Here is a 72,089-nt window from a genome sequence, read left to right as displayed (position 1 = left end):
CGCCCCCTCCTGTCAGTGCAGAGAAGTATGGTCTTTAATTAACTTCAGGGGCTTTGGGAGAGTTCTGAGTCCTTTGATGTTATGGTTCTTTTATCTTATAAGATCCCACATTTTCCCTTTTACTTCTTTTCCTTTTGCTTCCCAACCTACAAAGAAATTCTCAGTAAGAAATTACTGGTTTCAATTTTTGAAATTAATAAAGTTGTTGTTTTGTGTGTGTTTTAGGTTTGCATAAAAATAGAGTAGAAAATACAGTTACCCTTCTAATTTAGCATGCATCTAGAAGCTGACTGTGTTCCTCTCCAGAGAACAGGTAAGTCTGTGGCTACCTTCCCTGCCCTCTCCCTCTAGCTCACCCTGTCACCAGTATCTCCCTGGAAGAAGCTTGTACACATGTCTATCTTTTGCAGTTGCCACACAAGAGCTGGGCCTCTGGAATGTCTGGCTCTGATAGCCAAAGAAGCTTGTATTCATGAGTCCCACAGGATTGCAGCAAACAAACAGTGTCAACAGGCACAGGAGTACTCACCTGTGGCTATACAGTTGGTTCCAGTGCAGAGGGAGCAGGCAAAAAAGCCATCTTCTAGTTTCTCCATGGAAGGGACCTAAGTACATGTTTCCTCAGCTGCAGCCTGAGGGTCTAGGTGCTGGTTGCAATCCTCTCCTTTGGGACACTGACAGGTCTTGGCAAACCCTCAGTTACTAGGAGCCGCAAGAAAAAAGAAGGTAGCTTGGACAATTACAAAGGATTGAGAGACAACCAAGAGCCCAAGCTGCCTTAATCAGTAAGGTTAATCTCTTATGTGAGACCACAAAGTCAAGACTAGAAATGGTGGCTATTTTATCTAATGCACAGAAACCAACACAGAGTTGAGAAATATGTTCTGAACAAACATAGCTTAATGAAACAGATAAGTGACTTGCCTTGCCTGATAAAGAATTCAAAACAACAGTCATAAAGATGCTCACCAAAGTCAGGAGAACAATGCATGAATAAGTGAAAATTTCAACGTAAGATAGAAAATATAAGAAAATACCAAATAGAAGTCACAGAATTGAAGAATACAACAACTGAAATTAAAAATTCAATAGAGAGTTTCAACAGTAGACTAGATCAAGTGAAAGAAACGATCACCAAACTCAAAGACAGGGCTGTGAAATTCATCCAATTAGAGGAGCAAAAAGAGGGGCGCCTGGGTGGCGCAGTCGGTTGAGCGTCCGACTTCAGCCAGGTCACAATCTCGCGGTCCGTGAGTTCGAGCCCCGCGTCGGGCTCTGGGCTGATGGCTCAGAGCCTGGAGCCTGTTTCCGATTCTGTGTCTCCCTCTCTCTCTGCCCCTCCCCTGCTCATGCTGTCTCTCTCTCTCTCAAAAATAAATAAACATTAGAGGAGCAAAAAGAAAAAAAAAAAGAATGAAAAAGAGTGAGGATAGATTAAGGAACTTATGGGACACCATTAAATAGACCAATATTCACTTTATAGAGGTCCCAGAAAGAGAAGATTGAGAGAAAGGGGCAGAAAGCTTATTCAAAGAAATAATGAATGAAAACTTCTTCAATAACGGGAAAGAAACAGACATTCAGATCCAGGAAGTACAGAGAATTCCAAAATTATAAATGCATGGAGGCCCACACCAACACATAACATAATTAAATTGCATAAAGTTAAAGACAAGGAGAGAATCTTAAAAACTGCCAGAGAAAAATAACTTGTTACATACAAAAGAAACCTCTGAAGACTATCCCCAGATTTTTCAGCAGACTTTGCAAATCACAATGGGGTAGCATGATATATTGAAAGGGCTGAAAAAAAAGAAAAAATGACAATTAAGGATATACTCCACTACCTGGCTAAGTTGTCCTTCAGAATTGAAGAAGGGCACCTGGGTGGCTCAGTCGGTTGAGCATCCAACTTTGGCTCAGGTCATGATCTCACAGCTTGTGAGTTTGAGCCCCTCAACAGGCTCTGCTGTCAGCATGGAGCCCACTTTGGATCATCTGTCTCCTTCTCTCTCTCCCATCCCCTACTCGCTTTCTATCTCTCTCTCAAAAATAATTAAAAATAAAAAAAATCAAATCCAGAATTGAAGAAAGATAAAGAAGTTTCAATACAAGAAAAAGCTAAAGGAGTTCATCACCACTAGACTAACCTTACAAGAAATGTTAGAGTTCTTCAAGCTCAACCCAAAGGATGCTAATTAGTAATAGGAAAATATATGTAGGTATAAATATCACTGGTAAAGGTAAATACATAACTTAATTCAGAATATTCTAATGTAATGGTGATGGGTAAATCACTTGTAACTCTACTATCAAGGTTAAAAGACAAAGTTATATATTTAAAAACACCATAAAACTACAATAATTTGTTAATGGATATACATGTTAAAAATGTAAGTTGTGATTTCAAATACATAAAACGCAGAGAGAGAGAGAATAAAAATGTAGAGCATTAGTATGCATTAAAAGTTAAGTTGTTATCAGCTTAAAATAGACTGTTATGTTACATGTAAGCCTTATGGTAATAACAAAACAAAAGTCTATAGTAACACAGAAAAGATAAAGAGAAAGGAATCTAAGCATATCACTACAGAAAATCATCAAATTATAAAGAAAGAAATCAGGAGAGGAACAAAAGACCAAAGGAATTAATCACAGCCAGAAAACAAAATGGCAAGAATAAGTCTAAACCTATCAATACTTATTCTAAATGTAAATGGACTAACTTATCCAATCAAAGGACATGAATGAATTAAAAAAAAAAAAAAGAAAGCAACACCCTTATATGCTGCCACAAGAGACTCACTTCATCTTTAAGACCACATATAGTGTGAAGGGATGTAAAAAAAAAAAAAAAAAAAAATCCAAGCAAATGGAAACCAAAAGAAAGCAGAGATAGCTATACTTATATCTGACAAAATAGACTTTTAGCCAAAGACTGAAGAAAGAGACAATGAAGGTCATTATATAACGTCAGTCCAACAAGAGGATAAAACATTTGTAAATATTACACACTCAAGAGAACCTAGATACTGAAAGCAAATATTAACAGACTTAAAGGGAGAAATAGACAGAAATACAGTAACAGTAAAAGGTTTCATTATCCCACTTCAACAATGGTTAGATCATCCAGACAGAAAATACATATAAGACCAGAGAGATTTAATAGACATTTAAAGAATATTCTATAAAACAGTAGAAGAGTACACATCCTTCTGAAGTACATATGGAATATTCTCCAGAAAGATTATATGTTTTATCACAAAACAAGTCAGAATAGTTTCCAACCACAATGATATGGGATAAAAAAATCAGTTTACAAAAAGAAAACTAGAAAATTCATAAATATATGGAGATTAAACTATGTGTTACTGAAAAACCAAAGGGTCCAGGAAAAAATCAAGAGAGACATAAAAAAAAAAAATCTGGAAACAAATGAAAATGCAAATACAACATACAAAACTTATGGGATTCAGCAAAATTAGTTCTAAGAGGGAATTTCATAGCAATAAATGCCTACATTAAGAAAAAAGAAAGATCATAGATAACAACCTAAATTTACACCTCAAGGAGCTAGAGAAAGAAAAACAAACTAAACCTAAAGTTAGTAGAAGGTTGAAATGTAGAAATGACAAAGATCATAGTAGAAATGAATGACATAGAAACTAAAAAAAAATCAATAAAACTAAAAGCTGTTTTTTTAAAAAGATAAAGTCAACAAACCTTTAGCTACTCTTACCAAGAAAAAAAGAAAAAGAGGATTCAAGTAAATAAAACTAAAAATGAAAAGGAAGACATTATACTTAACACCAGAGAAATATAAATTTTCATAAGAAAATACTATGAAAAATATATACCAACAAATTGGAAAACCTAGATGCAATGAACAAATTTCTGAAACATACAACCTACCAAGACTGATCATAAAAAAACATAAGATCTGAACAGACCAATTACTAGGAAGGAGATAGAATCAGCAATCAAAACGCTCCCAACAGAGAGAAGTCTAAGACTAGATGGTTTCACTGCTGAATTCTACCAAAAATTTAAAAAAGAATTAATAGCAATGCCTCTCAAACTCTTGCAACATATAGGAGAGGAGGAAATACATCTAAACTCCTTTTACAAAGCCAGCATTACCTTGATACCAGAATCAGACCAGGTCACTATAAGAAAAGAAATTATAGGTAAATATCCTGGATAAACATAAATGCACAAATCCTCAATAAAATACTAGGAAACTAAATTCAGCAGTGCATTAGAAGGATCATGATACCAGGTTTCTAGTGGGACTTATTGCAGAGATGCAAGGATGACTTGAAATCTGCAAAACAGTCAATGTGATACACCACAGTAACAAAAAGAAGGATAAAAATCATATGATTATCTCAACGATGCAGAAAATGCACTTGACAAAATTCAACATCCATTCATGATAAAAACTCTCAACAGATGTAGAGAACATATCTTAACATAATAAAGACCATATATGACAAGCCCACAGCTGACATCATACTGAACAGTGGAAGGCTGAAAGCTTTTCCTATAAGATCAGGAATAAGACAAAGATGCCCACTCTCACTACTTTTACTCAACATAGTACTGGAAGTCCTAGCCAGAGCAATTAGGCAAGAGAATAAAAATAAAAGGTATCCAAATTGGAAAGAAAGAAATAAAATTGTCTCTATATGCAGACATGATATATAGAAAAAGTTAAGTACTCCACTAAAATTTTGTTAAAACTAATCAACAAATTCAGCAAAGTTGCAGGATACAAAATCAACATGCAAAAATCTGTTGATTTTAATGATTTAATGAACTACCAGAACAATAAATTAAGAAAACACCTCCATTTATAATAGCATCAAAAAGAATAAAATGTGTAGGAATAAATTTAACCAAGGAGTGAAACAACTGCACATGAAAACTGTAAGACACTGATGAAAGAAACTGAGGAAGACACAAATAAATAGAAATTCCACACTCATGGAGTGGAGGAATTGATATTGTTAAAATGTCCACACTACCCAAAGCAAGGTACAGATTCAACACAATCCCTATCAACATTCCAATGGCATTTTTCATAGAAATAAAACAAACACAATTTGTAAGGAAGCACAACAGAACCCAAATACCAAAACAATCATAAGAAAGAAGAACAAAACTTGAGGCATCATGCTCCCTGATTGCAAACTGCACTATGAAGCTCTAGTAAAGAAACCAGTAAGGTACTGATATAAAAACAGACACACGGGGGCGCCTGGGTGGCGCAGTCGGTTAAGCGTCCGACTTCAGCCAGGTCACGATCTCGCGGTCCGTGAGTTCGAGCCCCGCGTCAGGCTCTGGGCTGATGGCTCAGAGCCTGGAGCCTGTTTCCGATTCTGTGTCTCCCTCTCTCTCTGCCCCTTCCCCGTTCATGCTCTGTCTCTCTCTGTCCCAAAAATAAATAAATGTTGAAAAAAAATTAAAAAAACAAACAGACACACAGATCAATAGAAGAAAGTAGAGAAGCCAGAAGTAAACCCACACATACATGGTCAATTAATTTAGAGAAAAAGGGCCAAGAATATACAATGGGGAAAGGACTGTCTCCTCATAATGATACTGGGAAAACTGGAAAGCTACATGCAAAAGAATGAAACTGGACCTCTATTTTACACCACACACAAGAAATCAACTCAAAATGGAATAAAGGCTTAAACCTAAGATATGAAATCATAAAACTCCTGGAAGAAAGTATAGGGGGTAAGCTACCTCACACCAGTCTTGGCAATGAATTTTTTATATATAACACCAAAAGCAAAAGGCAACAAATGAAAAAAATCAACAAGTGGGACATCAAACTAAAAATCTTCTGCACAGAACAAACCAGCAACAAAATAAAAAGGCAACTAGTGGAATGGGAGAAATTATTGCAAAATATGTATCTGTTAAGGGGTTACTATCCAAAATATATAAAGAACCCAAAAATTCAATACAAAAAAATTAAAAATGGGTAGAGGATCTGAATAGATATTTTTCCAAAGAAAACATACAAATGGTCATCAGCTACATGAAAAAATATTCAACATCACTAATCATCAGGGAAATGCAAATCAAAACCACAATGAAATACCTCACACCTGTTAGAATGGCCATAATCAAAAAGACAAGACGTAACAAGTGTTGGCAAGGATGTGGAGAAAAGGCAACCCCTGTGTATTGTTGGCAGAAATGTAAATTGGTACAGCTACTATGGAAAACAATATTAAAATTCCTCAAAAAATTAAAAATACAACTACCATCTGATCCAGCAATTCTATTGCTGGGTATATATTCAAAGAAAATGAAAACAGTATAACAGATATATCTGCACTCATATGTTCATTGCAGCATTACTCATAATAGCTAAGATATCAAAACAACTTAAATGCTCCTCAATGAATGAAACGATAAAGATGTAACATGTGTGTATATGTATATGTGTATGTATATGTATACATATATATGTATACATATATATGTATACATATATATGTATACATATATATGTATATACACACACAATGAAGTATTGGAATGGAAGACAAATACTACATGTTATCACTTATATGTAGAATCTAAAAAAAAAAAAAAAAGGCAAGTCCATAGAAACGGAGAGTAGAAAAATGGTAGCCAGGGGCCTAGGGGTGGGGAGTTATGGGGATTAGGGAGAGGTTGCTAAAAAACACAAACTTTCATTTGTAAGGTGAATAAGGTCTGAGGGTCTAATATATAACATGATGACTGTAATTGATAACACTGTTATCAAATTATTGAAATTTTCTAAGAGAACAGAACTTAACTGTTCATGTATGTATGTATATATGTGTGTGATGTGATAGATGTGTTAATTATCTAGACAGGAGGAATCCTTTCATAATGTATACACACATCAGCTCATCACAATGTACACTTTAAATATCATACAACTTTGTCAATTATACCTCAGTAAAGCTGAAAAAGACTGACTTCTTTCTGTTAGCAATATGCATTTAAGTGTCTTCCATATATTTTTGTGACAATAGCTTATTTCCTTTTATCGGCCAATAATACTCCATTGTTTAGATGTACCCAGTTTGTTTTATCCATTCACCTATTGAAGGAAATTTTGGTTGCTTCCAAGTTCAGGTATATGAATAAAGTTACTATAAATATTTATGAGTCAGATTTAAGTGGATATAGGTTCTCAATTCATTTGACTAAGTAACAAGGAGTGCAATCGCTGGATTCCATGGTAAGAGGATACCTAGATTTGAAAGAAACTGCCAAAAAGTCTTCCAAAGTAACTGTACAATTTTGCATTTCTATGAGCAAAAAATGAGAGTTCCTGTTGCTCCATATCCTTACCAGTATTTGCTCTTTTCATTGTTCTGGATTTTAGCTATTCAAATAGGAGTATCATAGTACCTCATTGTTTTAATTTCTAATCTTGTAATGACATATGATGTTAAGCATCTTTGCATATACTTATTCATTATCTGTATATTTTCTTTGATGAGATATCCATTCAAATATTGGGAACATTTTTTAAAAGATATTTTTAAGTAATTTCTATCCCCAATATGGGGCTCGAATCCACAACCCTGAGATCAAGGCTCTCATGTTCTACCTACTGAGTCAACCAGGAGCCCCTCTTGTGTTTGTTTTCTTACTGTTGAGTTTTAAGAGCTCTTTATATATTTGGGTACAAAACCTTTAACAGATCTGTTGTTTGCAAATATTTTTTCCCACTCTGGCTTTTCATTCTCTTAAAAGTGAGTCTTGCAGAGCATAAGTGTTTAATTTTAATGAAGGGCATTTTTTTTTTCATGGATCATGAATCATGCTTTTGGTGTTGCATCTAAAATGTCATCACCAAACTCAAGGCCACCTAGAATTTCTCCTGTTACCTTCTAGAAGTTTTTATAGCTTTGCACTTTACATTTAGATCTATGATCCATTGTTATGGAGTTATTTTCTTGAAATATGTAAGGTCTATGTTTAGGTTTATTATTATTGTTGTACATATGGATGTCCACAGAAGTCCCAGTATCATTTGTTGAAAAGACAATTCTTTCTCCATTGAATTGTCTTTGTTTCTTTGCCAAAGATCAGTTGACTTTATTTGTTTATCTATTTCTGGGCTTTCTATTCTGTTCCATTGATAAGTTTTGTCTACTCTTTCCTCAGTAGCACATTGTTTTGATTATTATGCCTATATATTAGGTCCTGAAGTTCAGTAGTATCAGCCATCCAACTTTGTTCTTCTTTTTCTTCAATACTGTGCTATTCTTGGTCTTCTGCATTTTCACATAAACCTTATAATCAGTTTATCAATATTCACAAGATAACTTGCTGGGGTCTTGATTTAGGTTACATTAAATCTATGTATCAAGTTGGAAAGAACCAACATCTTAATAATACTGAATTTTCCTACCAAAAAATATGAAATATCTATTTATTTATATCTTCTATGATTCCTTTCATCCAACTTTTATAGTTTTCCTCATATATATCTTATACATATTTTGTTAATGACCATGCATTTCATTTTGGGGAGTGATAATGTAAATGGAATTATATTTTAAATTTTAAATTCCAATTCCTTATTGCTGGTATGTAAGAAAGCAACTGACTTTCATACATTAACTTTTATCCCACAATCTTGTTGTGATCATTTATTAGTTCCAACAGGGTTTTTGTTGTTGTTGATTATTTGGGATTTTCTAAATATGCAATGTCATCTGTGAACAAAAAGTTTTATTTCTTCCTTCCAAAGCTGTACACCTTTCATTCCCTTTTGTCTTATGGCATTAGCTAGAACTTCTAGTACATGTAGAATAGGATGGTGTGAGGGGACATTTTCTATTATTCTTCATTTTTGGGGGAAATCATCTAGTTTCTCACCATTAAGCGTGATGTTAGCTATAGCGTTTTTGCAGATCTTCTTTATCAAGTTTCACTCTGTTGCTAGTTTGCTGAGAGTTTTTATCATGAATAGGTTTTGGATTTGTCAAATAGTTTTTCTGCATCTATTGATATGATCATAAGATTTTTCTTCTTTAGTCTATTGATGTGACAGGTTAGTTGATTTGTAAATGTTGAACCATCCTCACATAGCTGTAATAAATACCATTGGGCATGGCATATAATTATGCAATATAATTATGTACATTACTAGATTCAATTTGCTCATACTTTTTTGAGAATGTTTGCATTTATGTTCATAAGAAATATTGGTCTGTTCATTTTTTATAATGTCTTTGTCTGGTTTTGGTATTGGTGGTAATTGGTGGTATTGGTATTGGCTTCATAGAATCAGGAGGTAATCAATCCCTCTGCTTCTTTTGTGGAAGATATTGAAGAGAGTTAGTATAATGTTTTCCTTAAATATTTGGTATTCACCAAATGAGTATACTGAGTATACTTCTTTCTGTTTTTCAATATTATTTACTACTGATTCATTTTCTTTAATAGATTTAGGCCTATTTGAATTATGCATTTCTCCTCATGTGGGTTTTGGTAAATCATGTCTTTCAGGGAACTGATCCATTTCACCTAGTTATCAATTTGTGGGCATAGAGTTGTTATAATATCCCTTTACTATCTTTTTAATGTCCATGGGATTGGTAGTGATGACTACTCTTTCATTTCTAATTTTTTTTCTTCGTCTGGCTATAGGTTTATCAATTTTATGTATCTTTCCAAAGAACTACCTTTTGCTTTCACTAATTTTCTGTATTAGTGTCCTGTTTTAAGTTTTATTGACTTTAGCTTTTATTATTTTTCTTCTGTTTACCTTGCATTTAATTTTTTTTCTAGTTTCCTAAGGTTGAAGCTTATTTAGATCTTCCTTCTGTTCTAACATACACATTCTCTGTGACATATTTCCCTCCTTTACCACTGTTTTTGCTATATCCAATAATTTTGATAAATTGTTTTCATTTTCACTTAATTTTTTTTTAACATTTTTATTCATTTTTGAGAGATAGAGTACGAACAGGGAGGAGCAGAGAGAGGGAGACACAGGATCCGAAGCAGGCTCCAGACTCTGAGCTGTCAGCACAGAGCCCGACAAGGGGCTTGAACCCACTGACTGAGAGATCATGACCTGAGCTGAAGTTGGACGCTTAACTGACTGAGCCACCCAGGTGCCCCTCATTTTCACTTAACTCAAAAAATTTTTAAGTTTTTCTTGAGACCTCTTCTTTGACCTACTTGTTATTTAGAAGTGTGTTGAATAATCTCCAAATACTTGGGAATTTGTTCAGCTATCTTTGTTATGGATTTTTAGTTAAATTCCATTGTAGTCTGAAGGTATACTTTGTAGGATTTCTATTTGTTTATATATGTGAAAGCATGTTTTATAGCCTAAAATGTGATCTATCTTGGTGACTGTTCCATGTAAGCTTTAAAAGAATGTATTCTGCTGTTGTTCTATAAATGTCAACTAGATTCAGTTCATTAAAGGTGCTGTTCAGTTCAAGATGTAATAATGGATTTCTGTTTCTCCTTGCAGTTCTATCAGTTTTTGCTTCATATATTTGACACTTATTAGATGCACATACATTAAGGATTGTCATATCTTCTTGGAAAACTGACCCATTCAGCATTATGTAAAGACTGTCTATTCCTCATAATTGTTCTTAAAGTCTGCTTTGTCTGAAATTAATATAGCTATTCTAGCTTTCTTTTGATTAGTGTCAATATATCTTTCTCCATCCCTTTAGTTTTAATCTGTCTTTAAAGTGGGTTTATTCTAAATAATATACAGTTGGTCTTGTTTTATTTTTATGTACTCTGACAGGCTGTCTTTTAATTGGTGTATTTAGACTATTAACATTTAAAATGATAGTTGAATATCCACCATATTTGTAAATGTCTTCTATTCATCACCCTTGTTCCACTTTTTTGTCTTTGTCTTCCACTTTTTCTACCTTTTATAGTTTTAATTAAGCATTTTATGATTCCATTTTATTTCCTCTTAGCTTATCAATTACAATTCTAAAAAACATTAGTGGTTGACCTAAAATTTACAATATACATGTGCAACTAATTCCATTTTCAAATAATAATATACCACTTCATAGGTAATGCAGATAGATACCTTATGGAAGAGCATTCTCAATTCCTTCCTCCCATTTCTAGTTCATTGTTGTCACTCATTTTACTTGGCTATAAGTTCTAATCACCCAATTCATTGTAGCCTCACTGTTTTCTATTAGAGCAATTAAAAATAAGAAAAATAAAAATTTGGGGGCGCCTGGGTGGCTCAGTTGGTTAAGCGTCTGACTGGCTCAGGTCATGATCTCGTGGTTCGTGAGTTTGAGCCTCGCGTCAGGCTCTGTGCCGATGGCTTGGAGACTGGAGCCTGCTTTGAATTCTCTCACTCTCTCTCTACCCTCCCCCACTCATGCTCTCTCTCTCTCCTTCAAAAATAAAGATTAAAAAAAATTTTTAAAGAAAAAAGAAAAATAAAATATTTTATTTTACTTTCATTTATCCCTTGTCTAATGCTCTTGTGTATATCCAAGTTTTTGACCCAGATCATTTTCCTTTTCTCTGAAATACTACTTTTGACATTTCTTCCAAAGCAGGTCTACTGGTAAGATACCCTCAATTTTCATTTTTCTGAGAAAGTATTTCTCCTTCACTTTGGGGGAAAATTGCACGAAGTACAGAATTCTAGGTGGGTGAGGTTTTTTCTTTCAATACTCTCTTCTTGCTTTCAGGCTCCTGAAAAGAAGTCTGATGTGGTTTATATTTTTGTTTTTTGTATAGGTAGTTTGGTTTTTATTCACATTTTTCCCCTTTGTTTTCATTCAAGATTTTTTTTGTTTCTTGATCTTTTTTTTTATTTTCTTTTGCAGTTCATTATACTTCTAGCTGTAGATATTCTTGTATTTATACTGGTTGTTGCTCTCTGAGCTTCCTCAATCTGTAGTTTGGTATTTGTCATTAATTCTGGAAAATTCTCAGCCATTATTAATATATTATTAAAATATTTTCTTCTGTTTCTTTACTTCTTTTTTCTCATTCAAGTCATTTTCTTACAGGCATTTTACACCTTTTCTAACTGAATCTGAGTTCTTGGATATTTTGTTCTAGTTTTTAAAATTTTCTTTCTCATTATTTTTGCTTTTCAGTTTTAAAAGTTTCTATAGACATACCTTCATGTTCACGGATTCTTTCCTCATCTATGTCCAGTCTGACACTTTTAGACTTCAGTCTCCAGAACTATGAGACAGTCAATTTCTATTGTTTTAAGGCACTCAGCTTGTGGTAATTTATTATGATGGTCCTTGGCAACAAATACAGTAATACTACATTGATTTTCATCTTGATTCGTTCTTCATTCATTCGTTCTCAATTGATCATAGTGCATAATCCTTCTAAAATGTTTCTGAATTGGGTTTGCTAATATTTTGTTGTGAATTATAGTATAGTATTCATAGTATTCATAAGGTATATTGGTCTGTAGTTTTCTTATGATGTTTTTGGCATTAGAAAAATACTTCATAGAATGAGTGAAGAAATGCTATCTCCTATTTTTTGGAATAGTTTCAGAAGAATTAATGTTAACTCTTAGCATTTACTATTCAAGCCATCTGATCTTAAGCTTCTCTGTTGAGACTTTGATTACTGATTCAATCTTTCACTTTTTTGTTATAGCTCTATTTAGATTTATTTCTTCTTCAATAAGTTCTGATAATTTGATTCTAGGAACTTGATCATTTCATCTAGGATGGCTTATTTGTTGGCACATGATTGTATTCTCTCATAATCATTTTTATTTCTGTAAGATTAGTAGTATTGCCTCCAATTTAATTTCTTACTTTAGTAATTTGAGTCTTCTCTCATTTTTTCTTGGTAAGTCTAGCTAAAAGTTGGTCAATTTTGCTGATCATTTCAAGAATGAACCTTTGGTTTCATTGATTCTCTGTTGTTTTTCTGTTCTTGGTTTATCTTTACTCTAGCCTTAATTTCCTTCTTTCTATTACCTTTGAGCTTAGTTTTCTTTTTCAGCTCTTCAAAGTCCTGCTTTCTGATTTGACATCTTTTTTTTTTTTTTTTTTAATGTAGGCATTTACAGCTATAAATTTCCCTGTGAGTACTTTCTTATACCCAATAAGTTTTGTTATGGTGTGTTTTGTTTTCATTCATCTTAAGGTATTTTTAAATTTCCCTAGTGATTTCTTTTTTGATCTACTTGCTGCTTAAGAGTGTTTGGTTTATTTCTACATATTTATAAATTTTTCAGTTTCCTTTATGTTACTGATTTCTAATTTCATTTCACAGAGAAAATACTGTGTGAGTTCAACTTTTCAAATTTATTCAGATTTGATTTGTGGTCTAACATATAGTCTATGCTATAATGTCCCATGTGCACTTGAGAAGTATATGTATTCTGTTGTTGGAGTCTTCTATATTTGTGACGTCTAGTTGGTGTATAGAGTTTATTCAAGTCTTCTGTTTCCTTGTCTATATTAATTCTATTATTAAAAGTGAGTGTTAACATCTCCAACTATTATTGTATTATCTTTTTTTCTAGTTGTGTTTTTTTTAAATATGAAATTTATTGTCAAATTGGTTTCCACACAACACTCAGTGCTCATCCCAACAGGTGACCTCCTCAATGCCTATCACCCACTTTGCCCTCCCTCTCACCCCCCATCAACCCTCAGTTTATTCTCCGTTTATTATTGTATTATCTATTTCTCCCTTCAATTCTTTCAGTTTTTGCTTCATGTATTTCAGGGCTCTCTTGTTAGATGCATGTTTACTATTGTCCCATCTTCTTGATGGACTGATCCTTTTACCATTATATAATGTCCTACTCGGATATGTAAATTCATGTTTGTAGGGTGTTTGAGAGATTTGGCGATTGATCAAGAAAAAAGTGATATAACCATGAGAAGGAGTTAACACACAGTAAGTTTTACTGGGTGGCACTAGGACAGGGTTGTCTGAGTGACAAAGTCCCTCACAACATGAGACTATCCAGAGGTCACAGGGGAGGGGCCCACCATCAAGAAGGGGAGCACAAGGAAACTCCTGGCAGAGAAGGGGACTGAAGAGACAGCTTACATATGTAGGTGATACTGCTCAGCAACATGGTGGGAGTCTCCAAGTGAGAGAATTCTGGAAAGCCGCAGTAGTTTCGGATCTGTTAACTGCAAGGCCCTCTCTTACTAGGCAACAACTAATGTGGTCAGTTTTGCAGAGTACACAAAAGAAGCAAGTTCAAAATGACTAAGAATCTGCTTGTTTAGGCTATTTTTTAAATAACTGTATTTGTTAACATTTGAGGTTGACACTGATGGGCTCATAGGTCTCTGCCTGTAGTAAAGAAATAAAGTCGGAGCCAATTCATAGAGACCATATTTGGCTCATTTATATATTACTGTCTTTTGTATTTTGGAAAATTTGTAGCCGTGATTTCTTCAAATATACTTTTTGCACCTTTCTCTCTTTCTAGGATTCCTATTACACATATGTTGCCATGCTTGATAGTGCCCTACAGATCTCTTACACCCTGTTCATTTCTCTTCATTCCTTTCCCTTTCCACTCTTCAGGCTGAATCACCTTAATTAGCCAATCTTCAAGTTCACTAACTCTTCTACTTGTCCAAATCTGCCGTTGTACCTCTCCAGTGAGTTTCTCATTTATTATTGTACTCTTCAACTCCAGAGTTTCTTTCCAGTTCTTTTTATTATTTGTTGATAACCCCTATATGGCATTGTTCTCATGGTTTCTATTAGCAATTTAAGCATATTTGCAATTATTGATTTAAAGTTTCTATTTAATAAGTCAAATTTCTGGGCTTCCTTATGTATAGTTCATTATTTTTCTTCCCCTATATACAGGCCATACTTTTTTGTTTCTTGGCATGCCTTGAAATTTTTTACTGAAAACTGAACATTTCAAGTATTATAATGTGAAAACTCTGGAAATCATATTTTCTCCCCTCCTCAGAGTTTGTTGTCACTGCTTTAGTTGTTGCTGTAATTTTAAAATGACTTTTCTGCATGAATTTTGTAAAGTTTTGTGTTGTTTGTTGTATGTGGCCACTGAAGTCTCTACTGCATTAGTTTAGTGGTCAGAAAGTGATTCATCAGAAATTTTCTGAAATGTCAAGACTCAGCTGTCTTTTCTTGAATAATTGCTCACCTGGTTTTTTAAGTCTTCGGGTCCAGAGTCCAATACAGTTAATTCTGATAATCCTTGTCAAGTTTATTGGCTGATTTTTGTGGGGAGATTGGCTTTTGGCATTTCCTATCCACAATTTTTCTCTGGTATTAGTATTCCACTGTATTCTACTTTTATCTAAGAAAGAGGATGAAGATTCTACCAACCTATGTATTTATACCTCCTATATAAAGAAAAAAAGGAAAAACAAACTATAAAAGGTAAATGGCTCCTAGTGGGAAAAAGAGGAAACAGGAACAAAAGACAGATTTCTTTAAATACACGTTACTTTGTAGATTTTACTTTGGATCCATATATTTACATAATTATTAAAAAATTAAAATATTAGGGCACCTGGGTGGCTCAGTTAGTTCAGTGTCTAACTCTTGAATTTGGCTCAGCTCATGATCTCACAGTTCATGAGTTTGAACCCTGCAGCAGACTCCATGCTGACAGTACAAAGCCTGCTTGGGATCTCTCCCTCCCACTCTTTGTCCCTCCTCTGCTCATGCTCGCTCTCTCTCTCTCTCTCAAAATAAATAAATAAAAGTTATTTTAGAAATTAAAATATTTAAATTTTTTTTTTTTTTTCTCAACGTTTTTATTTATTTATGGGACAGACAGAGACAGAGCATGAACGTGGGAGGGGCAGAGAGAGAGGGAGACACAGAATCGGAAACAGGCTCCAGGCTCCGAGCCATCAGCCCAGAGCCTGATGCGGGGCTCGAACTCACGGACCGTGAGATCGTGACCTGGCTGAAGTCGGACGCTTAACCGACTGCGCCACCCAGGCGCCCCTAGAAATTAAAATATTTTTAAAAATTACCTAAATAAATTATTCCCAGAGTCACAAACTTGCCCACATCTAATTAACATTTATGTGAAGTTGAGACTTTAGATACTCTACAAGTGCTACAATATTAACTATTATGCTAAACTACATAGTATTAAGAGACATAACATAGGTAAAACACCTAGAAAATCAATAAAAAATTAGTTCCCTTTCACCAACACCTTACTTGGGGAGACAAAACATAATTATTTTGCCATCTTTTTTCTCAGCTCATATACAGGGCTCATTTTGTCTAATTAGTGAAAACTGAATAAACCAAGGTTAGGAGTATAAACATTTGACCACAAGGTTACTTTTTTAATAATGATGGGGAAAATAAATGTCAATTAGAATAGTTACGTTAGTCTTACATTTTCCTTACAAAAATAAAGATTTAATGAACAGATTTATTAGTTTTGATTACATAAAGAAACAAATATATCCCTTATCCCCAACATGGACACCCTACAGGTACTTCAATAAAACTATCCTCAAAACTAAAAAATCTCCTACTCCTATTTTCTGTTACCACCACCACTCATCCATTCATATCAGATGTATCCTTTACACCAGCGTTCCACATCCTATTTGGTCAAAACCTCTTGACCATTTTGCTTCTCTAAACAGTATCTTGAATCCAATGGCCAATCTTCATTCCCACTGTCACTGCCTCAGTTTGCATCTGTATTTCCTACTTGGAGTAACCAAATGGTCAAACTAGTCTTTCCTGCCTCAATATTATCTTTTGCAACATCCAATTTTCCATTATGCTTCTAGTGTTTTTATTAAAAATAAATTCAATAATGTATTCAACCTTATCAGTTTATTCAATAATTGCTTTTTTATATCAATTATTCAGTTGCTTCCTATCATCTACAATGGTTTTCAAAATACATTCTTAAAAGATTCAAGACTAAGGGGCGCCTGGGTGGCTCAGTCAGTTAAGCATCCAACTTTGACTTAGGTCATGATCTCATGGTTTGTGAGTTCAAGCCCCATGTCAGGCTCTGTGCTGACAGGTCAGAACCTGGAGCTTGCTTCAGATTCTGTGTCTCCCTCTCCCTCTGTTCCTCCCCCGCTCATGCTGTCTCTCTCTCTCAAAAATAAATAAACATTTAAAAAATACAAAGACTCAAGACTCAACAGGAACACCTAAGGGTGATAAAGCAGAAGGTAGATGGATAAGGTTCTCTTTTCATTCCTATTCTTCAACCTTTAATCACAGTTGCTCAGTTTGTCTATAGGATTAGAAATGTTGTTTCATGCCTTTACTCTTTGAACAGCTATTTCTCCCACCTGTAGTGCTATTCTCTCCATGCCTCAGGAAACCTCTGAGACACTGTAAAAGATGACAAAGATATAGGAAGGCCACAGACAGTTTCTTGTTTCCCTCTGTTATTACAGTACTTTGTATACTTTGCTATTAATAACCTCTACCACACTTTTCATCACTTACTAACACCTGTGCCCTTGGATTAATAACTTCTCTGACCTTGTTTTCTTCATCTATAAAATGAGGATAGCAAGTACAAATATCTAACTCTCAGGGATGTTGGAAGGTTAAATGTGTAATACATGAAAGGGCTTAGAAGAATGCCTGGACATTAGGTTTATTCAATGTTAAATATGATTGTTATTACAAGTAATAACAGTACTACCACTACTCATCTATGTGGGTCTATTAAACTGAGCTCTAAAGGGTTATTTTTGCACCCCTAGCACACAGCTTCACATAACAACTCAATATTAGAAGGAATTAATGTATATTTTATAATATGCAATGAATATGGTCAATTATTTGTTATTATCCTCAGGTTAAAATTTTCATTCCCTGGTGCCTTCAGCTACTTCTTTTTGCAAGAGTTATTATTTAATGTGAAATCTCTAAATTGTTTAGAGTATGCTTTTTTCAGAAAATTAGAATTAAAAGTTCATTTAATTTCTTAGAAGTGAGAGGCAAGTTCCTTCTATCTAATATATTTCAATAAACTTAAGTAACTGACTGTGATGGTTAATGGTATGTATCAATTTGGCAAGGCTAAGGAGCCTAGATATGTGGTCAAACATTATTTTGGATGTTTCTTTGAGAGTGTTTTTGGATCAGATTAACATTTAAACCTGCAGACTTTGAGTGAAGTAGTTTGCATTCCATAAAGTGAATCGGTCTATGTATGCAGTTAGTTCAAGTCCTGTTTAGAACAAAAGACTGAGCTCCCCAGAGCAAGAGAGAATTCTGCACCAAACAGCTTCTGGATTTGAACTGTAACACTGGCTCTTCCTTGGGTCTCCAGCCTGCTAGCCCATCATGATGATTTTGAACTTGCCAGGCTTCATAATCACATAAACCAAGATCTTAACTCTCTCTCTCTATATATAAATAAATACATCCACCTACAGTATATGTATATATATGACATTAAGTTGTAGACAAGATTATAATCATTTAAAGGAAAAAAAAGTCTTTATTTGGAAAGTTTAGAATTAAAAATATATATTATATATATGTATATAATTATATAAATTATATACGTGTGTGTGTGTGTGTATATATATATATATATATATATATATAAATTATATGTACTAGGGAATTAAGAATTTCTGAAGTTTCATTTTACTTCCTTTATCCCCTTTTGATAACAATGTGTTATCTATACAGAGTAAAAAAAATAGGGGATCATTTATGGCAGTTTTAAGTTTCAAAATTATATTTTTCATATGCTTGAGACTTAAAATTTAAATCACGTACATGAATACAAAGATAAACATAGATGCTTTAAACACTGATAAAATCCAGTTACAATATAATATATATTTTTAAACTAAGTTTTCTATTTTTATAATATAGTGAAAAACTAAGTTCATTAAAAAGTACATAGGAAAATGTAATCGTTAATGATTTGTATTCTTTCCAAATATGTGACTTAGAAGGTATGTGTTAATGACACTTAAAAAATCCATATACAATGCAACAAATAATTTATAATAACACTTTCCTTCAGTTATTAGTTTATTTACTGTCATTAATAGAAGTTCCATGAAGAGTCATCATTTAAGGAACTCTCCTGCTTAGAATCACAACCAAATTTTAAACATTTGGTCAGACGAACATGAAAATGCCAGGTCTTGGCACAACAGGTAGAAAGAAATAACCTACAAGGTTGTATAGTTCTGATAAAGACAATCTTAACAAAGCTCCAAATCAACCTTTTGGGCAAGTGGTACCTTACTCTCATTAAAGTAAAGTCCTTACTGCTGAGGGCACTGGGTCTCTGGAGTTGATTTGGAGGACACGTATACAATAGGATGTGATTTCTTACAAGTTTCCTTTTCCAATTTGCTTGCAGTTTCTTTCCTTTCTTTAACTTCTGTTTGAAGCCTTGATTCAGCAGCTAACCTACAGGCATTAAAGCATCCACTCTGAATTCAAATATGGTTAAGAAAAATTACAGAAGAAACAATCTTCTCATATAATGGGCCTCTAATGAGACATAATTGTTTGTATGTATATGAGGAAAAATTATAGGTGACTCCAATACCATTAAGAAAACTAAGTAACTGCCTCTCTAAAAGAGACTTTTTACGTCAACAGACTTAATATTTTAAATGTCCAAAGAAATATTTTTAACGCCGATAAAAGTCATGGCAAAGCCTAAATTTAAGAATTAAAATATAATGGGATGTCTACTATAAGCACACCTAACAAAAAAATTTAAATGCTAGAGCACAACTTTAATGTTAACATGACCTACAAAAGGAAAACACAAGATAAAAATAACATGGAATACTGAAGTGCATGAACACATGGCAATTTGTCTCATAAAAGAAACACAAAACTTAAATTGAATTTTAACTAGCAGAATAATCATTTATGAAAAAACAGTGAAGATATATTTTAAAAGGTTTATAAAGATTTAATAGCAAGATTATCAGTTAAATTTATAAAGCATGCAATAGTGAAGTCCCCAGTAAACCCATATTTACTATTGTAATATTATCATAGTATTGTGTGTCTAAGTTAATCATGCAACGAGCAAAAGGCTGGAAACATATTGAGTTAGCAGATGGACTCACACATACACAAAAACAAACGTTTTGTGGTATTTTATTTGTTTTTGTTTCACTAGCCAGACAAAATTCCAACGTGCTACTTAATTTGAGTCAAACAAGTAGCTAAATACATTTGCTTAAGTAATTTTTATCAAGCAAAAAAGAGCAGAAAAAGAAATGAAGACAACACAGATAGCAAGGTCTGCACTGATTAATTCTGGAACTGCACCTCCAGAAATATACAATGGTCAAGCACACTTACACAATGAATCACATATATACAAACATAACCTATTGACTTCATTTCAAAACTACTTGGAACTCTGTGTGTGTGTGTGTGTGTGTGTGTGTGTGACTTATAATTTATTTGAAGTTACTTTTTCTTTGAGAATATTAGGCTTTTACCTTATGAGACTTATAATGTTACTATGTAAAAATTCAAGGAATGGAGTAATAAATTATAGATGATCTGTGAACAATGCTGACCCCTGCAGTCAAAAATCCTCATATAACCTCTGACTCCCCCCAAACTTAACTACTGATAGCCTACTGTTGATTGGAAGCCTTACCCATAACATAAACAAGTGATTAACACATATTTTATATATGTATCATATGCTGCACTCTTAAAGTAAATCTACAGAAAGGAAAATGTTAAGAAAATCATAAGAAAAACACATTTACAATAATGTATGGTATATTAAAAAAAAAAAAAAAAAAAAATTCGCATGGAAGTGGACCTGCACAGATCAAACCCATGTTGCTCAGGGGTCAACAGTCCTTCTCTTAATAATAATAGCTGCTCACATTGTTGAGGTGCTTTCACTGTACAGTACCTTTAGTAGCACTGAAGACTTATTAAAAAAATCAGGCAAAACATACAAAACAGCCCTTTTACAAAGGTGGGCTATGTCTTACTATCTTACCTCAAATACACACTAGTAAAATGTCTTATTCTGTACCTTCCCATCAAAGACTCATGTAGCCCTAGTAGCACCTTAAAGATCTCCTTTTAATAAGTAGACAATCCAACCTGTTTTCACATCAATATGTTTAATTTTTAAAATGTCTAAAGATACGCATTTTAAATGCATCTATCATTCCACTGCATACAGACATCCTTCATCATCTTTTTATTACCTTCTCCATCCTCATTCCTTTTTTCCCTACTCTTGGTCCTGCTACACTTGCCCTGAGCTTGTATCTTATTCTATCCTAGCTTCAGTCACTGTTACCTACCTTTTCCTTTCACTCACTTTCTCTTACCTTCCAATCTCTATTATTTTAATTTGTTTTAAAGATAAGGCCCTTAAAATGTTAATTCCTATAGACACATGTCTGACACTTCCTCTTTGAGTCACAAACTCAAACATGCAGAAACTACAGGCTTTGAAGTTTTGATATAAAAATGAAAATGAATTACCTTTGATATTTAAAAATGTCAAAATCAAAGCTGTTTCTTGTAGACTTAGGATAAACAATTTCAAAAGCCATAAAAAAATTTCACCTAACAGTTTCTAGAAGGCTGAAATTTCTTAGACTACTAGAAAGCCCTTTTAGGACGTAAGTTAATTTTTCTTTCATGGTCACTCTTGAACTAGGGGAAAAATAACCAACTATACATTTCTTGAAACCAACAAAACATTCAGAGATGTACTAGACTGTGGTATTTCTGTTTCTTGAAATAGCAAAGTGTAACTCTCGAAAATAATTCCCTTATTCAGGAGTCCTTTCCCTTTGTAATCATTTTAGTTTTTCTTAAAGTTTTAAAAAAGTTGAAGGTAGGCAGATGAAATTGGGGAATTATACTACATGCAATACTAAGAAAATAGATAAAGAAACAGATAGCACAGTTCATGCAGCGATAGAGAAGAGATGGAGAGGTCTGCTGGTTGCCCTGAGGAAAATAGGACACTGACCTGGGAGAATCCGGGGTGTTTCCACTTCTTTCACTTAAGACTTCAGAGTCTGCTGAAACTCCTATAAGTTTTACACACTTCTTTTCCTTCCTTGGCTGAGTATCCATGGGCAGACTCTTATGAGGAGACAGAATGACTTCTGGTGTATTTACAGAAACTGTCTTTTCTATCTGCAAGTTGTTATTTTCTGAATTGCTGGGACAGCCCTGTGCCTCCTCTTTCTGAGGTGGTAATCTACAAACTTCTTCCTCTACTGCACTTTTGGCACATACACTGTGAGGGGTGGTTATATCCACAGGCAGGACCTCACGCCTCTTTTTGGCCACAGGCACTTCAATTTTCTCTGAGGATAAAAACATTAAAAGTATATTCAGTCAATAAGTCAAAACAAAGACACTGTAAACATAAAAAGATAGAACTAGTTATATTGGTTTTTCTTTTCCTTTTCTTCATTCTTTTAAAACCCACTTATCTCTTTATTGAAATATATTGTTTCTGTCTTTTATCCTTTCTTTTTCATAGACTTCACTAACTGCATCTTTTAAAAGTTATCTGGCTATAAATTTTCCTTGGGAACTCAAAAGATTTGGCTCTCAGAATTAACACTTATATGTTCTCTTCTGATATTGTGATAAAAGTTACACAGGGCTTTATAAGACTTCAGCATGGAGGTGAGGAAGGATGCAGTGGCTAAGAGTCAAGGAATCCAGATACAAATCCTCATAGTAGTACTCTGTAGCTGGGTGACCTGGAGGAAGTACTTAACCTCTCGAACTTTATTTTCTTTGTCTGTAAAATGGGGATTAAAAACACTTACTCCACTCAATATTGTGTGTTGTAATGACTACATGCAAAGAACAAGTCAAATTCTCTATGGCAATTTGTGCTTATTAGCCCCACCCACAAAGTATGTTCAAAATCTGAGTACTTCCACTGTGGATACCTCCCAAGTTCAAACCATAGTACGTCTCACTGCAGACTACAGCAATAGCCTTCTACCCCCACTGCCTAACATAACATCATTCCACCCCCTTTGCAGGCATACTTACAGTCACTAAATTAATTGTTCTATCTTTTCCCTATCCTCATACCAATGTGTTTTTCATTTTCAAAATCAAAATTGTTAGTGAAGGTGGGAGAAACCATGGGTGGACATGGGGTTGGTGTCCCTGCTCTACACTGTTCTTTTTATATCATTATCTTCCCTTTCTCTTGCATCAGATAGATTCTCCCTGAATCAACTAGATTCACGATACTTTCCTCTGTTTGCAGTGTTCAGTTCAGCAGACCTTTGAAATTCATAATGTGTAATTTTTAAGTAGGAAAGCCTATTAGAATCAGCAAAGAGAAAAAGGATGAGAAGAGCAGACTTTTTGAACTATAAAAGAGCTTACTATTACTGACAACCTCCCCACTACTATTGAGAATGACATGAGTCATGAACAATAATGATAGTCTTAGGTATGTGAACAGCATAGGAGCAAAAACTGGCTGAAAATCTATAACCTAAAACATGTAACAACACTTTTTTTTTTGCTTTAAGAACCATCACGTTATTAGGCTTTGTTTTATTTTTGGCCTTTTATTTTTCAATTTACAAACAGACAGTAAAACTACTCTTTTTTAGTATGTAAGATGCAAAGCCTATATATTAAGGCTATTTTCTACCTCAGTGATCAGACTTGCTAGTTGTCCTCTAATATCTGTCCCACTAGTCTTCCTCAATAATAGATCCCCCAAGAATATACTCAATAATATCGTAATAACTTTGCATGGTGACTTATCATGGGGGGGTATCATTTTATTATGTATAAATATTGAATCATTATGATATACCCCGAATCTAATAAAATATTATATGTCTATTACACTTATAAAAAAAAAAAAAAATCCCAAGATGTAGTTGGGAATATGACCCCTGAGAATCAAGATTGCCTTTCTCAGCTTTTCTTGTAGGGGAGTCATGTGACTCAAATGTCTATTACACTTATAAAAAAAAAAAAATCCCAAGATGTAGTTGGGAATATGACCCCTGAGAATCAAGATTGCCTTTCTCAGCTTTTCTTGTAGGGGAGTCATGTGACTCAATTCTACTCAAGGGTTATACTGATGAACAATGCAAATGAAGCCTAGATCCTGACACTCTGACCAGTTCTGGAATGTCTCTTCCAGACTTTTGTAAGGGGAAGAATTAATACCTATCTTTTTTAAGTCTCCATTTTTAGGTTTTCTATAAATGGTATTAACTAATACAGAGCCCAAACATCAGTTGCCTCAACAAAATCAAACTCTTTGGTATTATGTAGGGTGTCCGCAATCTTAAATGGAAAAATCTCTAAGGTTTTCAAACCTTATCAAGGCTCTAATATACAGATATCCAACAGAATACCTATCATATTCATACATACCCAGTATCCAGTTCTCTTATAATTTTCCTACATCTTTTGTAGGAGTAAATCTGTTTTATTAGATACAGATACATAACCATAAATTAGTTTGTAATGGGATTTGCATAAAGCTGTAGTAAGAAAAAAACTTGATATGATTTCTCAGGGTGTCTCATAATTTAAAAGACAACATAAATGAGACATGCATACCTTCAGGTTCATACTTCAGTTTTAACTCATCTAATTTAGCTCTCAGTTTCATATTTTCACTTTGGGAGAGCTGGAGGCATCTTTCATTTGCAAAAAGTTTTCTTTCAATATCCAAAGCCCGTTGGCTCTCAAATAATGCTTTCATTCGCTGTATGGACAATTCACCTTTAGTGCTTTCATTTTCTTTGCTATATAAATACAAAAAGGAGAATCAAGGAATATTAAAATAACACACAATATACATACATGTTTTATACACACACACACACACACACACACAAACACACACACACACACACACAAGGTATATTGTTACTGCAAAATCTTTTACTATATACTTGAACTCTTTGACAAAAATACATTTTTGGGGGGTTTTAGATAAGAAAGAAACAATAAACAAAATAAGCTTTAACAATAGCATTTTCAAACAAAAAAATGTCACGCATTCTTCAAAGGAAATGGACAAAGGGGCAAAGTATTATTTTCACAGTAATGCACGTACAAATAACTTTCAAGTGTTAAATTAGGTGATATTAGTCTTGAAAAATTTAGAGTATAAGTACATTTTCTGTATTAAAGTTCTTTTCACTTACCAGTCTAAAAAACTAAACCCAAAGAAATCAAAATCTTTAATTATTCATTGAAAATATTTTTTCTTCAATAACCAGCACTAATTATATCTTCAATATATCTCATCTGCCACCAATATATTTTTGTTGCTTTTCTTTTCCGGAATTTCTTTTGGCAATGTGAAAACAAAAATTTGTAGTCACTAATACTACTTATTATAAGCAAGTCAAGAGTGTGTCCATCTTTCTAATCACCCAACACTTACTTTAAGTTGTCAAGCTTTATCTGAAGTAAATCTGTATAGTAAGTGTTATCTTCTGGAGTGTCAGAGTTGACGGACTGCCTAGATTCCGTACTTTCATATAAACTCTAAAGAAAACAACAATTCTTATTACTCAAAATGAATAGCATATTGGGTTAATACAGTTGTCCTTTGAATAACACAGGTTTGAGTGGTATAGGTCCACTCATATGTGAATTTTTCACAGTAGAGTACTGTAAATGTTATTTTTTCTTCCTTATAATTTAACAACACTTTATTTTCTCCAACTTACTTTATTGTAAGAAGATGGTGTATTATACATATAACATACTAAACATGTGTCAATCAACTGTTTATGTCATCAGTAAGGATTCCAATAAACAGTAAGCTACTAATACAGTTTTGGGGGAGTCAAAAATTATGCAGAGTTTTGACAGCACAGGGGTGGGCATCCCTAACCCCTGTGTTGCTCAAGGATCAACTGATGTAAGATATTCAAACCAAATCTGGCTGCACTATTGAAGGAGTTACACATACCTTAAATTTCTCCAGGTTTCTGATTTCACCTAAGAGGTGTTTAATTTCACCGTTCTTCTGCTCCAGCATGGCAAGCAGCCGCTCCTGTTGCTCAAACTCAGTTTGAGATCCTTTCATTTGTAGCAATGTCGCAATTTGTAACTGGGGGAAAAAAAAAAAAATTTACAATCCCACCCCCACCCCCCACAGAACTGAATTGGGGAGAGGAAAATTCTAACAATAACATTTTTGGTATAATGCATATTTTGTACTATACTACCCCCTGAACTCAGTTTGGAAACAAAACTAGCTATGTCTAATTTAATAATCTAATAATTTGAAAATATTTATATCAATAAGTTTAGTTATAGATATAACTCTGAGTACTTATCTGAATACTTAGGAGTAATATCTGATAATAAAAATTATTTGTACTTCTGTGAAACATAAAATTGAAATGAATGGCTATGATCCAGAAGCATCACTTAACCAGTAAATAAACCTGCTCAAATGCTATAATGTTATACTTTACTCATCACATCCACTGTCATTAAGGGTCTGCTGGGGTTTTTCTAAAATTTTGATTAACTTCAATAGTATTAAGTGGGAGAAATTATGAAGCTACTTATATTTATAAAGGTGAGATTCACAAATGAAAAGGATAGAAAGCAAAGGTAAAAGTCATCTAAGGACACTGAGGGAATCTTCAATACAAATATAAAGAAATTTATTTAAGAGCAGCACCTAATTATGACTCCACCTAAACCTGGAGTTGCATACCAGCTGAAAGGAAATTAACTAGAATCTAAAATTACCATTCCTTTCTGCCTTCAGAAAATTTTGAAGTTCTAAAAAGTATCAGTTAGTTTAAATATAGTTTGAGGAAAGCAAACAATGATATGACATTGCAGTTATGGTCACAAAGGCAGAAAGATGACTTCTAACATTTTTAAGGACCCATGTTTTGTTCCACTTCAGACTAGAGTCTAGACACATTTAGCCTAAGAAGATTCAGAATGCTACTTGTTGTCCCAATATCATGGGAACACTGGGAGATTAATAGTAACCCAACAAATATTGAAAGAAAACAAAAAGCAAATGTGAGAAAATTTACAAAAAGTGTCATTCCTGGATTGGGGAGAGCCTCAGTAAACCAGGCAGCACAATCAAAATCCTTAAAAACCACAGATCTTTATTAAGTCAGTACTTCCTTCTACGCCAAGCACCGTGTAAGCATTTTACTATACTTTTATTTAATTCCAGGACAATTTAAGAGGCAGGTTCTATCATATCTACTTCATAGATGAGGTGACTGGTGTTCTGAAAAGTAAAAATACTTGTCTAAGGTCACATAGCTAACAATGGATAGAACTAGGATTAAATCCCAAGTTCATCTAACACCAAAGTTTAATTATGACTTTTCATATTTCTTTGTAAATCTCACCATCCTAAATAAAAGGCAGGAAACCCTTCGAGACTTCCAGTTACCAGTTAAGCAAAACAGTTTAAGGATCAGGATTCTAAAAGCTGGGTACAATACTACAATCTTTATAACTTCCACATGTTTTTCTGTTACTGCCTGTTAGACTAAAATGACCAAAAACCCCTTAAATCAAAACATGCTTGACTTGAGGAACTGCAAGAAAAGGAAATCTAAATCCCACTCTTTAATAAGCCTTTGCAGGAGAACTGAAGAATGGTGACAGAGCTAGCTTCCATTGAAGTAGGAACCTTAGGGCTGTGCTAAGAGATGCCAGGACAACAGCAGGAAATAAAAACTTTTCAAGTTCTTTTCCCTACTACATAAACATTTATACATTTCTGGCAAAGTTATTGAGCAACCATTAAAAAAAAAAAAAAAAATCAATGGATGCTAACTGTATTATTACTAAATATTTACTAAGGAGTTAATTTTTTAAATAAAATACAATAGATCTTTTAGTCAATTGTAAAATGTAGATTTTTGGGGGTGCCTGGGTGGCTCAGTTGGTAGAGCGTCCGACTTCGGCTCAGGTCATGATCTCACGGTTCGTGAGTTCTAGCCCTGCATTGGGCTCTGTGCTGACAGCTCAGAGCCTGGAGCCTGCTTTGGATTCTCCTTCTCTCTCTGCCCCTCCCCACGTGTGCTCCGTTTCTCTGTCTCTCAAAAATAAATAAATGTAAAAAAAAAAAAAAAAAAAAAAAAAAAAAAAAAATTTTCAATTAAAAAAATATTTTTTTCTAAAATCATGCAGTTCTAGAAATAACTAAGTACATTCTTTGAATAAAAAGATGCTTTCTTTGATATATTTGTACATGTAATATGGACACAAAATAGGTTTAATAAGCCTCCAATTATGATAACTCGATACCTTCATTCTCTGCATCTGTTCTCTATTAAATGCATTTTGCTTCTTTAGTGACTGATACTTGACTTTCATACTGATGAACTGACGTTCCATTGCTGCCCTTCGATCTTCCACCTAGAAAATATTAACATGTGTAATTATTCTTGTATTAAGTGAAATGCCAATTTAATCAATGGAGTATTTGTTAAGTACCTCTGCAAACAAAGAGTTGCCTTTACTACTGGGGTCCAAGGCTTGCTGGAGGGCCTGGTCTAATTGCACCTGAAGATCTTGATTTGCTACACGAGCTTTCTAAATTTAAAAGAAAACAATTTAGCTGATAGGGGTTAAGTTAGCAAGGAAAAAACTTATTATAAATTGGAAAAAATAATGTTACCGTAATCACAGTACCTCTAAGGCATTATAGTAAGAAACTGCTTCTTTCTCTCGCTCCTCTTTTTCTTCTTTAAGACGGTCTACCTGGCGCATTAAATTAGTACTAAGAAGTTCTAGTTGTTCTTGTCTATACTGTAATTCATTCACTTCTTCTTCGAGGGTAGTCTATTCAACAGGAATTGAAAAAGAGGAAATTCTCCTCAATAAATCTTTCATTTAGCAGCTGCTCAGTTTATCAGCTGTGGTTCAAAACTAAAACTAAAGAACTAGTCAAAGGTTGTAAGGTGCATCATAAAATAATAAAATTATATTTTTCAGCAGGGAACACAATGAAAAGGTATCTTTCTCTCCTGTGAAGTTAAGACTTTAATTTTTAATTAACCTCAGCCTACAATAAAAAAAAAAAAAACCTACATTCATCTGCATATCAATTTCCATGAAACCAACATTTATATAGGGTTTTTATTTTTTTATTTATTTATTTTTTTAATTTTTTTTTTTCAACGTTTATTTATTTTTGGGACAGAGAGAGACAGAGCATGAACGGGGGAGGGGCAGAGAGAGGGAGACACAGAATCGGAAACAGGCTCCAGGCTCTGAGCCATCAGCCCAGAGCCCAACGCGGGGCTCGAACTCACGGACCGCGAGATCGTGACCTGGCTGAAGTCGGACGCTTAACCAACTGCGCCACCCAGGCGCCCCTATATAGGGTTTTTAGACACAAACTAGGATCAGTTAATGAGTCTAAATTCTTCCAGAGGTTTCATTAATCAGAAGGTAGTCTGCTTTACATAATCACATAATTTAAAGCTTTACTATGCATGAAGTAATCCACCTAAAAACTCTCTAAAATATTTTTTAATTAGTTACATCAAAATTAAGCCAAAAAGTATTTCAGCCTTAAAATTATAACAAAAACATGTAACAAAAATATGCAAGAAAAAAAAAAAAACTCTAAGAACATATATGCCATAAATATTACCTTCATACTTTCCATTTCAGTCAGCTCAATTTGAAGAGCCAGCATCTCTGAAGACATACTTTCGTGTACACGCTCAGACATTATTCTCATTTCCTCTGATTTACATGAAAGGAGTTCCTTCTGATGATCTACTTTGTGCTTCAGCTGCTTTTCACTAAGCCTAGCTTCGTCTAATTCTGCTTTTAGTTTTTCTAACTAAAGTAAAAAAAAAAAAATGAAATCTTAAAAAATCAAAAGGTAATTGAAGGTCATCAGAATATATAGTTGCAGTACAAATTATTCTGGTAACTGCAGTATAACTATTTCGGAAGACAGTCAAGCTGAACAAAACAAATTACATTTTCATATAGTTCTAAATCTTGGAAAACAGAAAATATATAGTTTAAAGGGAACAAACTTATAGCAGAAGGATGAATTTTTAAGGGAAAGCCTAGATTTAGCCTATTTCATTCCTCCTATGTAAAACTGGTAAATGATTGTATCAACCATTCCTGGGTTACTGTGAGGCTCTCAACTGAGATCAGGTGGATAAAACATATAACACAATGCCTAGTATTCACTACACAATTTCTGTTACCAACAAAAAACTTTTGCTTGACGTCCAGGGTTACAATTATCATCTATATTGAATTATCTTCAATTGTGTATCAACTTTCTTAGATTATATCCTGATATTTTCTATTTAAAATATAAGAGCCTTTTGACTTACTTTCCCTTTCCTATTTTCATAATGTGAAAAAAAAAATTTTTAGCTGAATGATCTATGTTGGAACGACTGACTGACCCAAATTTACTACATGATGAGACGATTAGGGTTTCCTATTTGGCCAAGGCTAGGCATCTTTTAATAGTGATATGCTCTGTCTTACAAACATACAAATAGTCCATATTAGTAATCAAAGTAAGTCTGGACTTGGCCACTTTGGGTATTGTGTGAAGAGTGAATGTTATGAGTAGCAACAATGGAGACAGGCTACCTGGATAGAAGGTTACAATAGTAGTCTGGAGGAGAGATGATGGTGATCTGGACTAGAATGGTAGCAGCACACATGGATGTTTTATAGATTAGGTTCTTAGAACTTGTTGATGGATTATATGTGAGAAAGAAGTGAAAAATTTCAGAAAAAATGTGAAAATTTTGGCACAAGTGACTTGAGAACATCCGTTAAGACTGAAAATATTTTTTGACTAATTTAGTCTTTGCTCCACCAAAAAGCCATCTCTTATATAGGTGGCTTTGCCTCAGACTCTGAGTATTTCCTACATTACTCTTTTACTCTTTTTTGTTTACATAATGAAAGCCACTGCTAAAACGAAAATAACGTGGCAAGGAGTGGGGGAAGAAGAACGCATCATTATCAGTCATTGGTGTCTCAACTTAGATTAGTTTCAGACAAGGTGGATTACTGTTTGCCCGAATGAATGTAAGATGATTCTATTACCATGAAAGCATATTTTGATAGTCATGTTTTTCTGACAACATTTTAGGAAAAAATATAACCAGCTCAAATATATAATTTCAATGACATCATTACTTAAAATAAGAAAATATAAAAAGAGTCAGTTTAAGGAAATTAATTAACAGTACAGGTGGTATAGATACATAGAAATCTTGAAGGATGCTACACGAAACAATGAAAATTAGAAAACAGGCTTCTTAGAAAATAGGCAAAAAGTCAGGAGAGGTTTTGTAGAGAGGGGTCTGGGAAGTAGGGACTCTATACAAAGAGGAGCCATGATAAAGGTTCTGGATTCCTTAGAAGTAACCTGAAGGCACTGGATAGTTGGGGGTACCAGAAAAGAATGGACAATTTGTATTTATGCATGAAATGAAGCCAGTATAACATGTCATTAGACTAAGAACAGCAACATGGACTTTAGAATCAGACAGCTTCAGTTCAAATCTCAACTGATTTCTGTGGTTTTGTCCAATTTACTCACTCTGTTTAAACACTGATTTTCTCATCTGTTAAATGGAGACAATCATGGTATCCTCCTTAAGGAGTTGTTGTAGGAGGCAGATCATATGTTATCAGTTAACCTTCAATAAACAAACTAGAAAGTATCAATTCTAATGTATGTTATTTTACAATAAATAAACTATGGGTTTCTTCTGTAGAATTACAAAGTAGATCACTAGTTGCAGTGAAAACTAGGAGACCAGTCTTTCTAAAATGGGACTGCCATACTATGCACTTTAAACAAGGTCATGGTGGTTAGTAAACTAAAACTCCATTCAAATACCCAGTTAATAAAATTAAATAATTGTATTCAATTAGTACAATGTTATTAATACAAGTCCCTCAGGTAAACTTGTTTCTCAGTGTTCCCACTCCCAACATTATGATCATGGAACCCTTGATCTCAGCTATTATGAATAGACAATATCAAGAAAATCATCATCACCTAACATTTACAGATTGGTAATTCCAAAAGCATGAAATATTTTTGTTTTGACATACATAGAAATCCAAACCTTAGTTTTTAGTTCATTCACTTCCTGTCCGTGGCTTCTGCTTAGTTGTTCTTTTAATTGCTCCAGATGTGTTTTCTGTTGTTGTTTAACAGCTTCACATTCAGAGCTCAAACTTTCTAACATTCGACTCTTAAGCTCAACTTCTCTCTGAAGAGTATATTTTTCTTGTTCATAATTCTGAAAACAGATTCAATTATAATCCAATTACGTAAAACTAACTTAAAGCCATCATATATAAGCACTTCTCACCTTGAACTGTTTCATTCCTACTTCACCTATTTGCTGCTTTCTACCTAACCAGCACATGTTAGATATGGAGTAACTTTGTAGCTAATCTGTCCTAAGAAAACCCAGAGGCTTTCAACCCATGGTACTCATGTGGTAATTGCTTCTATGCCCTGTTAAGGAAAAAAAAGGTGTTCATGGAATGTCAACATGTCAAGTAATCTCTGCTAGGGAAAACAAAAACAAAAATAAAAACAAAACAAAACATTTTATAGCACTTCAGCTTTCCTAGTGAGAATTACTTGGTTTGATAATGATATGCTCTACTTATGACTCTGAAAATAAAATAGTGGACTAGGTAAAAAATGAAATATTAAATTAGACCTTTCAGAATGTAGTCATCTGAGAAAGGTTTACAAGTGACTTCTCAAATGAATATAGTGCAGAGATAAAAGGAGGATTTAAGAGGGCTTTTGCTTCTGACAGGGAAGTTTAAAGATTAAAAAAAGCATTAGTTCAAACTCCTTCAATAAGCTGTTAAAAATAAGAGAAAATTAAATAAGAGAAAAATAAGCAGGTTATTTTTACTTGCTGTACTTAAATACTGAGATCAAAGTTTAACCATATTACTGAGCACTTACTACATAAAACGGGAAACAGATTAATTCATTCTTTCAATAAATGTGTGCCAGACACTACAGATACAGCAGTGAACAAGGCAAACAACATTCCTTCTCTCATGGAGCTTATAATCTGATTTAATTAGCTGGATCAGTGAATGATGGCAACTTTACAAAACAGTCAGGGAAGGTCTCTCAAGCTGAGGTAACATTAAACAGAAATGTAAAGGTTGAGGACTCAGTCCAAGGGTTGGGACAGGGAATGAGCAATGCAGATGAAGGCAACAGCTCATGTAAAGCCTGTAAGGCAGGATTAGTATAGCTAAGAACAAGGAAAAATAGTTAAAGATGAGGTCAAAAGTAGTTAAAGATGAGTAAAGTAGTTGCCATAGGTCAGATCACATACAAATCTGCAAACCCCGGTAAGGAGTTGAGATTTTGTTGTAAATATAATCGGAAGTCATAGGTGGGCGTGTGTGCGTGTTTAATGTTTATTTTTGAGAGAGAGTGCACACAGGAGCAGGGGCAGAGATAGAGGGAGAGAGAGAATCCCAAACAGGCTCCATGACACACTGTCAGTGCAGTGCCCAATGCAGGACTTGATCACTTGATCCCACAAACCATGAGATCATGACCTGAGCCGAAATCAAGAGTCAGATGCTCAACCAACTGAGCCACCCAGGCGCCCCCATAGGTGTGATTTTAGCAGGGCTGTAACATATCTTTTGTTTCTCTTTCAATGGCCACTTGGCTGCTGTGTGAAGAATGACCGGTATGAAAGGCAATGAGGGAAGCAGGCAACCTGGTTAAAAGGCTACTGTAGTCTAGGGGACAGATGATGGTGGTCTGGATCAGAATGGCAGTAACATAGATGGTGGTCAAGTTCTTAGATCTTCCTAATGGATTAAACATGAGAAAGAAAGGACACAAAGATATTGAATAAAACCCCTAGAAATTTGGCTTAAATTATTTACGTTTACTAAGTAAGCTAAATTGCAAGAGAATGTTTTGTTAGCAGGCAGAGAATCAACGATTCTGTTTGTTACATTTGAGATGTCTATTAGTAGGCAATGGAATATACAAATCTAGACTTTAAGGGTAAAGTAAGGACCTGGTATAGTGTCATAGGACATTTAGGTATTATCTAAAGCTATGAAACAAGTGAGGTCACCAAGGAAGACTGCAGACAAAATAAAATCTAAAATCCAGTATGTGCTAAAGAGAACAATAACTTTTCAAATTCAGAACACACAGGGTCAGAAAGAACATTAGGAATTCATTTACTTCAGTTCCTTTTATTAGAGATGGGGGTGAGTAGGAACTAGAACTAAAATCTTCAAAAAGGAATCAAACTAATATTAATAATTTCTAGACAATACAAATCTTCAATAGCTAAGCACACCCTTATAAACAGAGGAGTCCCAGGGTCCTACCTCAGTCATGGTCATCATTTCATTACGACATTTATCCAACTGATTCTGCAACTCATTTTGGCTCTCTACTAGTTGTAAACCATATTGTGCAGCTTTTAGTCGCTCTTCTTCAACCTCTTTGAGCTTGCATCGAAGATCTGCAATTATATCTGCCTCCATGATTTTTTTTTTTTTTTTGCTTCTGGTCTACTGTAAACAGAGGAAATGTAAGTACTTAAGCTTAAACAAAATACTCCATACAGTAACAATAATAAAAAAAATAGATATATCTTTTCCCCTAATACTACTGACATACAGAAAAACATAGCATCAAAGATATTATTCCTGACTTTTAAATGGTCAAATTTGCTTGTTCTAAAAGAAAAGTCTGTTAATTCCATTACCTGATTTGAGACCAAATCAGAGGAAAACAAAAACAAAACCTGAACACAAGAAATGCAGGGAACTGTTCAGTTGTGTGCTAAGCTTCTTAAATACTAAGGTTGGATGGGTCTCATACATCACTAAACAGGTAATCAAGTTAAGAGAACAATGAAAGAAATCAAGAAACTTTATAGTAACATGACTGCTAACTTAAAATGTAAGAAGGCAGCTTTGAATAAGGTTTGTAAGGCAAAGACTCTCAGGTCCATAATTTTTTGAAACAGTGTTAACTTCTTGAACACATTAAAGATGCTTTATTGACAACATGCTCCTAGTATTTTCCTAGTTATTCATAAGAAGACATGCAAAACAGAATCATGTTCAGAGTAACTAAAGAACATTTCTCTCATTCTAGATTTCTAATCAATGACTGAAACATTGTATATAGAAACATTCCACTGTAACTGGACCTTACTCATGATCCTTTCCAAATTGATCCCAGTCTCTCAGGCCAGATTTAAACTCAGCTTTGCATTCAAAGAGCAACAGGCTATTAATAAGGTGTTTCCCCACTCTCCAGTCAATGTAGTCATTCATTCACCAAATATTTTTTAATGTTTTATTTTTGAGAGACAGAGACAGAGTATGAGCAGGGGAGGGGCTCAGAGAGAGTGAGACACAGAGTCCAAATCGGGCTCCAGGCTCTGAGCTGTCAGCACAGAGCCCAACACGGAGCTTGAACCCACAAACCGTGAGATCATTACCTGAGCTGAGGTTGAACATTTAACCAACTGAGCCACTGAGGCGCCCCCAACAATATTTCTTAAAGCCTATGTGCTGAGCTCCATTCTGGGCATTTCAGATCTATCAGCATCCAAATGGACCAAAAGAAAAAGCACTCTTCTTTCATGAAACTTAACTTCCAGTGGGAGAAGATAAGCAAAAGTAGTATAATAATTAAATGCATTAAAGTGGAAATAAAATTAAAAAAAAGAACAGGTAAGGGAACTTAGAAGAGGTAGGAGTATTGTTAGTAGGATGAAATCTAAAATAAGCATTGGGGGAAAAGTCCTCAAGGGACTTAGGAGCAAAGCCTTGCAGAAGGTAAGAAAATTAGCCATGTACCTTTTTCCAGAAAGATAAAGGAATAGAGGTAGAAGGGTAGCATTAAAGTGGAAGGAAACCCAAGGAATGAACAAGAATTTAGATCAGAGGAGAGAATAGGCTAATTGGGCTATTGTGAGGACTTTGGCTTCTACTATGGGTGAAAGTGAGATTCATTACAAAGTCTGGAGTAGAGATCTGATACATTTAAAAGGATCATTTTGGGGGCGCCTGGGTGGCGCAGTCGGTTAAGCGTCCGACTTCAGCCAGGTCACGATCTCGCGGTCCGTGAGTTCGAGCCCCGCGTCGGGCTCTGGGCTGATGGCTCAGAGCCTGGAGCCTGTTTCTGATTCTGTGTCTCCCTCTCTCTCTGCCCCTCCCCCATTCATGCTCTGTCTCTCTCTGTCCCAAAAATAAATAAACGTTGAAAAAAAAAATTAAAAAAAAAATAAAAATAAAAGGATCATTTTGGCTGCTATGTTGAATAGTTTGGAGGGGAGCAAGTGACAGACCAAGTGAGATGATTGCTCACATGAGAGTGGTTATATAAGGAGTACGGAGAAATGGTCAAATTCTGCATAAAGCTTGGACATAAACCCAACATGATTTTTTAACAATTAAATGTGGGGTGTATAAAAAAGAGAAAAGTCAAAAATATCTCCAAGGCTGGCCTGAGCAACAAGTAGAGCAGATTTGCCATCAGTTGAATCCACAAAAATTGTGAGCAAAAATTGTTTAAAAAAAAAAAAAATCAGGGGCTTGCGGTGTCTGGGTGGTGCAGTTGGTTAAGAGTCATGATCTCACAGTTTGTGAGTTCGAGCCTTTCATTGGGCTCTGTGTGACAGAGCCCGCTTAGGAGTGTCTCTCTCTGCCTCTCTCTCTCTCTCTCTCTCTCTCCCTCCCTCTCTCAAAATAAATAAACTTAAAAAAAAAAATCAGGGGCTTATGTTTTGGACATCATATATGTCAAGTAACCAGTTGGCTATACTAGAAGGATCTGGGCTGGTAATATAAACCTAGGAGTTATTAACATAAATCCTTGAGCCTTGGTATCTCCAGAGTACGAGCATAATTAAAGAGAAGAGGACCAAGGTTTGAGGCATTAAGAGGTGGAAATAAGAAGTAAAGTGTACTTAGGCATGACCAATGAGGTAGGAGGAAAACCAAGAGCATGTGTTATCCTGGAAGCCAACTAAAATGGGTTGGAGAGGATGGTGGGAAAATAGGAAAACAAGTTGTTTTGCTGCAAAGGAGACTACTAGATAAACAGGGCAGTAGCTGAAAGGGGAATAGGTTTGTCTTTTAAAAACAACAAAAAAAAAAAATAAGAAAAAATAACAGCATGTGTATATGTCATGGGAGAGATTCAGGAGAAAAGAAAAACTGATGCTAGAGAGGTCATGGCAAACTGCTAGAGAGATGAAAAGACAACGAGGTCTAATGTACAGGGACTGATTTCAGAAAGGAGCATGAATATTTCATCTAAAGTAAGGGAAAGCAAAGTATATGGGTACAGACACTGATAAGTAGGTAGATTAGTGGTGGGAGTCTGCATAAGTGCTCTTCTAACTGCTCCAATTTATCAGTGAATCAGGAAGCAAGGTCATTAAGAATGAAGATGAAATGGGAGATATATGATTTTAGAAGACAGAGGGAAATAAAAGGTATCCTACGTTATCCAGGGCTGGCAGTTACTGCTCTAAAATAGAAGACCTTTCCATGGGTGCCTGGATGGCTCAGTCGGTTGAGTGTCTGATTCTTGATTTCAGCTCAGGTCATGATCTCATGCTTCATGGGTTCGAGCTCCACATCGGGCTTCACCAGCTCCATGTGCTGTCAGCTTGGGACCTGCTTGGGATTCTCAACCCCTCTATACCCTTCCCCTGCTCACTTGCAGACACTCCCTCTCTCTCTCACACAAAATAAACAAACTTTAAAAATAAAATATAAGACCTTTCCAAAGCTTGGTGATGGGGCTAGGCACTAATTATTGCATTGTTAGTAATAATATATACTCCGTGAGGATCTACTATTTGCCAGACAGAGTGCTTCAAATGAATTATCTCATTTAACGGACATAAGTTAAATATTATTATAATCGACATTTACCAAAAAAAAAAAAGGGGGGGGGGGAACTAGCCCCAAGACATCCTGGCCAACAATATCAAGGAAGCCAAAAAACTAGCTCTCATTCATTCAAAGACTTGTTAGAATTCTTATTGTGTGTCAGATACTATGCTATTAATGAGGACACAACGATGACCCCAAAACTAGACAATACCCCTGCCTTCTTGAATGTAACAGTCTGTTAGTGGAAAGGCATTAAATCAAATAAATGAACTGTAAAGATTTATAAGTGTGGTAAGTGCAAGAGGGAGAGATGTATCAGGCTGTAACATGGAGGTGCTGTCCTCAATTGGGAAGTGGGGTGGGGACAGAGCAGGGTTAAGTATGGGCAAGAAAGATTTCGCTGAGGAAGTAACTTTCCAGCAAAGGTCTGATGGATGAATAAGAGTTAACCTATAAATCTGCAAAGAGGTAGCCAGGGTTGAATAACTACAGCTAACAGGTGCCAGACATCATACTTGGTGCTTTGCATATGGTATCTAATTCTCTCAACAACTCCGTGAAGTATAAGGTATTTCCCCCATTCATACATGTGCAAACGGAGGCACAGAAAGGCTTAGTAACTTGGCCGGGGTAATCAGTATGTGACTGAGATGGGAACAAGGGTCCAGCTCCGAAGCCTGGTGCTCCTAACCACATTTTAACCTCTCAGAAACATAACAAAGCATTCAGGAGGCAGGGAGCTCAGGGCTTTAGGCTGCCTTAGCTCTTACTCCACTTCCACAACTCACTGGCAGCATGAACTTGGACAGTTTAAGGTCTTCTTTGCTCATCCATAAAGTAAAGACAGTAATATCGACCTAACAGGGTTTTTGAGAATATTACACCAGCTAAGGGATGAAAAGCAATTAGAACCTGACACGCAGCTGTCTGCGGCCGCGCTGTCCAACGGAAATAGAATGCGAGCTACATCTGCGATTTTTAATTTTCTAGGAGCCAGGTTAAAAAAAGTAAATACGGTGAATGAAATTCATGTTAGCAATATTTTATTCAGCCCAAAACATCCAAAAACGCTATCATTTCAACATGTAATCTTTATAAAAATTATCAACGGGCCATTCCTCCTTTTGTGTAGTCTTCGAAATTCAGCCTGCATCTTCCATTTTACAGCACTTCTCAATTCAGACTGCCACTAGTGGCTAGCGGCTACCGTACTGGACCGAGCGGACCCGGTGTTTGTTATCACCCGGAGGCCCAGGCGAGCGACCCCGTCTTCCGTACAGAGGCAGAACACCCGGAGGTGGCCACCCCGCCCAACGGAAGATTGAGACCGGCTCAGAACCTGGTTGAGAAGAACTCCGGGTTCCGCTGAAGAAGTTGTTCCTGCTAAAGGCCTCCGCCTTGACCTGGACCCCAAGTTTCCCTAGGCCCTGCTTTCCCCCACTCCCCAGAGAGCACTCCCCTTTGCCGCTTCCACAGCTCCTCTCCACACGCACCTCCCTCCAGGACCCTTGCCCCTACCTCTCTCCTCACCCTTTTCCCCCGCTGCTGCAGCCAGCCGCTCGAGACGAGGGCTCACGGCGCCCAGGTTCGCGATGGCAACCCCACTTCACGACCAGAGTCGTTTACACATTCATTCAGCTAGTTCTCAGGTAAGCGCCAGGGTTTTTTGAATGCTGTTCCCGCGAGAACTCACAGGTATCGCGAGATGTTTCCCCCAAGCCGCGCGTTAAGGAAAAACTGGCAGGAACCTCCAATTGAGCGCCCCGCTCCGCCTACTGCGACTGCGCACATGCACGTGGCCAGACTGGGGCTTTGCGCAGGCGCAGACGTAGTTCTTTAGCTGATCGGCTTTACTCAGAGGTGTTCTGCGTGTCTTCCGGCGTCCACTTTGAATTGCCATATTGTTTGTTTATTCACCATTACCTTCGGGAGAGACAGTGTCACTAAAAGGCGAGACAGTGGGAAAATCTGTGGTGTGCAGAAGCCTCTTGCTTCCTACCGCGGACTGGCCGGCTTGCGCTCCGAGGGCCATGCCCTCACATATCTCCCCAGGGTTCCAGGAGTCTGAATCAGTGTGACAGTGCCTAAACTCATCAAAGGACAGAAGCACAGTTACTGTTATAGAACAGGATGACAGGTATCATTATAATGGCATTGACATTTTTCAGTACAGTGTTAAATTCTTTGCGGATTATATCAGTTAAGTCCACAAACAGCCTTAGGAGGTAGGTAGTACCCTCTCTTTTTACTAAAGAAAACAGCCCCAAGAAGAAAGGTATATTGGTCAAATGGAAGAGCTAGAATTTGAACTAATGCAGTCTGCTGCTAGAGGCCAAGCTCTTGCGTATGTGTTTAAATAACGAATTTATGTTTTGTAAGCCTGATGTCTATTCATAATTCAAAAATTTAAGCAATCAGAACTAACAATAGCCAGAATATACTGAGCAATTCTGAGTCCTAGTAATTGTTCTAAAGGTCATGTGCTTTGAGATCATCTTTCTTGCCTACTTGAGCCCTTGGCCATAGCTCCTCTCTTTTTCATCATCAGTGTTTTTCTTCCCTGGTGGATCTTAGCAGCAAATAAGCATGCTGTAAGGACTTACATCTCAAAAAATAATTCTAATCTTCCTTGACTCCAGCCAGCTATTTGCTTCCCTTGATCACAAAATTCCTGGGAAAAAAATTGATATTGACTATCTTCATTATCTTTCCTTTTATTCTTAGATTTTTTTCCCACTTAAGGTTTGGGTCCCCACAAGTCCAGTAAAAATGGCTGTTCTCAATGTCACCAGTGAGTTCTGTCTTTCAAAATTTATTACTTAGTCCTCATTTCTCTTGTATTATGGCAGAGGTGATCAGTCTTATTGAGTCTGGCTTTAGGTCTTAGGGTGCTACACCCTCCTTGCTTTCCTCTTTTCAGTTTCTTTTGTGGACTTCTAGTTCTTTTTTTAAATTTATTTATTTAAATTCAAGTTAGTTAACATACAGTGTAGTCTTGGCTTCAGGAGTAGAGCTCAGTGATTCATTCATCTCTTACATGTGACACCCAGTGTTCATTCCAAAAGGTGCCCTCCTTAATGCCCATCACCCATTTAACCCATACCCCCCACTCAACTCCCCTCCAGCAGCCCTCAGGTTGTTCTCTGTATTTACGAGTCTTTTATGGTTTGCCTCCCTCTCTGTTTTTATGTTATTTTTCCTTCCCTTCCCCTGTGTTATGTTATGTTTCTCAAATTCCACACATGAGTGAAATCATAAGCTATTTTTCTCTGACTTACCTCGCTTAGCAGCATACCCTCTAGTTCCATTCATGTTGTTGCACTTGGCAAGATTTCATTGTTTTTGATCGCTGAATAGTATTCCATTATATATACATACATATATATGTATATATGTATGTATGTGTGTGTATACATATATATATATATATGTATGTATACACACACACACATCTTCTTTATCCATCCATCATTTGATGGGCTTTTGGGCTCTATCTGTAATTTGGCTATTGTTGCTAATGCTGCTGTAAACATTGGGGTGCATGTGCCCCCTTTGAATCAGCATTTTTGTATCCTGTGGACCTCTAGTTCTGAGTGAGGCCAGACAATGAAGGGTTGACATAGGTTTGAAGACTGGCAACAACTGATACCTTCCAGTTGCCTAGCAGATGTACTTTGGGTCTGAATGAGCCTGGTGCTTGTTCATTTGTCATCACTCCCGTGTTCTTGAGCAAATGAAATTCCATTTTCCCTATCATTTAACAAAGATTTCTCAACCCAACTCCATAAGTAAGACAACATTCTAGCCTAGGTCAACCATGATCTGAACTTCATTTTTTTTTTTTGTTACATGAGAAGGTAGACCTACATTTCACTAATGTTTATTCCAAATCTAGGTTTTAATATTTTAAACTATTAACTGAGTGGCCACAATGTGTTAAGCATAGTGGAAGGAATTCAGAGATGTGATAATCCCTATCTCTGTCTGAAAGATGTTCAGAATACAGTAGGGGACTAAAAAATAAAACATAAATGACTACAGGGCTATATATAAATGCCATGTGAATAGTACATACCTTATACTAAAAGAGTTGTGTGAAGGGAGAGGTCAATTTTGTGTGGGTGCTCCTTTAATGTGTCACAGTGCAGGTGATGCCTGAGCAGGGCCATGAAGGATGGCTGAGCTAAGGGGAAGTGCATTCAAGGGGAGGGGACATTAGCAAAATCATAGAAGTTAGCTATTTCATAATTATGGTCATTCGTTAGGAACAGTCTGGATAAGTTGTTACCACTACCACCATTGGACACTAGATGTCACAATTGAAATAATTCTAGATGGTCCCTGCTTGTTTGGAAAACTTGATTAAGATTCATAGTTCTAGATACAGATGCACATACCCAGATGAGGTCCACAGACCATGCACTAAATGCCATGGGTCAGAAAAAAAAAAAGCATATTATCTGTCATTTTCAGTTTACATAATATGAGATGAGATTTTGCTTCCTCTCACAGGTTTTGGATTCACCAAGCATAGGCAGGGAATTTAAATGATGGGAAAGAACAACCCTCCTTCCCAATACAATTTTTAATATTATAGCTGTTCAAAACTAGAAGAGACTGCTATTGTGAACTGGCCATCATTCCTTCACTATGACTGTTCCAGTGGAGATAAGAGGATTGTTTACCAGAAATGGTGTTGAAAGAGTGTTGCATCGTACTGAAAGCTGTGTGTATTTTGACATGAACTAACTGAATGACTAAATTTGCTTTTGGTATTATAAGGGAATAGTCTTTGTCCTCAAGGAATTTAGAACTTAGTGAAAGAGGCATTTACCAAAATGAACTCTTACTGAGAGTATGGTTTAGACTTTCTTATTCATTTATATTATTAAGTAAAGTTCTCAGCTAGTTTGGAGCACTAGACAAACAAAAACAATACCAAGGCTGTATGACACAGAGTTTGCAAATAGAAACTGGATAATTTACAAAGCTCCATAATTCATAGGATGGGCCAAGAAACGAAGTTTTGGAAGTTACATTCAAGGTTGTGGTGATTGAAACCCAGAGAATGGCTGAGATCAAGAAAAAGTCTAAGAGAGAGAAGAGAGGGCTGTGTGTAGGACTTTGGTGATTGTCCTAATCCACAGAACAGGAGAAGAGTAAGATACTATAGCAATGACAACAAACAACAACAAAAGAACCATTTTAAAAGTGACCAGGAAATTTAACCATCACAGTTACTGCGTTAATTAGATATCTACATGAATGACTGTACCAGGCAGGTGGATTTGACTCTTTAATAGTAATAATAATGATAGTGGCAGTCTTCCTTGGCTCTGCTATGTGTATCCAGCTTCAATTTTTGATGAGCTCTATTGCTATACTCCTTTTCCTCCTAAAAAGTTATAGTCCTCACTTGGAGCAAAGGTGCATCATCCTGCCATTGTTGACATTTATTGGTTAACTTCCCAGAACCAATTCCATACTCTTTTTCTTGTCTGAAGCATTCCAATCATTCTTTAATAATTCATCTTTCTCTCCATTTTCAACCATGTGGGTTGTTTAAAATTGATACTACCCTTCAGTTGTAAGGTAGCCCATCACTTTGGTTATAGTAATTTGTTCAAAGATGGGCATGCAACTGAATCCAAGTCAGTGAAACAGAATGGAATATCCACTGAGACTTCTGGAAAATGGATTTTGTTAACCCACTTTGTACCTCAACTTTGTAGCCCAGAGCTGCCAGCTGCTATCCTAGTTCTATGAAGCTTAAGTCTGTTCGGAATAAACTCAGAAGCAGAGCTAATAATTAGAGAAGTTGAAAAAGAGTCCAGGTAATTTTGTTTGTGCCTTACATCAAGCTAGAGATATCCATGAACTATTTAGTCTTTGCTCAAGTGTCTTAATTTTTGTTTTCTGTTACTTGTAACATGAAGGGTTTTAACCAATACACTCAATAATACTTAAGTCTGAGCTTGAGTGAACTAATTAACTTGTCATGTTCCCACTTTACATTTAGGATGCTATGAGGCCAAAACTGCAAGTTGCTAACATCCAGAGATAGGATCTAAGATGGCTTCTCTGAGAAAAATGCATTGGTTGAAGGGAGACTTATCCTAAATGAAGGGGCCTAGTGTATAGTAGAGTAAAATAAGGACCCAAAATAGCTTGTATGTAATCCCCTTCTTGGCACCACTTCATGTTACCATTATGCCTCTGTTAAGCTAACTTCAGGTGATTTTAGCACCCAAGACAGTTAGAATTAAGACTGAAGGGTCATATCAGCTATAGTTTTTACTTGCCCAGAATAGTTCCCAGTCTAGTTAAAGATATATATGTAAATTAAAAATACCAGTTTTAATTTTTGCACCTATTCACAAGACTGTAGTTGCTATTTATGATATCCTGTCTTTCAGTGCCCATTACATATTTCTTTTATTTTCTGTCAGCATCCCAACTAGTTGAGGCTCTTTATCCAGTATAGTGACCCAAATCTGCACCGCAAAATAGAACATATTCACTAGTTATGATTTATATTAATTACTGTTCTCTTGGCCCTAATTTATTTGGTCTGATTCAGAGTGAGACAGGATAAAACCTAGGGTCTTGTTCTTTCTCTGAGAGCTTGAAACTGTCACACTGCTTTTCTGTGTGTGTGTGTGTGTGTGTGTGTGTGTGTGTGTGTGTGTGCACGCGCACATGAATTTGGTGGAAAGAAGTGGAGATTGTCTTGATGTTGTAACACTTAGTTTCATATATTTTATTCCTAGAAAAAAACAACTTGGGAGTGTACGCAGGAAAAGGAGAAATGGATGAGTCGGCATCCCCAAGTAAGCAGCTGAGTACACCTGTTCGATAATCCTTGCCCATGAACTACCTCCTGCGTGTTGCCACTAGGTGACAGTCTTTACAAATATTTTATTTGAAAGAGCGTCTTTCTGCTACAAAAATTAGATTCTGTTGGGAGAGATGGTTACCTTGCTAGTTTCAGCTAGAAAATTAAGCGAACACATGTATTTGTTATGAAACTATATTCTTAAGTTATGTGAGGTCATAGTTATTCTTCATCTGGAACACTCTTCTCTTCCTATTATTTAGTTTATTCTATTCTACAGACTGAAATTTTTCCCCTAAAATTCATATGTTGAAGCCCCAACCTCCACTGTGACTGTATTTGGAGATAGGCTTTCGGAGGTAATTGTAGTTGGATAATGTCATGAGCGTGGAACCCTAATCTGATAAGGTTAGTGTCCTTATAACAAGAGAAAGATCATGGAGATCTTTCTCTCTCTCTTTCTCTCTCTCTCTCTTTCTCTCTCTCTCTCTCTCTCTCTCTCTCTCTCTCTCTCTCTTTGTCTCTCTTTCTCTCCCCCATGTCCCACAGAAGAAAGGCCATGAAAGAAGGTGGCATCTACAAATCAGGAAGAGAGCCCTCACCAAGGAATGGGCCAGCACCTTGATCTTAGACTTCTCAGCCTCCAGAACTGTGAGAAATAAATTCTCTGTTGTTTAAGTATTTTGTTATTGTAGATTGGCACAGACTCTCCACAGCTGTAGAGACCCTATGACTCATGGTTCAGAATACAGTACATGTTCTAGAGTCAACATCTGGGTTCATTTGGAGGCTGTGTTTCTCCGTAGCAGTGTTACCTTTAACAAACTTCTTAGCCTTTCTAAGACTCAGTTTCTTCAAGTACAAAATGAAATAATCAAAGGAGCTAATTCAATAGGTCATTGTGTAGTTTAATACTTTTTAAACATTTAGCATGATGTCAGTAATGTCAGCTATTATTAAGAGCATTGTCTCAGCTAAGATGTTACTCCCTCTGGGACAGAAAAGAGTTCCCCTTTTCTGAGTCCTTATCCTAGAGCATGTCATTTATGTACAGTTTTATAGCACCCTGGGCTTATCCTTTTGGAACACTTACAACAGTTTACAGTAATTTGTGTCATTTATGTCTGCCTGCCTCACTAAATTGTAAGCTATTTGAGGCTAGAAAGGCCTTTATATGTTTTACTCACTGTGGTTTCTCTTGGCAAGGGTCATAGTGCATGGGAGAGCTAGGTGCTAAAGTCAAGTTTCCTTAATGAATGAAAAATGAAATTCATTAATTTAAATGAGGACTCTGTAAATGGAGAGAACTAAGTAACTTGTATTCTTAATTCTGAATCAAATATGCAGAAAATGTATTAACTGTGAAACAAATTAAATGTCTCAGAGATGGTATGCCAAATGTGTAGTTTAGGATATTTGATAACCTTTGAAATTTTAATCACTTTGTTCACTTATGATAATATGTGTCCCTCACTTGAATCAGTTTTTCTTCATTGAGAATTTACATATTGATGTAATTTCTTTAATTCAGGAATTTTAAATTATACTCAAGAACCTGGTGTAAAAAATAACCCTCTGGGAGGGCCTGTAAAGCAAAGCATTTTTGGCCAAAGGAAATGTTCACTTTTATGTAAATAGAGACTTGTATGAAATTATTTTAAAGGAAGATCCACCCTTGATTAACTTAAAGTTTTAAAACTCACGTTTTCCTGATATTTTATCATGTCATGGACAGGTTTATCTATTTCATGCAAAACAAAACATGTTGTCTTATTAATTTTCCAAAAATAGAAAATATTAAAAAGGGTATATAATTGCAGTAATTCTTAAAGTCTTTTGGTTATGAAATGTCCAACTAAGCAAGATAGCCCAAAAGCATAATAATGAGAAATGTATGAGAAGTATTAGTTATTCATATTTAAAAAGGTAATCTTATGTTTACAAAGTTTTGAGAAAGTGTTTTGTGGGTCTTACATACCTTAGACAGATAGTAAAACTCCCTTTTTCCTACCAGGTTATAAAACTTTAGGAAGCCTTGATATGGTATATGATCCTTTCTTCAAATATTGCTTTACCATTTTATTTGCCTCTGCATTATCAGGCAGGATGCTTGGACCCTGGCTTCATCACAGATGAACCCCATCAACTCCCCTATGACATACTACATGCTGGCAGTACTTGGCTACTTTTGATAGATTGGTCAGTCTTGTGAAATACTTCTCTGAGCTGAAGTTATGGAACTTGTCAGGTGTCCTCTCTGACACTCATGTCTTCCTTCGGCTCTCAGATTACCCAACCAGCTGGGGCAAAGCCCATTTTCTCCCACAAAGCATGCTTCTTTGGAAATTTGGATCTATTGGCTTTTGGCACTAAAAAGTAACACTCTTGCACTTTTTGTCAGATCAGTACTGAATAATCTCTCTGGGGTGAGTAACCTTTTAAATGTTGGAAGAGTAACAATTCCATAGACCAATGTGCATTTACAATTTGTACGAAAACTCATAGGAATACAGTGTACCTTTTGACTGCATTTGAATATAGCAAGGCAAATCTCTATGAACAAAATAGGTATGTCTTATGAATTACATCGGCATGTAATTATTATTATTATATATGACTGAAGGCAGGGAGTTACGAAAGGGTCTTGGTGACTGTTATCCTCCTACCAATAAAACTCCTGCCAAAGGGATTATTAATAAGCGTCCTATAAACAGAGGCAGAGTTAAGTTCTTGAAAACAGCATATCTTTCACAGGATTTAAATCTCCCAGTCAAAGGGAAAAATAGGTTAAAAAAAACTAACATCTTGTCTATTCTTAAATATGATGGGAAGGTCTGATTTCATTCCAACTGCCACAAAAATAAGCAGTGTTACTCTCAGTCTAAGAAATAGATATACGTATGTACATTTCAAAGAGTGGTTTCCAAACTTTGTTCTACATTAGAAACACCTAATATAGAACATTAATGAGGAGCTTTTACAACTCCTGATGCTCAGGCTGTACCCTACACTAATTAAATTGGAATGTCTGGGGGTGGGTGCCAGGCATCAGTAAGTTTTACAGATCCCTGGGAGAATGCAACGTGCAGCAAAGTTTGGGAACCCGGGTTAACACAGGCATGCACTCGCTCCTGCACTCCAGCTTTTCTTTACTGCCTCTTTAGCTCAATGGTTCTCAACCTGACTGCCCATTAGAATCACAGAAAATGTTTTTAAAAAATCCCATTCTTATTCATTTGGTATAAGAATCAGAAACGTTTGGCTCTTTCGCAGGTGACTCTAATGTACAACCATGGTGGAATCACTGGGCTAGCTGATTATATAAAGAGGTAGGATAAGGTGGGTCCTTTAGTCTTTTTCTGGCAGTTAAGAGCTTTCTACATTTTTAAATTATTGTTCACGTGTTTTGTTGAATGAATTTTTTCTTCAGTTCACTAGACTGTAAAGTCCAACCATTTTCCTGAATCCATTGGTGGTAGGATTGTCCAATAAAATACAGGACAGCCAGTTAAATTTGATTTCAGCCACACAATGAATAATTTTTAGTACAGGTATACTCATGCAATATTTGGGATATATAATAAAAAAAACATTATCAGAAAGTCAAGTTTAACTGGTGTCCTGTGTTTTTATTTGCTACTTCTGATCATGTTAAGTAGTGGGAGAACATGGCTCATGCTTGGGAAAATCAGCAGCTGAATTTAGTGAGACTTTCATCCTTATAATCTTCAGTGTTTATGGTCTCTGTCTTTTAGCTCTTACCATTCTAGCTGTAGAGGTGGTAGATAAAAAGGCAGGAGCAGTTTGGGAATTAAAAGCTGCTTAAAATCCTGCAGTGAGCCAAGTATTTACCCACAATTCCTTTTGCTTAGGGTATCATCGAGTGACTAACAGGGGGCAAGCATAAGCACTATGCAAGAAAATAGAACATGGAAAGGGGTAAAGATCTGAGTCTTCAGTATAAGCTTTAGTTTCAGGAACCCAAGTTCTTCACGTGCTCTCAAGACGATTGCCATTTTGAGCCTTTTGTATGACTTTTAAATGGTTCAGAATTGCTTCTTTAAAAAGTATTTCTTCTAATCTACCTGAATATCAGATGCTTGCTGCTTCAGCTGGTGTTGAGATAGTTTCAGGTGAAACTGTTCTCAGAGCATAGCTTACTGAGTCTGAACTAATGGAAACTTTAGATTGTCCCCTGCAATCTTGTAAGCACTCCGTCATCTCAAGCGGCTTCCCAAGTGGTCTGGATGCCTTTCAGCCCCATCCTCTAAGGACTGTGCACCATAAGCTGATTACTGAAATTTCCTTCCTCCCCACCATCCCAAATAGGCCTTGAATTGTAAATAAAAGCTGTGGGTAGGTATATTTCTTGGCCGGTAGCAGGCTTTATACAAAGGGAAAAGGAGCAAGATTTCACGATAATTCCCAGAAAGCAGGTGTTGTAATGATTTTAGCAAATCGGAGCCTGACATTTTGATGAACAGCTCTTGAGCACCCCTCATAATTTCCTCTATTGGAGAGATAGGCAAACAGGTAATATGTCAAATCCTCATTTTCTGGTCCAAGTTTACTAATAGAAGGAGGTGAAACAGGTGAAGCACATTAACTTTTAACCTGTTAACATTGATTTTTTTTCACTAAGTGTTAGATGTTTAAAAGGGAAATGCACGCTGGCAGAAAGGAGACAAGACAGAGGGTGATAGGAAGGGGCTGAAAGCTGGCCTGTATCATGGAACATATTTGCAAGCCAGCTGGGCCCATGTGCAGATGTTTTTATAGGAATAAGAAGGAGGGGCAAGTGTTCTAATATTCAGTGCATTAATGAAGTAGTGGAATTTCTCTTTCTGTGATGCTGCTCCTTTCTGTGGCTGGAGGTGAGGTTAGAGGATCAGAGGCTTTGAGATAAAATTATTATTCAAACTGAGTTCAAGGAAATTGCTTACAGTGATAGTAATGCTTTTTTCCAAGTTCGCTTAAAAAGGGGTTAATTTTTTAGTATGCTGACTCTGAAACCCAAAGAGCCACATGTTAATTTGCCTATGGATAAAACAATCAAATCATCATCATATACTTTTTTCATAGGTGGGCAGACATGTACCTAGTTGGAGAAAATAGTTTTAAAATTGATCTTCTTGAGTCTAAATGTCGAGCATGTTTTAGGGCAATAGAAGTTAAGTCCTCCCTTACCCAAATGGTTAGCTTGGTCTTCCACTTTTTGCCTGAATGCTTCAGTACCATGTCTATGCAGCATGCATTCCAGAAAATGGAGGAGGTCAACTTTTCTATGTTAGTTGCAGGTTTACAAATTGATGGCCCACTGTTTGGCGCACATAGTGCAGGAAAAGGGGGGGAAAACACCTTTGAGCCAAAATTAGGAACCAGAGAATTTACACACACACACACACACACACAAACACTCACACACATAGAAATTTGGATTGCCGGCTTCTCTTGAAAATTCAGATTTGGTTATGCTGTGCCTACATTCTCATGGCAACACCTTTGTATTTTTCTGGACACATGTTTTCCAGTTTACTGTAGTTCCTGTCACTGAATCATTGGTTTTATTTATTCAGTGAAATAGGTGAGATATAAGGAGACATTTATTGTACCTTTATTTATGGTTCCTATATATATTTGAATTTATCATTTATGATATGAGGCTAGACTAGATTATATTATTGCTCCAATGTCTTTCAAGTTGATTCTGTGACTCTTATATAAATGGTTTTTAATATTGTTGGAGATTATCTGATACTTTGCTTGAGCAAAGAACTTGACTGTATTGTAGCTCTAAAAGTCACTTCTGTCCTATGTCAATTTAGTCTGCTTAAAGTGTGAATGAATTTATGACTAGCAGAATAACTCTTAAGTTAATTTTCTTCTTTGGCTGTGTTTTCATTGATGGGAATTAAAGAGATCATCTGGATAAGCTTATTTATAAATGGACAACAGAACTAAATAATTTGAATGTTCAGAAGTGATTGCCTGTGAAGGTAAAATCTGGCAATGAGATGTTCAACTGCTGACTCCACGTAGTATCAGACAACTTAACACAAGGAAGTACCTAAGGGATAAAATCCACCCCCTTTGTTTGACAGATGAAACTGAATTTAAGAGAAGTAAAGCCATTTATTCTTAATCACGCTATAGATTTGTGTCAAAGCTGGGCCTAAATCCATCTCTTTTGACTTTAACCAAAGCCAGTGTTATTTCTTTTATGCTTAATTGCCTCTAATTATATAGATACAGTTTCGGGTTTATTTCTCAGTTTTCATTGTTATTCTAATAAGCATTATTTACAATAAAAATTATTACAACTTCGTCATACCTATGCACTTTATAGTTATCAAAATTATTTATGATGAAATTATAAATCATTTCATAGGTACTTTACTTGAAAATATGAAAATGACCCTTAATAATAGTTTATAATTCATAGTTTAATTTTAAAAGACTTCCAAACAATAGGAAATGCTAACAATATTTGTCTTTGCATAATTTTAGATAGCTTCCCTACTTCTTTCCTGTTATTTTCTGTTTGTCCAAATTTTCCATAATGAATCTATATCATTTTTATAATTGTTAGAATTTTAAAACAGTTATATAAAAGAAACAAAGGCAAATACAGCTTAATAAAGACATGAAACACTTATATGAAAGTCAAATGTTCTCACACCTCATTCAGTCCTATGAATGGGATGTAAAGACCATTTCCTGTGACTCAAACATGCACACACAAAGAGAAAGGATTTGACACTTTCCCACAGTGAAAGAAAAATGTCTGGTGGCCATGATTGCAAGGGGCATGTGCTGAGGGCTGTGACCTAGAGTGCATTCCAGGCTGAGTAACGCTGACTTTAAAATTGAAAATCCAGCAGTTCCAACCCTCTGAATCATGATCCTTTACAGTATCTGGCTAATTGACTTAGCCCAATCTTCTAGCATGGACTTGTCAAAAAAAAAAATTTTTTTTTTTTTGAAATTCTGAAAGCTAAGGAAAATTTAGATTTTGATTTAAATCTATTTAAATTTAAATAAATTAAATTTGATTTAAATCTATTAAATTTAAAGGCTATTGCAACAGCTGCATGGTTACCAGGGGAAGAATTTACTTGGATGGAGAGAGAAAATACTTCTTTATAAGTAACCTGTTTTTATGACTCCTGTTTCTGGGAAACCTGATATATACAATGCACCTATGAGTATTAGAGGTCAAGTTCTGACTGTGTTTTTATTAAATATTTGACTGGTTTATGTTTTATTGTAATCACTAAGTTTGAGATCTGGGTGATTAAAGAGCTTGTCTGTAAGGAACTTGCCACTGTCTCTCTTCTCCTTGTCTCTCTCTCTCTCTCTCTCTCTCTCTCTCTATATATATATATATATATATATATATATATATATATATATATCCTTCTCCCTCCTCTTTCCTTCTACCTCTCTCTATATATTTTGAAAATACTAAGTTTAAAAATAAGGATCAGTCTACTTTCTCACGCTTTTTAATTTTGATTTCTTAAGAAGATGAAGCATCAGAGAATATTGCATAGCTCAGTGTTGATTGAACAATTACTGTCCTCAGTCCTTTAATGTCCTTTCTGCAAAGGCAGGATGCTTGAGAGAATAGTATTGACAAATACATCCAGTGTTTTTTGTCTGCTAGAAAAGCACCATTTTACTTACTTTCCCTTTATCATGAGAAGGGACACACACCCATCTTACAAGACGATATTTTAGGACTCCAGATAACCTATTTTAATTATGAATCTCAATAAAATAGTGCATCAAGTTTTTCTATCAGCAGTTAGCTCTTAGCAGGACTGTTCCCTTTTTAAATTTTTATTATGTTTTCAGATAAATCATAACCTCTTTTAATATCTAAGTCAGCACTAACACACACACACACACACACACACACACACACACACACACACACTTACCTCTAATCTGCTAGCTGTATCTATAAACCTTCCTAATACAGTTGGGATGTAGAACTGCTTCTGCTTCTGCTTATAGAGTTGGACAAAAGAGCCCTTCGACAAGGCCTGGTGATACTTCACATAACACAGGCATGAAATTTCCTCCCTCCTGTTTTCCCCACTAAGTATAATTTTCCAAAGTAAATTTCATATTTTCTTTCTCAAAGTCAGAGTGATGAGCTCTGGCTGGGAATGCTGAGGCTCTGACACACAGCCAGGAGGGTACTTAGAATCTAAGTGACAAAAGAGTACTTCAGTTTAGAAGGAAGAGTAATTGAAAAATCTCAGGCTGTTCCATGCAGTTCTTCTTAAGTGATTCCTGGAAACAAACTTTTATAGTGAAACTCCCTCTCACTCATGAGTCTTCTTGCTTCTAACCCTACAATGATGTAGGTATAAAATAAAACACATTTACAGTTGCAGATGTGAGTAAAGAAAATTCCAAAGAGCAGCCTTAACACAAGTTTTGACTTCTTTTAAAAGTCTTTTAAAATAACTTTTCAAAAAGTTGTAGGTTTAAAATGCTACTTAGGTTGGAGAATAAGTAAAGTTTTTGTATTGCCTTATACTTTATGAAACACTTACAGGTAGATTACATTATTTAGCAGAAAAAAATAAAAGAGTCTCCCCAGTAGAAAATGGGTTGTGCAATTTAGTCAGATCCCTGAGTGAGTGTGAGGTATTAATATTCAGCACAATGTGCAAACTTGGGAGGGAGAAACTTGGACAGGCAGTGGAATAAACGTGACTGGGGAAGCACCTAGTTCTGAAAGCTTAAGCTGGTGGAATGGGTAAGTCCTGCCACCAGAGACAGACAAATGTTGGTTCTAATCTCTACTTTACTTCTTTATAGAGAGTGGCCTAAGAGTGGAGGTTTGGGTGACATTTCTTGGATCCAAATCCTGCATTCATAACTTATTCTGTGACCTTGTTATCCTCATGGTGTTTGTGTTTTCTCATCACAGAATAGAGACAATAATACCAACTAGTACATAGTGCTGTGAGGATTGAATGAGATCTGATATGCATTATGATTGGAAAGGTGCTGGCACATAGTTCATCTGTAATAAATAACAGTGAGCCACTGTTAATTAATGTGTAACCTTAATAAAGGCCAGTCACGTGACTGCTCCCTATCTCAATGTCCTCATATAATAAAAGGGGAGAGGAGAATTATTGTAAGGATTAACTGAGAGCATGTTAATTTAATTTTAACCTTTTTATTAAAAATATTGCAAACAGACACAAAAGTAGAGACTAATGTGACCTTGGTTCCTGGTTCTGCATGTAAGGAACTTGGAAGTTGCCTCTCTTGTTCTAACATGTAAAAGTCAAACAAACTTAAAAAATAATAACTCTTCTAGGATATGTAAAAGTGGGGAAGATTCAGGACATACCACTGCCCTCAAGATTGGAGAGTCAGAGAGATGAATACAGGAAGGCATGACTTCCTGGAACAGAGACTTATAAGCAGGTACCAGTGGGGGAACAAGTGCCAGGTAGGAAAACCCAAATCATAATTGACGAATTGCTGGAGGCTCAATGCAGACAAGTCTCAGAGTTAAAAACAACAGGGAGGGGGCACCTGGGTGGCTCAGTCAGTTAAGCGTCCGACTTTGGCTCAGGTCACGATCTCGCGGTTTGTGAGTTCAAGCCCCGTGTCCGGCTCTGTACTGACAGCTCTTACGGCTCAGAGCCTGGAGCCTGCTTTGGATTCTGTGTCTGGAGCCTGCTTTGGATTCTGTGTCTCCCCACCACCTCTGCCCTTCCTCTGCTCTCGCTCTCTCTCTCTCTCTCTGAAAAAAAGAATAAAAAAACACAACAGGGAGATGCAGGCATAAGGGGACTCCCACCCCGACAACAATATTGTGAGATTTACCAGATTCCCATGGTAAATATGGGAGAAAAATCCCATCATGCTTCCAGCAAAAGGAGGGGAAAATAAACCAGTTTGAAATATGCTGGAGCACTCTCTTCTTAACAAGAGCTGCCATCAGGAGCAGCTAGTTAACCAGAGCCTAACCTGGCAAGGTATCATCAGAGCCTAACTGACCTGGGGAAGGGAAATACCCAATTTCAGCTGGCTCCAGCCACCTTGTGCCACCTAACAGGGGAGAAAAGAAACTGAGAAAGACTTGTGAAGTTCACAGTCCTGACATAGGCTCACTAAAAGACTGAAACCTGATCATAGGACTATAGAGTATCTCTCCCCAGCCACTACCACATTATGAAAGACCTATTTACAACAATACCTTTACCCCAAAACATCATATATGGCTATCAAGAAAAAAATTACATGGCATACCAAAAGTAAAAAGCAAGCAAACAAACAAAAAATATCAGTTTAAAGAGATAGAGCAAGCATCAGAACCAGACATGGCAGGATGTTACAATTATCAGACTGAGAATTTAAAACAGCAATGATTAATATGCTAAGGGCTCTCTTGGATAAAAGAGACAGCATGCAAGAACAGATGGGCAATGTAAGCAGAAAGATGGAAATCCAAAGAAAAAAATCAAAAAGAAATGCTAGGGAGACTAATGTAAATAATTGCATTTGCCCATCATCAAGTTTTAACAATGATCTCTTTTTGCTATTTCTGTTTCAATTACTACCCCATCAATTTTTTTCTGAGACTTTTTGAGAAAATTTCAGACATTATTTAACCATAAATTCTTCACCATGCAGATGTAGTAGATTGCAGAATGGCCGCAATGATTCTTCTGTGTATAATGTGAATTGCGATATGACTTGGTGTCTCCTCCAGTTAGGAAGTGGAGTCTGTTTCCAGTCTTGGGACGTGCCTTGACTAATGAATGTGAAAAATGTGATCTTGTAGGATTCCAAACCTCCAAAAATTGCCCACCTGAGCCCAATCCAAGTTGCCGACCTTACAAAATCATGAGTAAATAACACTACTAAGTCTGGGGTGGTTTACTGTGCAGCAATAGATACCTAACACAGTGATGTGTTTTTAAAAGTGCCTAACATAGGTCTTCAAACATAATAACCATTATTTTGCCATCCTGTCCAGGAGACTGAACTCACAAGGTTTGAGACGTTTTGTAACTCTGAGAGAGATTGTCAGCATGCTAGGATTAGTGTGGCATTAATTCCATGGCATTAATGCTAACTAAGATAGTCTTTCGTGGCTGAATTAGATATTTCTTTTTTTTTTTTTTATTTATATATGAAATTTATTGTCAAATTGGTTTCCATACAACACCCAGTGCTCATCCCAAAAGGTGCCCTCCTCAGTACCCATCACCCACCCTCTCCTCCCTCCCACCCCCCATCAACCCTCAGTTTGCTCTCAGTTCTCAACAGTCTCTTATGCTTTGGCTCTCTCCCACTCTAACCTCTTTTTTTTTTTCTTTCCCCTCCCCCATGGGTTCCTGTCAAGTTTCTCAGGATCCACATAAGAGTGAAACCATATGGTATCTGTCTTTCTCTGTATGGCTTATTTCACTTAGCATCACACTCTCCAGTTCCATCCACGTTGCTACAAAAAGCCATATTTCATTTTTTCTCATTGCCACGTAGTATTCCATAGTGTATATAAACCACAATTTCTTTATCCATTCATCAGTTGATGGACATTTAGGCTCTTTCCATAATTTGGCTATTGTTGAGAGTGCTGCTATGAACATTGGGGTACAAGTGCCCCTATGCATCAGTACTCCTGTGTCCCTTGGATAAATTCCTAACAGTGCTATTGCTGGGTCATAGGGTAGGTCTATTTTTAATTTTCTGAGGAACCTCCACACTGCTTTCCAGAGCGGCTGCACCAATTTGCATTCCCACCAACAGTGCAAGAGGGTTCCCGTTTCTCCACATCCTCTCCAGCATCTATAGTCTCCTGATTTGTTCATTTTGGCCACTCTGACTGGCGTGAGGTGATACCTGAGTGTGGTTTTGATTTGTATTTCCCTGATAAGGAGCGACGCTGAACATCTTTTCATGTGCCTGTTGGCCATCCGGATGTCTTCTTTTTAAACGTTTATTTATTTTTGGGACAGAGAGAGACAGAGCATGAACGGGGGAGGGGCAGAGAGAGCAGGAGACACAGAATCGGAAACAGGCTCCAGGCTCTGAGCCATCAGCCCAGAGCCTGACGCGGGGCTCGAACTCACGGACCGCGAGATCGTGACCTGGCTGAAGTCGGACGCTTAACCGACTGCGCCACCCAGGCGCCCCCATCCGGATGTCTTCTTTAGAGAAGTGTCTATTCATGTTTTCTGCCCATTTCTTCACTGGGTTATTTGCTTTTCGGGTGTGGAGTTTGGTGAGCTCTTTATAGATTTTGGAGACTAGCCCTTTGTCCGATATGTCATTTGCAAATATCTTTTCCCATTCCGTTGGTTGCCTTTTAGTTTTGTTGGTTGTTTCCTTTGCTGTGCAGAAGCTTTTTATCTTCATAAGGTCCCAGTAATTCACTTTTGCTTTTAATTCCCTTGCCTTTGGGGATGTGTCGAGGAAGAGATTGCTACGGCTGAGGTCAGAGAGGTCTTTTCCTGCTTTCTCCTCTAAGGTTTTGATGGTTTCCTGTCTCACATTCAGGTCCTTTATCCATTTTGAGTTTATTTTTGTGAATGGTGTGAGAAAGTGGTCTATTTTCAACCTTCTGCATGTTGCTGTCCAGTTCTCCCAGCACCATTTGTTAAAGAGACTGTCTTTTTTCCATTGGATGTTCTTTCCTGCTTTGTCAAAGATGAGTTGGCCATACGTTTGTGGGTCTAGTTCTGGGGTTTCTATTCTATTCCATTGGTCTATGTGTCTGTTTTTGTGCCAATACCATGCTGTCTTGATGATGACAGCTTTGTAGTAGAGGCTAAAGTCTGGGATTGTGATGCCTCCTGCTTTGGTCTTCTTCTTCAAAATTACTTTGGCTATTCGGGGCCTTTTGTGGTTCCATATGAATTTTAGGATTGCTTGTTCTAGTTTCGAGAAGAATGCTGGTGCAATTTTGATTGGGATTGCATTGAATGTGTAGATAGCTTTGGGTAGTATTGACATTTTGACAATATTTATTCTTCCAATCCATGAGCAGGGAATGTCTTTCCATTTCTTTAAATCTTCTTCAATTACCTTCATAAGCTTTCTATAGTTTTCAGCATACAGATCCTTTACATCTTTGGTTAGATTTATTCCTAGGTATTTTATGCTTCTTGGTACAATTGTGAATGGGATCAGTTTCTTTATTTGTCTTTCTGTTGCTTCATTGTTAGTGTGTAAGAATGCAACTGATTTCTGTACATTGATTTTGTATCCTGCAACTTTGCTGAATTCATGTATCAGTTCTAGTAGACTTTTGGTGGAGTCTATCGGATTTTCCATGTATAATATCATGTCATCTGCAAAAAGCGAAAGCTTGACTTCATCTTTGCCAATTTTGATGCCTTTGATTTCCTTTTGTTGTCTGATTGCTGATGCTAGAACTTCCAGCACTATGTTAAACAACAGCGGTGAGAGTGGGCATCCCTGTCGTGTTCCTGATCTCAGGGAAAAAGCTCTCAGTTTTTCCCCGTTGAGGATGATGTTAGCTGTGGGCTTTTCATAAATGGCTTTTATGATCTTTAAGTATGTTCCTTCTATCCCAACTTTCTCAAGGGTTTTTATTAAGAAAGGGTGCTGAATTTTGTCAAAGGCCTTTTCTGCATCGATTGACAGGATCATATGGTTTTTCTCTTTTTTTTTGTTAATGTGATGTATCACGTTGATTGATTTGCGAATGTTGAACCAGCCCTGCATCCCAGGAATGAATCCCACTTGATCATGGTGAATAATTCCTTTTATATGCCATTGAATTCGATTTGCTAGTATCTTATTGAGAATTTTTGCATCCATATTCATCAGGGATATTGGCCTGTAGTTCTCTTTTTTGACTGGGTCTCTGTCTGGTTTAGGAATCAAAGTAATACTGGCTTCATAGAATGAGTCTGGAAGTTTTCCTTCCCTTTCTATTTCTTGGAATAGCTTGAGAAGGATAGGTATTATCTCTGCTTTAAACGTCTGGTAGAACTCCCCTGGGAAGCCATCTGGTCCTGGACTCTTATTTGTTGGGAGATTTTTGATAACCGATTCAATTTCTTCGCTGGTGATGGGTCTGTTCAAGCTTTCTATTTCCTCCTGATTGAGTTTTGGAAGAGTGTGGGTGTTCAGGAATTTGTCCATTTCTTCCAGGTTGTCCAATTTGTTGGCATATAATTTTTCATAGTATTCCCTGATAATTGTTTGTATCTCTGAGGGATTGGTTGTAATCATTCCATTTTCATTCATGATTTTATCTATTTGGGTCATCTCCCTTTTCTTTTTGAGAAGCCTGGCTAGAGGTTTGTCAATTTTGTTTATTTTTTCAAAAAACCAACTCTTGGTTTCGTTGATCTGCTCTACAGTTTTTTTAGATTCTATATTGTTTATTTCTGCTCTGATCTTTATGATTTCTCTTCTTCTGCTGGGTTTAGGCTGCCTTTGCTGTTCTGCTTCTAGTTCCTTTAGGTGTGCTGTTAGATTTTGTATTTGGGATTTTTCTTGTTTCTTGAGATAGGCCTGGATTGCAATGTATTTTCCTCTCAGGACTGCCTTCGCTGCGTCCCAAAGCGTTTGGATTGTTGTATTTTCATTTTCGTTTGTTTCCATATATTTTTTAATTTCTTCTCTAATTGCCTGGTTGACCCACTCATTCGTTAGTAGGGTGTTCTTTAACCTCCACGCTTTTGGAGGTTTTCCAGACGTTTTTCTGTGGTTGATTTCAAGCTTCATAGCATTGTGGTCTGAAAGTATGCATGGTATGATTTCAATTCTTGTAAACTTATGAAGGGCTGTTTTGTGACCCAGTATATGATCTATCTTGGAGAATGTTCCATGTGCACTCGAGAAGAAAGTATATTCTGTTGCTTTGGGATGCAGAGTTCTAAATATATCTGTCAAGTCCATCTGATCCAATGTCTCATTCAGGGCCCTTGTTTCTTTATTGACCGTGTGTCTAGATGATCTATCCATTTCTGTAAGTGGGGTGTTAAAGTCCCCTGCAATTACCACATTCTTCTCAATAAGGTTGCTTATGTTTATGAGTAATTGTTTTATATATTTGGGCGCTCCGGTATTCGGTGCATAGACATTTATAATTGTTAGCTCTTCCTGATGGATAGACCCTGTCACTATTATATAATGTCCTTCTTCATCTCTTGTTACAGCCTTTAATTTAAAGTCTAGTTTGTCTGATATAAGTATGGCTACTCCAGCTTTCTTTTGGCTTCCAGTAGCATGATAAATAGTTCTCCATCCCCTCACTCTCAATCTAAAGGTGTCCTCAGGTCTAAAATGAGTCTCTTGTAGACAGCAAATAGATGGGTCTTGTTTTTTTATCCATTCTGATACCCTATGTCTTTTGGTTGGCGCATTTAGTCCATTTACATTCAGTGTTATTATAGAAAGATACGGGTTTAGAGTCATTGTGATGTCTGTATGTTTTATGCTTGTAGTGATGTCTCTGGTACTTTGTCTCACAGGGTCCCCCTTAGGATCTCTTGTAGGGCTGGTTTAGTGGTGACAAATTCCTTCAGTTTTTGTTTGTTTGGGAAGACCTTTATCTCTCCTTTTATTCTAAATGACAGACTTGCTGGATAAAGGATTCTCGGCTGCATATTTTTTCTGTCTAGCACACTGAAAATCTCGTGCCAATTCTTTCTGGCCTGCCAAGTTTCAAAAGAGAGATCAGTCACGAGTCTTATAGGTCTCCCTTTATATGTGAGGGCACGTTTACCCCTTGCTGCTTTCAGAATTTTCTCTTTATCCTTGTATTTTGCCAGTTTCACTATGATATGTCGTGCAGAAGATCGATTCAAGTTACGTCTGAAGGGAGTTCTCTGTGCCTCTTGGATTTCAATGCCTTTTTCCTTCCCCAGTTCAGGGAAGTTCTCAGCTATTATTTCTTCAAGTACCCCTTCAGCCCCTTTCCCTCTCTCTTCCTCCTCTGGGATACCTATTATGCGTATATTATTTCTTTTTAGTGTATCACTTAGTTCTCTAATTTTCCGCTCATACTCCTGGATTTTTTTATCTCTCTTTTTCTCAGCTTCCTCTTTTTCCATAACTTTATCTTCTAGTTCACCTATTCTCTCCTCTGCCTCTTCAATCCGAGCCGTGGTGGTTTCCATTTTGTTATGCATTTCGTTTAAAGCGTTTTTCAGCTCCTCGTGACTGTTCCTTAGTCCCTTGATCTCTGTAGCAAGAGATTCTCTGCTGTCAGCTATACTGTTTTCAAGCCCAGCGATTAATTTTATGACTACTATTCTAAATTCACTTTCTGTTATATTATTTAAATCCTTTTTGATCAGCTCATTAGCTGTTGTTATTTCCTGGAGATTCTTCTGAGGGGAATTCTTCCGCTTGGTCATTTTGGATAGTCCCTGGCGTGGTGAGGACCTGCAGGGCACTTCCCCTGTGCTGTGGTGTATAACTGGAGTTGGTGGGCGGAGCCACAGTCAGACCTGATGTCTGCCCCCAGCCCACCGCTGGGGCCACAGTCAGACTGGTGCGTGCCTTCTCTTCCCCTCTCCTAGGGGCGGGATTCACTGTGGGGTGGGGTGGCCTGTCTGGGCTACTTGCACACTGCCAGGCTTGTGATGCTGGGGATCTGGCGTCTTAGCTGGGGTGGGTAGGCAAGGTGCACAGGGGCAGGAGGGGCAGGCTTAGCTTGCTTCTCCTTAGGTGATCCACTTCAGGAGGGGCCCTGTGGCAGCAGGAGGGAGTCAGATCCGCTGCCGGAGGTTTGGCTCCGCAGAAGCGCAGAGTTGGGTGTTTGCGCGGAGCAAGTTCCCTGGCAGGAACTGGTTCTCTTTTGGATTTTGGCTGGGGGATGGGCGGGGGAGATGGCGCTGGCGAGCGCCTTTGTTCCCCACCAAACTGAGCTCTGTCGTCCGGGGGCTCAGCAGCTCTCCTTCCCTTTGTCCTCTAGCCTTCCCGCTTTCTGAGCAGAGCTGTTAACTTACGACCTCCCAGACGCTAAGTCGCGCTTGCTGTCGGAACACAGTCCGTCAGGCCCCTCCGCTTTTTGCAAGCCAGACTCGGGGGCTCTGCTTGGCCGGCGAGCCGCCCCTCCGCCCCGGCTCCCTCCCGCCAGTCCGTGGAGCGCGCACCGCCTTGCCGCCCTTCCTACCCTCTTCCGTGGGCCTCTCGTCTGCGCTTGGCTCCGGCGACTCCGTTCTGCTAATCCTCTGGCGGTTTTCTGGGTTATTTAGGCAGGTGTAGGTGGAATCTAAGTGATCAGCAGGACGCGAGGTGAGCCCAGCGTCCTCCTACGCCGCCATCTTCCTTCTCCTCCCTGAATTAGATATTTCAACTTAAGGTACAGGATGCTGATCCTTGACCCAAGCTTTATTGGGTCACCGTCTCCTTTGAGAATCTGATGAAGTCTATAGAACTTCTTCCTGGAAAAGAATTCCCATGTACACAGATCACCTTGCATGTGCATCCACATTTGTATGTGCCCACATGCACGTGAAAGTTTACTTACATTGTAGAGACTCATGAGCCAGTCACCTTAGGTGAACGCTGAATCCCCCTGGCTGCATTATCAGTGCTAATGGCCGAAGAACCGGTTTATGACTATTTCCTAGGCATTTGCTTCCATTGCGATTGCTGTTACAGCTACTAGTGAATGAGGAGGAACTGTTGGTAAGGGTCTGGCTGGATTTCAGATTTAGAGTCTAAAAGCTTCTTCATCAATGCTTGGTTTAAACAGATCTGTTTTAAGGCCCTTCAAAGCTCTTAGCTCATTTGTCCCACTCCTACCCAGACCTTGCTTTTTAGACCAAGCTCTGGATGACAGAATGCTCAGGAAGTTGGCAGCTGCCCACAGAACCTCAGCAGCTGCATTTTACCATGCTGCTAGCACTGTCCAGTGTGTTGGATGCTTCCACATGACTTTGCTGTCCATTTCATGAAGATTGTAATTGGTTATTTATTAGGATTGTGCAAACTATAAATATTTGTTCATATTTTACACTGTTTAATTGTTGTCAACACTAGTGTGTTCAAGATCTTATTGATGGAGATGGCCAGCTCTTTGGCCATTGAGCCCATCTCTTGCTAATACTCGATAGTGTCCAGTATTCTCCAGCAGTAGGTAGAGCTGGATGGAAACAAGGACATGCTGAAGACTAGAGAGCCATCCCCAAACTCAGGTGCACTGACAAGTTGGAATGCCTGTAATTCAAAATTAAAGTAACTTGATTGTTTTTAAGAAATATAAATCAAAAGTGTTATTAATAAACATAAAGTAGTACCCACCCAATATCACTTATTACTCTCTTTCCTCTTTGCTTTATTCTTTGTAACAACACTTACCACCTTGCATAATAATACACATTTATTTGGTTATTGTTTGCCTTCCTTTATTTTAATGTAAGCTTTATTAGAACATGGACTTTATATTGGCAGCACAGTGACTGGCACATAGTAGGTTCTCAGTAATTATTTTAATTTTCTTTTGAATAAATTAATTTAAAATTGATTCAACAATTCTATACATTACTTGGTGCTTATCACAGTAAGTGTACTCTTAATCCTGTCCACCTATTTTACCCATCCCCCTACCTCCTCTCCTCTGACAACTACCAGTGTGTTCTTTATATTTAAGAGTCTAGGTTTTTTTGTTTGACTCTTTTTTCTTTGTTTTGTTTTTTAAATTCCACATATAGTGAAATCATATGGTATTTGTATTTCTCTCACTGACTTATTTATTTCACTTTGCATTATGCTCTCTAGATCCATCCATGTTGTTGCAACTGGCAAGATTCCATTATTTTTTACGGCTGAGGAATATTCCATTGTATATATACCACATCTTTTTTTTTTTTTTTTTGAATCAAGCTTCTGGTATTTATTGTCTGTATCAGGGAGGGACCATTTCTTTTCTTTTTTTTTGTTAATTTTATTTTTTTTTAATTTACATCCAAATTAGTTAGCATATAGTGCAACAGTGATTTCGGGAGTAAATTCCTTAATGCCCCTTACCCGTTTAGCCCATCCCCCTTCCATAACCCCTCCACTAATCCTCTGTTTGTTCTCCATATTTAAGAGTCTCTTATATTTTGTCCCCCTCCCTGTTTTGATATTATTTTTGTTTCCCTTCCCTTATGTTCATCTGTTTTGTCTCTTAAAGTCCTCGTATGAGTGAAGTCATATGATATTTGTCTTTCTCTGATTAATTTCGCTTAGTATAATACCCTCCACATAGTTGCAAATGGCAAGATTTCCATCTTTTTCATTGCCGAGTAATACTCCATTGTATGTATGTATGTATGTATGTATGTATGTATGTATCTATCTATCTATCTCACATCTTCTTTATCCTTTCATCAACTGATGGACATTTGGGCTCTTGCCATGCTTTGGCTATTGTTGATAGTGCTCCTATAAACATTGGGGTGCATATATCCCTTCGAAATAGCACACCTGTATACCTTGGATAAATACCTAGTAGTGCAATTGCTGGGTCATAGGGTAGTTGTATTTTTAATTTTTTGAGTACCTCCATACTGTTTTCCAGAGTGGCTGCACCAGCTTGCATTCCCACCAGCAATACAAAAGAGATCCTCTTTCTTCGCATCCTTGCCAACATCTGTTTGTTGCCTGAGTTGTTAATGTTAGCCATTCTGACAGGTGTGAGGTGGTGTCTCATTGTGGTTTTGATTTGTATTTCCCTGATGATGAGTGATGTTGAGCATTTTTTCATGTGTCAGTTGGCCATCTGGATGTCTTCTTTGGAGAAGTGTCTATTCATGTCTTTTGCCCATTTCTTCACTGGATTATTTGCTTTTTGGGTGTTGAGTTTGATAAGTTCTTTATAGATTTTGGATACTAACCCTGTAATCTGATATGTTGTTTGCAAATATCTTCTCCATTCTGTCAGTTGCCTTTTAGTTTTGCTGATTGTTTCCTTTGCTGTGAAGAAGCTTTTTATTGTGATGAGGTCCCAGTAGTTCATTTTTGCTTTTGTTTCCCTTGCCTCTGGAGACATGTTGAGTAAGAAGTTGCTGCGGCCAAGATCAAAGAGGTTTTTGCCTGCTTTCTCCTTGAGGATTTTGATGGCTTCCTGTCTTACATTTAGGTCTTTCATCCATTCTGAGTTTATTTTTGTGTATGGTGTAAGAAAGTGGTCCAGGTTCATTCTTCTGCATGTCACTGTCCAGTTTTCCCAGCGCCACTTGCTGAAGAGACTGTATTCCATTGGATATTCTTTCTTGCCTTGTCAGAGATTAGTTGGCCATACATTTGTGAGTCCATTCCTGGGTTCTCTAGTCTGTTCCATTGAACTGAGTGTCTGTTCTTGTGCCAGTCCCATACTGTCTTGAAGCTTTGTAGTATAGCTTGAAGTCCGAGATTGTGATGCCTCCTGCTTTGGTTTTCTTTTTCAAGATTGCTTTGGCTAATTCAGGGTCTTTTCTGGTTCCATACACATTTTAGGATTATTTGTTCTAGCTCTGTGAAGAATGCTGGTGTTATTTTGATAGGGATTGCATTGAATATGTAGAATTCTTTGGCTAATATCAACATTTTAACAATATTTATTCTTCCTATCCAGGAGCATGGAATCTTTTCCATTTTTTTGTGTCTTCTTCAATTTATTTCATAAGCTTTCTATAGTTTTCAGTGTATAGATTTTTCACCTCTTTGGTTAGATTTATTCCCAGGTATTTTATGGTTTTTGGTGCAATTGTAAATGGGATTGATTCCTTGATTTCTCTTTCTGTTGCTTCATTGTTGGTGAATAGGAATGCAACCAATTTCTGTACATTGATTTTATATCCTGCAACTTAGCTGAATTCCTGAATCAGTTCTAGCAGTTTTTTTGTGGAATCTTTTGGGTTTTCCACATAGAGTATCATGTCATCTGTGAAGAGTGAGAGTTTGACCTCCTCCTGGCCGATTCAGATGCCTTTTATTTCTTTGCATTGTCTGATTGCAGAGGCTAAGACTTCTAATACTATGCTGAATAACAATGGTGAGAGTGGACATCCCTGTCTTGTTCCTAACCTTAGGGGGAAAGCTCTCAGTTTTTCCCCATTGAGTATGATATTAGCATTGGGTTGTTCATATATGGCTTTTATGATCTCGAGGTATGATCCTTCTATCCCTACTTTCTTGAGGGTTTTTATCAAGAAAGGATGCTGTATTTTGTCAAATGCTTTCTCTGCATCTATTGAGAGAATCATATGGTTCTTGTCCTTTCTTTTATTGATGTGATGAATCATGTTAATTGTTTTGCAGATGTTGAACCAGCCCTGCCTCCCAGGTATAAATCCCACTTGGTCGTGGTGAATAATTTTTTTAATGTATTATTGGATCCAGTTGGCTAATATCTTATTGAGGATTTTTGCATCCATGTTCATCAGGGAAATTGGTCTATAGTTCTCCTTTTTAGTGGGGTCTCTGTTTGGTTTTGGAATCAAGGTAATGCTGGTGTCATAGAGTTGGGGAGTTTTCCTTCCATTTCTATTTTTTGGAACAGCTTCAAGAGACGAGGTGCTAACTCTTCCTTAAATGTTTGGTAGAATTCCCCTGGAAAGCCATCTGGCCCTGGACTCTTGCTTTTTTGGGAGATTTTTGATTAGTAATTCGATTTCTTTACTCGTTATGGGTCTGTTCAAATTTTCTATTCCTGTTTCAGTTTTGGTAGTGGATATGTTTCTAGGAATTTGTCCATTTCTTCCAGATTGCCCATTTTATTGGCATATAATTGCTCATAATATTCTCTTATTATTGTTTTTATTTCTGCTGCGTTGGTTGTGATCTCTCCTCTTTCATTCCTGATTTTATTTATTTGGGTCCTTTCCTTTCTCTTCTTGATCAAACTAGCTAGTGGTTTATCAATTTTGTTAATTCTTTCAAAGAACCAGCCTCTGGTTTCATTGATCTGTTCTACTGGTTTTTTTGGTTTCGATAGCATTAATTTCTGCTCTAATCTTTATTATTTCCTGTCTTCTGCTGGTTTTGGGTTTTATTTGATGTTCTTTTTCCAGCTCTTTAAGGCATAAGTTTAGGTTGTGTATCTGAGATCTTTCTTCCTTCTTTAGGAAGGCCTGGATTGCTATATACTTTCCTCTTATGACTGCCTTTGCTGCATCCCAGAGGTTTTGGGTTGTGATGTTATCATTTTCATTGGCTTCCATATGCTTTTTAATTTCTTCTTTAACTTCTTGGCTGGCCCGTTCATTCTTTAGTAGGATGTTCTTTAGTCTCAAAGTATTTGTTACCTTTCCAAATTTTTTATTGTGGTTGATTTTGAGTTTCCTAACATTGTGGTCTGAAAATATGCATGGTATGATCTTGATATTTTTATACTTGCTGAGGGCTGATTTGTGTCCCAAACGTTCTGGAGAACGTTCCATGTGTACTGGAGAAGAATGTATATTCTGCTGCTTTAGGATGAAGTGTTCTAAATATATCTATTAAGTACATCTGGTCTAGTGTGTCATTCAAAGCCATTGTTTCCTTGTTGATTTTTTGATTAGATGATCTGTCCATTGCTGTGAATGGGGTGTTGAAGTCTCCTACTATTATGGTATTACTATGAACGAGTTTCTTTATGTTTGTGATTAATTGGTTTATATATTTGGGTTTTTCCACATTTGGCACATAAATGTTTGCAATTGTTAGGTCTTCTTGGTGGATAGACCCCTTAATTATGATATAATGCCCTTCTTCATCTCTTGATACAGTCTTTGTTTTAAAGTCTAGATTGTCTGATATAAGTATGGCTACTCTGGCTTTCTGTTGTTGACCATTAGCATGATAGATGGTTCTCCATCCCCTTATTTTCAATCTAAAGGTGTTCTTTAGGTCTAAAGTGGGTCTCTTATAAACAGCATATAGGTGGATCTTGTTTTCTTATCCATTCTGTTACTCTGTGTCTTTTTATTGGAGCATTGAGTCCATTGACGATTAGAGTGAGTACTGAAAGATACAAATTTATTGCCATTATGTTGCTTGTAGAGTTGGAGTTTCTGGTAGTGTTCTCTGGTCCTTTCTAATCTTTGTTGCTTTTGGTATTTATGTATGTATGTATGTATGTATGTATGTATGTATGTATGTATGTATGTCTTTTTTCCCCTCAGAGTCCCCCTTAAAATTTCTTTCAGGACTGGTTTAGTGGTCACCAACTCCTTTAATTTGTGTTTGTCTGGGAAACTTTTTATTTCTCCTTTTGTTTTGAATGACAGCCTTGCTGGATAAAGAATTCTTGGCTGCATATTTTTCTGATTCAGCACATTGAATATATCCTTCCACTCCTTTCTGGCCTGCCAAGTTTCTGTGGCTAGGTCTGCTGCAAACCTGATCTGTCTTACCTTGTAAGTTAAGGACTTTTCTTCCTCTTGATGCTTTCACGATTCTCTCCTTGCCTTAGTATTTTGTGAATTTGACTATGATATGCCTTGTTGATGGTCAGTTTTTGTTGAATCTAATGGGAGTCCTCTGTGCTTCCTGAATTTTGATATCTGTGTCTTTCCCCAGGTTAGGAAAGTTTTCTGCTATGATTTGCTCACATAACCCTTCTACCTCTATTTCTTTCTCTTCCTCTTCTGGGACCCCCTATGATTCTGATGTTTTTCCTTTTTAATGAATCACTGATTTCTCTAATTCTTAAATCATGCTCTTTTGTCTTATTCTCCCTCTATTTGTCTGCTTTCTTATTCTCCATAAGTTTGTCCTCTATATCGCTGATTCTCTGTTCTGCCTCATTCATCCTTGCTGCTGCGGCATCCATTCAAGATTGCAGCTCAGTTATAGTATTTTTTATTTCATCCTGACTAGCTTTTACTTCTTTTATCTCCACAGAAAGGGAGTCTAATCTATTTTCGACTCCAGCCAGTATTCTTATTATCATGATTCTAAGTTCTGGTTCATACATCTTGCTTGTATCTGTGTTGGTTAAGTCCCTGGCTGTCACTTCTTCCTGCTCCTTCTTTTGGGGTGAAGTCCTTCGTTTTGTCATTTTGAAGGGTGAAAAGGAATTAATGAGATAGAAAAAATTAAAATTAAAAAAAAATAAAATTAGGGATGCCTGGGTGGCTCGATTGGGTGTCTGACTTCAGCTCAGGTCACGATCTCACAGCTCGTGGGTTTGAGCCCCACGTCGGGCTCTGTGCTGACAGCTCAGAGCCTGGAGCCTGCTTCGGATTCCGTGTCTCCCTCTCTCTCTCCACACCTCCTCCACTCATGCTCTGTCTCTCTCTGTCTCAAAAATAAATAAACATTAATTTTTTTGTAAAAATTAAAATTAAAAAATATTAAAATTAAAAAATTAAAAACACACACACACAAAATCGAATAAAAGATGCTAGATCCTAGGTGTGTTTTGGTCTGGGTGTTGAAAGTGGCTTGATAGATTAGAGAAAAGAGGGGAAAAAAGAAAAAAAAAGAAATCACTTGAAAATTTGAAAAAATGAATACACTGAAGTAGACTAAAATGAAATGGTGGAAGTAAAATAGAATTTGAAAAAAATTACACAAAAGTAAAAAACATAGTAGAATAAAATTAAAGAAAAATATTTTTAATAAAAATGAATTTTTTCTTTCTGTATTCAAGAAAAACAAAAGTAATGAAAAGGAGAAAAAGAAAGAAAAAATAAGAGAAAGAAAATTGAAGAGTTGGGCCGGCAAACAGTGAAATACGACTGAAATTGCTTCGTTTTCCCCTAGAAGTCAAACTATGAAACTCTTTATAGTCCATAAACTAAGCAGGTGGTGAGACTTGGGTTCTTGAAGAGTGACGATGGCCCAGTTGGGTGGGGCTTAGTGTAATGGCTCTGTTCTCCACTAAATGGCGCTGCTAGCCTACTGGGGTGGATTGTTGTGGCGCTTGTATGTGCATATGCACATGTATGGGAGTGGTGAAAATGGCGTTGCCCAGCTACCCAGTCTCTAGTATCGGAACTCTTTTCTCCCTGATCAGCAATCCTCACCGGTCTTTCATATTCAGCTTCTGTCCACTCCCCACTTCCACACTGTCTGTAACCAAGCTCCAGGCAGCACCTACCTCCTGAGTTTTGTCTCAGATGCGGCTGCCTTCCCCAGTCCCCCACTTCTGAGGGAGTTCGGCTTTGACCCGCTCCACGCCTCTGTGGAGGGTCTCACCGAGCAATGGCTGGGTGCTGGCTGCACCCAGGAATGCTTGCAGGACCGTGCTCCTGTGATGCCCAGAGACTACAGCCAGGTGCCAGCCTGCCCCAGAAAAAGTTTGCCAGACAGTGTAGCAGCAGCATCTCAGGGATTATGGAAAATCACAACACACATCTGGCACCAGGCTTAACCCCCAATGACCTTGTTCCAGCACCAGCGAATGTGGCTGTTCTCTGGGGTCTGCTGGGCCCCAGTGGCCTCACAGCGTCTACCAAATGGCCTTTCAGCAGTGGAACCATTTCTCCCTGTGTGACCCAAGAACCTCCTGGACCCCATTCTGCTCCTGGGGATTCACCCTTCCCACCAGAGCCCTGCCAGCTATCGAGCTGCGGGGTTTCAGACTTTGTGCTCCCCTTGTTTACAGTCTTAATGGAATTTAAACCCTCTCCTTTCTCCTTTCTCCCTTTTTAGTTCAGTCCCTGTGGCTGTTTCCAATTTTCCACTTTCTCTCCGCTGCTTTTGGGGAAGGGTGCTTTTCCTGTATTCTCCCCCGACCCCCATCTCCGTCCCCTCTCTGCATGCAAAAGCGGGTCCCTCCATGGCTTCTCTCTCCCAGTGTTCACCTCTCCATGCCACGTACCTGCTGAATTCTGTGGTTCAGGGTATGCAGATTGTTGTGTTAATCCTCAGATCAGTTTTTTAGGTGTGCAAGATGGTTTAGTGTTGGTCTGGTTGTATTTCATGGACACGAGACACACAGAAAACTTCCATGCTGTTCCACCATCTTGGCTCCTTCCCTGTACCCACATCTTTTTTGTCCATTCATGTGTTGATGGACACTTGGGTTGTGTCCATATTTTGGCTTTTGTAAATAATGCCGCAATAAATATTGTGGGGCATATGTCTCTTCCAATTAGTGTTTTCATTTTCTTTGGGTGAATATGCAGTAGTGGAGTTACTGGATCATAGGGTAGTTCTATTTTTAATTTTTTGAGGAACCTCCATACTATCTTCTACAGTGGCTGCACCAGTTTCCATTCCCACAAGCAGTTCCTTTTTCTCCACATCCTTGCCAACATTTGTTTCTTGTGTTTTTTATTTGTTTTCTATAGGTTTTCCTGAGATATACATCTCAGAAAGGCTGAAAGTTTCTCCTGATTGTATTTTTTTTACAACTGAGAAAAATTTGGTAGCATTCTTTTTTTTTTTTTTTTCTAATTTTTTTTTTTCAACGTTTATTTATTTTTGGGACAGAGAGAGACAGAGCATGAACGGGGAAGGGGCAGAGAGAGAGGGAGACACAGAATCGGAAACAGGCTCCAGGCTCTGAGCCATCAGCCCAGAGCCTGACGCGGGGCTCGAACTCACGGACCGCAAGATCGTGACCTGGCTGAAGTCGGACGCTCAACCGACTACGCCACCCAGGCGCCCCAGCATTCTTAATAATGCAAAAAAAAAAAAAAGTTTGAAAATGGGTGGACTCACTCTTGCCTCTGGTCTTAATTTAAAGAGTACATAGGCCAACTAATAACTATAATAAAATAATCTGTTAAGCCTCAAAGAATACAATTAAGTAATTCATTTTAAAAGAGGAATATGAATAACTTAAGATATTTGTGAATCTTTAAACTTTTTTACTGATGAAAGAAATTCAGATGAAAAGAGTAATGAGATTTTTCACTGACTTGTTTGGCAAAAATTAGTGTCTGGTGTGGGAAATGTGGAAAAATAGCCAGGCTTGTATGCAAAAAGAAGCACTCCTGCATGACCTGGAATAAATTTTCTAAGGGGCAGCTTGGAAGTAAGTGTCAGTTCTAGGTGTGGATATCCTTTGGCCCAGCAATTATATTTGAGGGAATGTATCCATAGGAAATTATTGGACATGTGTTCAAAGATATATTTTCAAGGATATTAATGGATGGACCATTTATAAAATAAAATATTTTAAAACAATACTAATATCTACTAGCCAAGATTAATGAAATTAGTTGACATATATCCATAAAATAAAAATAGCTGACATTTATTGAGCACTTACTATTTGCTTGCCACTGTACTAGTTCATTATAGGGATTAACTCATTTAATTTTCACAAACATTCTCTGTGTAGATAGTATTATTATCTCATTTTAAAGATGAGGAAAGTGAGACACAAGGAGGTCGAGTAACTTACCCAAGTTTATGCAGCTGCCAAGTGGCAGAGTAGGGGTGA

The 72,089-nt window shown here is 36.9% G+C and overlaps 1 protein-coding gene and 1 long non-coding RNA gene across 6 annotated transcripts; one reads left to right on the top strand and one right to left on the bottom strand.

Moving 5' to 3' along the window:
- Window positions 1–19,014: 19,014 nt before the first annotated feature.
- Window positions 19,015–39,652, bottom strand: SPDL1 (spindle apparatus coiled-coil protein 1). Of its 5 annotated transcripts, XM_025924404.2 has the most exons (12): window positions 39,451–39,648; window positions 34,396–34,584; window positions 32,118–32,294; window positions 29,642–29,836; window positions 28,675–28,824; window positions 28,477–28,575; window positions 28,288–28,398; window positions 25,958–26,098; window positions 25,424–25,527; window positions 24,589–24,776; window positions 21,992–22,334; window positions 19,015–19,419 (listed from the first exon to the last, which is right to left on the bottom strand). In XM_025924404.2, exons 2-12 carry the CDS (start codon window positions 34,552–34,554, stop codon window positions 19,272–19,274), a joined length of 1,815 nt encoding a protein of 604 aa, XP_025780189.1. In that variant the 5' UTR covers window positions 34,555–34,584; window positions 39,451–39,648; the 3' UTR covers window positions 19,015–19,271. The 5 variants fall into 5 exon arrangements, with proteins under 5 accessions (XP_025780189.1, XP_025780188.1, XP_086568611.1 ...); XM_025924403.2 differs by lacking the exon at window positions 19,015–19,419 and having other exon boundaries at window positions 20,112–22,334; window positions 34,396–34,581; window positions 39,451–39,652; XM_086712485.1 differs by lacking the exon at window positions 19,015–19,419 and having other exon boundaries at window positions 20,112–22,334; window positions 39,463–39,652.
- Window positions 39,653–39,743: 91 nt separating this feature from the next.
- LOC147584183 (uncharacterized) lies at window positions 39,744–45,464 on the top strand. The gene is made up of 3 exons (XR_015253472.1): window positions 39,744–40,069; window positions 44,703–44,762; window positions 45,317–45,464. It is a non-coding gene; the product is annotated as an uncharacterized LOC147584183 (long non-coding RNA).
- Window positions 45,465–72,089: the final 26,625 nt, after the last annotated feature.

The sequence above is a fragment of the Puma concolor genome, chromosome A1 (assembly GCF_028749965.1).
Source record: "Puma concolor isolate L17-30 chromosome A1, mPumCon1.1.hap2, whole genome shotgun sequence".
Taxonomy (NCBI): domain Eukaryota; kingdom Metazoa; phylum Chordata; class Mammalia; order Carnivora; family Felidae; genus Puma; species Puma concolor.
The sequence above is the reverse complement of the archived record's forward strand: the minus strand, read 5'-3'. Positions and strand labels throughout refer to the sequence as shown.

Bases quoted from the DNA above. Each gene is read 5' to 3' on its own strand.
- SPDL1 (XM_025924403.2), bottom strand. From the start codon at position 34,554: ATGGAGGCAGATATAATTGCAGATCTTCGATGCAAGCTCAAAGAGGTT. The intron at 32,295-34,395 runs GTAGGACCCTGG...ATCTGTTTTCAG, and splicing joins AAATGATGACCATGACTGAG to AATTATGAACAAGAAAAATA. The intron at 26,099-28,287 runs GTATCGAGTTAT...TTTTTCCCCCAG, and splicing joins AACAGATGCAGAGAATGAAG to TTACAAATTGCGACATTGCT.